This window comes from Ambystoma mexicanum, chromosome 13 (assembly GCF_040938575.1).
Source record: "Ambystoma mexicanum isolate Mex_15411 chromosome 13, UKY_AmexF1_1, whole genome shotgun sequence".
NCBI lineage: Eukaryota > Metazoa > Chordata > Amphibia > Caudata > Ambystomatidae > Ambystoma > Ambystoma mexicanum.
In genome coordinates, this window is record NC_090938.1 from 625,817,512 (window position 1) to 625,889,600 (window position 72,089).

Genomic DNA, 72,089 nt, shown 5'->3' on the forward strand with positions numbered 1-72,089 from the left:
ATACATGTGCTAATATACCCGCAAAAATATCGCCATACAAGAACAGCACCTTTTTTTGTGGCAATATTACCATATGGAACCTGCGGGGGGCACCCCTACAACTCCCAAATGTTTTTTAAATAGAGCGGGGGACACCACCGCAACCTATGCTCCCATTTACCCCTTATATTGTCCCCATAAATGTTGTTGCCTATGCCGTTTCCCAGCGACTATGTGTATGGCAACATTATATATGGGGATACTATTACCCGATACCACCAGATCATGAGCGGGGAAGCAAATACTGTTGTGGTGGGAATATATAAAAGGTTTGCCCCACTGGATTTTCAAATCTGATCAGGATTCACAAATATCAATCGCTTTGCAAATTATCAGCCCGGCTGGCACAGCGAGAGTGGGAGTCCTTGATTTGGAATGGAATTCTTCGCCTCTACCCTTGGTATTGCTTCATACTCTCCAGTCTCCATTTCTCCAGCCACACCGCCTTGTGCCATGTTTCACTTCATATGCACATGTTCTACCATATTTCCAAGCAACAGCAACCGTATGCAGATGCCCCAGTGCTGCATCACAGGCTACAGCATAGCCTCCCGAATCCAGGTACAACCACACACGCCGAAGTACAGCCAACATATGTGCAGGCAAATCCATCCTATGCCAGGTGTGACCATAAGAGGACACCTGCAGTATCATATGTTTGGTATATCCATCATATTCCAGCCATGGCCTCATTTTCACTGTATATCATGGTTCTGCATCATATGGGAGTTAGAGGCTCCCAGTCCCAGGTAGAATCTTGGATTCAGTGGTACAGCCATGCATGTCCAGGTTAATTCATTTTTGTACATAGTGACACCTCATCTACACAGGGGTCTGTGTTGTAAGAATCTCATGGTGGCAACAGTAAAGGCAGACAAAAGTGATCACAGTTCAAGGGTGTTTATTAAACTGTATACATTTGTGAGAAAAATGCCTAATCTAAACCTGAATCTAAGATGGGAGCAAGCTACGATCATCAAATAATAATAAGGCAGTCCTAGTGGCGCCTTGTCAAATAAAAAGGGCCATTACTAAAAAAAAAATAATAAAAAAAAAAATAAATAAACTATTGCCAACCACCGCTAAAATACAAATATAGTGTGGGATAATGCTCACCAGAAAAGAAAAAAAGTGTTTACAAAATAATAAGTCTACCTTCCCCACGTTTTTAGCATGGAGCAAGGTGGGATTGTCATGCACAGCACACTTCTGGGCTTCTCCAGCATGAGCTTCCAGTTCCTTTCCAAAATATCAGAGCCTTCTGTGGCCAAGTCTCTTTTACACAAAGGGTCTGATTCACAGAGTGTTTTCCTATGGGATCGCGTCATTATAAAACGCTTCTGTGAATCAGGCCCAAAGTCGCTTGCCTCAGAGAAACTGATGTACTAAAAACAACAAAACAAAGGTTCCTTTCAGTTTTTCTTCCCATCGGTTGGTGTTCCTTCCCCCATGGATCCCCCTCAACCAGGCTCTGATCGTTTTGCAACGTTGGCCTCTCTCAGTCAGGTTCACTACAGCCTTCCGTTCCCAGTATTATCACATGTAGTATTCAAGAGTTTAAATATTCTTTCACCCCACTGTTCAAGTGGACATCCCTCAGCCGGGTTCACATTTGTCGATAACATTTTTATGGGTGTTATGTTTTGCTCTCATTCGTGGGCATCCCTCAGCTGGGTTCACATTTGCAGTTGTAACACAGTTGCCTTCATCGTAACACCTCACAGGATTTACTTCCCATATCTTTTGCCAGCCCCCAGTCAGGCTTTCTCTTAAACCCCAGTCAGGCTTCCTCTTATAACCCAGTGAGGCTTCCTCTTATAACCCAGTCGGGCTTCCTCTTAGCATCACTCATCGGGTTCAACCTTACCTTAGTTCTCAATTTCACAGTTCATCAGAAAGCGGTGTTCCCTGCCCCTACCTGTCTCTTGACTATGTGTCAAGGATTTTGATTGTACAAAGGGTTTTACTTGACCCGTGTATAACCACTTTTACCTCTTGCATCAGGCTCTCCTAAAGCTCCTGGTACTTGTAGTTTCAACAAAAGGGAAAAACAGCGAGAGTCCTTCAAATGAGCACCCATGTGGCGCTGGACTACTCTGCATGTGGATATTCCCTGTTCTTTCTCAAAAGTTCAGTGACATACAAGTTGTTTGTTCACAAGTTCTTTCAGGTCATATCATGTTCCCGTTTGCATCCTTCGCCCAACACATTCTGGTCTACTATCGGTTCTCCATCCGACTCACCGGCTGTGTTGAACTCCTGTCTCTGGAGTCATGGACAGCACCACAGTAGCAAGCGCATCTCCCGGCCTTGGTTATCAGAGTGGGAGGGCACTGTTGACATCTGTAACACCACATGTCAGCTGTAGTTCCCAGTTTTATGATTAATTTCACAGAGGCTTCGCAGGCCTGCGCCAAAAAAGGGCAAGGGCACGTCCCTCTTTGTCATCCTTTCAGGTCTTGCCACCTTTCTTCTCCATTTGAACTGCTGTCCTGGAATAGCTACCTCCACATGTGTTTTGCCTTGCTCAAAGTGTGCTCTCGTGCTCTGCCTTTATCCCTGTTGGGAAGGAAAAGGCAGTCAGTTGTGTGTGGTTATTGTCACTTGCCTGGCTCTGCCTGACCCTTGTGTTGGGAGATGTCATCTAAACGGCTATGCTGTTAGTCTGTTTTCTATCATGGTGTGGGAAAGTGTTCTTGTTGGAAAGGGGGTAGATCTTCTTAATATCCTAGGGGATAGGATGGGGAAAAGGTGTTATAAGGAAGGGGGTACCACGTCTTGCCCATTTGTGTCCCACTTCCACTCCCCGAGGACCCCCATCCAGGTGATCCTCCAGCACTGGTCCACCCCTAGGAACTGGATCCAATAGCGATGGCTGTGTCCTGGCCACCTGGATGACAGATCCTCGGGAACTAGTAAGTGAGACACCTTCAGGTTTCTCACATACCGTTCCCCTATGTGTGGTGGACATACCTGTCCAGGTTCCCCATTGTTAAGACCTGGAAGGGAACAGGGATGAGAGACGTCCAGGAACTTTTCATATTCCACTGATTGGTTTTGCTCGGTGTAGGTAGAGGTGGAATGGTTTTACCGGTTTCTATACAATAACCTATTAATTTGGTTTCATGGGCTGTTTTGGGTTTCATAGACTCAGAATTTTCCCAGTCCCATATTGGAGACTTTTGGGAGTAGTAGTTCACCTGCAAGGATCTCTGGAGGAAAACATCTCCAAAGGGAGGTGGAAACTCTTGTAAGAGAGTAGAGAACATGCGGAATTCTCACCCCAGAATAACTACTTCGGGGAGCCCGGGAATTATGGCTGATGATATTTCACAGGATTCACCCCGGATTTCAATGTGTGCAGGTATTTTGGGGTATACTTCATTGTCTCCATGTACACATGTCACTCTAACTAGGCGCGCTTTGTCTAGGACTTTGGTGTGAACCAAATCGGCCCGTATAGCGATTTGCTTACCACCTGAGTCGATCAGGGCCTTTACTTGCCCAAACCGCGGAAGTGTTTCTTCCTGCCTGCGCCCACGCACTTCCGCGATTTGGGCATTTTATTATGAAATCAGTGCCGGAATTGAAGAGAAAAAGGAAAGAAAGGAAAGAAAATGATTAAGGAATCGTGTGTGGCCAACAGATTCAAGTGTCAAAACAGCATGTTACTGGGACAGACTGGACGAATAAAAATACAGGTCCCCTGGACCATGACCAGAATCATGATGGTTTAACACAGAAGAAAGGAAACAACTTTTGGCCTACAAACACAAGAAGATTGATTAACCTTCTGATTGTTAGATAAAAAACAGCTTTAGGCTAGTTTGGTCCTGAACTAAGTCGCTAGAGCCTTGCATAATCCGCTGAAACTGGTAGACCTTAAGTTTTCAGGTTGATTCATTGAACCTCCAGGGCATTCAGATTTGTGTATGCCAGGGAAAGAGAACACATTTTTCCTAATTGACGCAGAGTATTCTGCTGTTTTAGATACAGCAAAGAGGGAGAAATCAAATGTAAGAAACTCCCCCCAGTGGTAGGTTTTTAGAAAACCAGTGGTTGGTGGAAGGTAGTGAGCTAGATTAGGGTCAGCACACCAGTGCCAGCTAGGGCAAGAATATCATGTGTGATAGGGATGGATAGACTTTCCAAGAGGGAGATGTAGCGAGCTGTAGGCCACTGACCAAACAGAAGTTACAACTAGAACCTCAAAGAAACTTCAATCTGTGTTGTATGATACTACGTTGACCATCAGGAAGAGGTTGCTGCTCCTTGGGCCCTCCCCATGGTATTTTGTTAATCCATACAATTCCTATATTATCAAAGCGGGACTTGAGTGCCATTGGCTTGAGTATCTGTGTGAGCATAGAGTAGATGCCAACACTCTGATGAGGCAGATTGGGGAATCACTACACAAAGATGCCGGGTCGAGCTGCCATCTGTGGTCCGTGGGGGGATTTCTCTGGGCATTAGGCAACTTCAATGGACATCCTCTAATGGAGAGGAGCTTGGCTCAACAGAGGAGGAGGCCAGGTTATCTGGTTCATGAGGCCTGGTTATTGAGGCTCCTGGTCAAATCATCACAACATGTATTATCATGGGGCGAAGAAACTTAATTAAACACATCTGTCTCCCTTCTTGGCAAGGGAGACATATTGGGCCTCATTCCGAGTATGGCGGTAAGGGATAGCGGCCACCGGTAACGAGACCGGTGGCGGTATTCCCTTACCGCCATACTCCGAGTTCCCTCTGCGCCCTCGCCTTTAACGCCTGCTTTGAGCAGGTGTTAAAGTCGAGGGCGCAAAGGGGCCTCCAAGCCAATAACAGTGACTGTAATGAACGGTCACCGTTATTTGCATCTTCCCCATTCCCATTGAGCCCTATGGGGGCTCATTTGGGAATGGGGAAGAGCTTTGGTGAATGGGGAATCACCGCCCCGCCAACCTTGGAATGGGGCAGTGATTCCGCCATCCACCAAGGCGCTGCTGTTCCGGGTACGGCGTCAACCAAGGCGTTAATAGCGCCATTGGTTAGCGCCGTACTCGGAATGAGGCCCATTGCCTTTTGCACCGGGGGTGTGCTTCTATTTTCCACTGTTTAAAAGTGTCAAAAAACAAACATGGCATAACCGAAGCTAATTGAATGATGCATTCGGAAGCCTGGAAAGTGCAATAAAGTTAGGTCTTGATTGAATCATGCATGCTAATGTTTCTGCATGTAAAGGTGTTCGGAACAAAGTTTTGCTTCCATGTTTTATAACATTTTATTGTATTGTTTGAGATCTGATAGTACATGTTTTTGTTAAATGCTAATGTTTACATGGTTTAAAACCTGAACTGTTAATACGTGTTCCACTGTCTATGACAACACCCAAGAAGAGCTTGAAGCTGTACATACCCACACCATATGCCAGGTACAATCTCTGTATCCCCAGATGGCACCATTGTATGGCAGGTGTGACCACATATACCCAGACAAAGTTGCCATATTCTAGGCACAGAGGTGTGAAGCCAAGTGCTATCAATATAATCCAAACTTGCCTTGTCTTCTTATATAACGAAAGTAAAACCTTGTGTGTCCAGGTGCAGCATCATAGTCAGACACAGAGCAATTATTGGCAAGGAATAACCTCATATGTTACAGTGCATGAATTCACATGATCTGTAAAGATTCCATATTCCCATCCTTATATACAATGGAGCCTCATTCACCCATGCGTGTGCATGATATGCCTGAGTGCAGCCATCTAATGCTCAGGTAGAGCGCATATGCACAGGTGCCCTGCCATATTCTAGCAATCAGCTCTGGTGATACCAGTTATTACCATGTATAGCCATTATTTGCCTAGGACCAGCTACCATGTGTAGTATGCAAACTCAAATGCTGAGGTACTCTCATTGCATACCTAGTTACACTTGCATGTGCTAGGTACAGCGGCATATTGGCAGTTACAGCCTCGTGTGCCATGCATACTTTCATATGCCAGGCACAGTGTGCTGCGGCCAGGTATAGCCTCATATGCTATGTATACTGTAGCATCAAACGCTAAGGATCTGCCATCATATGCCAGGTGAAATGTCACATGGCAACTTGTTGCCATGACATGCCAGGTACATTATAAAATGCAAAAATGTAGTCATCATAAACTGGGTAAACCATCATTTCCTCAGGTACAAATTTGCATTCTCAGTTCCAACCTTAAATTGCCCTATCCAGGCATCGCATAGCCAGGCATGGCCAGGTGCAGCCTCACAGGCTTAGCTACACCTACAGGCTACAGCTATTAAATGCTAAGAAGAACTCTCGTGTATTCAGGTAGTGTTTCAGATGTCTTGATAACACCTTATATGTCCAGCTGAAAAGTACTGGCACAGTTTTTATTGTATGAAGTAGGTCTCACAAGTCCACATACAGATGATATGCCCAGGCATTGACATCCAATGACAGGTGCAGACATCATTGCAGAGGCGTCGCAATGGGGGGGTGGGGTTGAGAGGGATATAGCTCGGGGTCTTTTGGTTGTAGCCCCGGATAGATGCTCAGGGGCGCCAATGAAAAGGCTAGCTAGCCCTGAGTTCCGACAGCTTCGACAGTAGAATAGCATTGTATCTTTTCCAGACCTAGCAACACCCCTGCATCAGACGATTGGCTTCACCCTCACCCTGCTCAGGACCAGGCACTAAGTTCAGGCAAGAGGACTGGAAAATAAGTCTTGTCACCCTGGCTGTGTGATATTTGAGGGAGGCTCTAACATGAAATTGAGACCTACTCTTCCATACGGCGTCCTTGCTACTCAGATGACGTAAAGTTCCATTGTTGCAGGTGATTTAGTTTCAAGTCATCCTTAAGAACCAAATTGCTCGCATGGTGGAGGACTGGGTGAGTAATGATTGAATATACCTCAAAGCTCTACTCATCCTGCCAGAAAACAGACATCGAAATTAGGACTGGCAAATTTAGCCCTGATGGTGGCAGGGATGGGCATGTGGTGGAACGTATTCCTCGCAGAGTGGAAACGTTTGTCTGTTGATCTCCACTTTTTTTGGGCCTGACTGTATTCCTATTCCAAAGGAATCCTATACATACCCACCTCGAATACCCTGAATGTTGCACGCAATACCATACACAGATGATGGTGATTTCCAGTTATCGCAGCAAAAATGTTACCTGTACAAAAAATTGTGGCAAAAATGCAGTGGTTTGACCTGGTAAAGGTGTACCCCATGATACCATTTAAGGGGAGCGGGGATTGCAATGGGTCTGGGGGTTGCGGGGGTGTCTCCTGCATCCATTACATGGATTGCAGCGGCAAAACCACAGCCTTATTTCATGATATTTTGTGTCAACTGCCATTTCTGCCACGATTTTAACACATGGAACCAATTTCCTGGGGATTCTAGGCTCAGTGGTTCTGTGAATGCAGACTTGGAGCTTTGAACTCACAGGGAACCAATCAATTGAAGCGCATCTCGCCCGAGAGGGTTCCAGTGACACACAGTGAGCCCATCTTGTGAAAGGGGTATTTGGGTTCCCTGGGGGACGAGGTCCAAGCACAAACCCCTTGTTATTTGGCTCTCTTGGTTAACTGCGCCTATCCGAACCCCACCTTGTCTAGAAAAGAAACATGTGGAAGTGGATCGAAGTGCAAGGAAGTGTCTGGAAAACGGGTTATTATCGGTATGTAAAGCAGACAAAACAAGCGAAAGAGGAAACACTCCAGAACGTTCTACCAAGTCCCATGTTTTCTAGTGTTTCTGAGCAGAGCAGCACCTGGCTTCAACCACACTATCAATAGTGGGAGCAAAAGTGAACCGCGGATGTGGCCTTTATACTTGGTTGAGCCCCCATATAGGCTGACCATGAGTGTACAGTAGGAAAAGAACCAATGTTTGTAAAGGTGTAGTGTGGAGGAAATAAGGTGTTTTGCACACTCTTTGAAACTCCTTGGAACACAGTGCTGGGCCCCCATGAACTTCAACAGTAAGACTTTGGAATACTGGGAACTCTGTGGCCAAGTTATTAATGGCTGCAGTGCAAGTGACATTCATCGCGCTGGTCTGCAAAACTATTAAGAACACATTGCCGGATTATTCAGAACTAGCAATAGTGGGAGCAAAAGTAAATCAGGCATGTGGCCTTTCTACCTGGGTGGGCCCCCATATAGGTTGATTGTGAAACTACAGAATATTCGGCAACACGGTGCTTCCCACCTTTCTTGGAAACTCTTAGGAACACGGTGCTATGGGCACCCATAACCGTGAAACATGAGATTATGGTGGCCATGTTAGAAATGTGTGAGATGCGGAGGAAATTGCGTGCATCGAAACACATAGGAATACAGTACTGTCTTCCAGATGTGTGGGCTCTGCAGGGGGGAAATGCTGGGGCATGAAAAGCACGCTTGAAACATTCTCTTTTTGGATGCCAGATCGGCCACATTTTGATTGCTTGCATCACACATTATAACCAAAGAATGTGACTTAAAAACCACACCTCACAAATAACAATACATCTCCTAACAATGACAGGTGATCCAGGCGGACCACACCCTCCGCCCTTCAAGGTGGTGCATCGTGGTGATGCCCTACCCTGTCCTCACCATGCCCTACTCTGTGTGTGAAGGTGATCCCAGGAGGCCGATCCTTTGTTACCCAACTTGCCTCCTGACCCCGCCCTCAGACCCACTCCCCCGCCCGCCCCCCACAGCTGTACATGAATTCCACAGGGGGGCATACTGCGCACTCCCCTTCCAGGAATTCCCGCACAGGAGTCCGCCGGAAAGGGATTCTAATGTCTCCATGCCCCCCCCACCTGAACCCCCCACCCAAATGCTGACATTCAGGGTGGGTGGGATGGAAAAGTACTCTGATGGAGGCAGGTCAACGGCTCGGGCCCGGATGGCAGGAACACCACGGCACAAAATACCCCCGGGTAAAGCAGAGAACTGTGCTCCTTTGCACTCTTGCCCCCCTTTTATGAGGCTTTTTGTGCCACTGCGCTCCCCCGCTGGACCCAAGCCTGCAAAATCTGCCCAGCCCCTACTTTGGAATGGGTTCCACCTGCCACCTCCTGCTCTCAGGCGGCCCCAGTCGGCCCCAGTCCCTCCCATTCCCCGAGGCTCCCTCCCTAACCACCCAACCCAGCATCCCGCAAGAGCGGGTCATTTGCCTTTCATCAGAAGGAGCAAAAGTGGGAGGAAAGTTAAGAATACATGGTCTTTACAGCTGGATAGGCACCCACATACACCGACTATGATGAGACTACATAATGTAAAGAACCTAGCGGCCATGTTATTAATAGGTGCTGTGAAATTAAAGTGCATTACGCCACACTGAAACACTCTCCCCTCTCAACTACTGCAGCAAAATGGTGTCACGTGTCTGATTAACAAAAACTATTTCCAAATCAGAATTCAATTAATCTCTTCACAATGCAAAAGAGGAAAAAAACATACACACTTCAAATATCCAAGATTAACAGAGTGTTTATGGAGGTTGCAGGTTTGCCTTTGCTGGACCCGAGAAATGTGACGTTTAGTGTTGTCCAAGACATAGGCATATCCAGGGAGTGCGAAGAACATGTATGTGCCCGGACCAGATGCACTACACCAACAAGTATTCCTTCAGATCATTCGAACATTGAATATCAGTATTACAACAACACGTCTAATCTATTGTTAATTCATCATTTTTTGCTAATGACATGCTGACACGTGTTTCGACCTCTCCATGAGGTCTTCTTCAGGGCTACAGCACCAATACATGTTAATTAACATTACAGATACATTACCAAATCAATTTCATACATTACCCCGACAGAATTTCCATCAATTGTTCTAGCATTCCACCAGATAGGTAAAATATCAATTCCCAATGCAAGAGAAGACACAGAATAAACTGTTATACATTTGTATCCTCTATACCATTATTGGACCCTTCACCTTTCACCCTTCCTGTGTGTTCACCACAACTCGGTATCAGTGCATGCATGTCTTAAATGTTTAAGTCTCATACCTCATGATCTATATTCACAGGTAAATACAGCCATTATCTCACAGCACACAAATCAATTACTCATTACCGTTTCTTAATTCTAACCATGTTCTTAATCTGTACAGGATTTCAACCTTCCTGCAAAAATAATGACAACAGACTCCTAAAACCTTAGATTCCAATGTATAGGGACATTGTCATACAATTGGGCGCCCTCCCAAAAGGCATAAGGCACCCTGTGAATTAACATCAGATAATGGTTTGTACCTTTGCTTTGCTGCCTCGACCGGCCATAAATGTCCCGCTAGCTTACATATACACATAGGCTCATTGCTTCAATGTTTACACAGTTCCCAATACCTCTGACGCAAACCAGAAAACACCATGTTAGCCCCTGAATTTAGTAACACATACCAATTATTCCCCAATGCCTCTCCTAATGTCTCTCCTAATGAGTACTTAAGCCTTTTTTTAAGCACACAACATGAACCAACCTTTGCAACCTCTCCTTTTCCACTGGAGGTTCCCCAGCCACTTTTCCCTGCACTGCCTACCTGCATTACTGGACTGTCTCTGTATCCTACAGCCCCTTCTCCCGGCACTTACCTTGCACTTGCCACCAGCTGGCCCTACTATTTATCTTGTATTCTATTAACCATGTACCGCCCTTTCCTTGCACTTGCCACCAGTTGGCCCTATTATTTATCTTGTATTCTACTAACCATGTACTGCGCTTCCCCTCTCCCCATCCCCTGCACTTTTCCCAATCCCCCTTCCATTGCACTTGCGCGATCTGAATGACACCTGGCCTAGTAGGATCGTTGTCTGTCTCCCCTTGTTCCCCCCTGCCTCGTTGCGCCTTGAAACACTTGTGTATAGTTGTGTTACAAATACCATATCATATCATATCATATCATATCAACTGCCCTCAAGCACTCACTTGTGCACCCTCTTCTCAAGAAACCCTCTGCTCACCCTTCCATTCCATCAAGCTACCGCCCGATCTCGATCACTCCTTTCCAGAGCAAACTCCTGGAGAAGCTGGCTATCTCTCAGCTAAACCTCCACACTGAATCAATCAGTTGTTTCCATGACCACCCGTCTGGCTCTAGAGCATCCAGAGGCATGGAAACTGCTCTTCTTAACATCCGTGAAGACCTGCTTTCAAATCTTGACACTAACACTCCCTCTGTCTTCATTCTCCTTGATCTCACCTTCGCCTTTAACATGGTTAACCACAACATCCTGATCTCACGGCTTTGTGACACCTTGGAAATCACAGGTCAGGCTCTGGCTTGGTTAACCTCTTTTCTTTCCGACTGCCCATCCCAGGTCGAATTTGCTGCCTTTCTCTCGACTATCACCCTCTCAACCTGCGGCATTCCCCAGGGTTCTAACCTATCCCTCTAGTTCTTCAATGTCTATATGGCTGCCCTGGCACGTGTGATTGCCACTTTCACCTCTAAATTCCAGTGCTATGCGGATGACATGCAACTATCCTTCAGGCTATCCTCAGCCATCCCCTCCTCCTCACTCATACCTGAATGGCTGTCCGCTATTCAGTCATGGTGTGCTACAAAACAACCTGTGTCTCAATGCCAGTAAAACTGAGATTGTTCGCATTGGAACACCTGCTACCGCTTTCCCCCTCTCACTCTGGCAGGCCTCCCTTGGCCCTGCACCTACCCCCACCTGTGAGGCCAAAATCCTTGGGGTCAACTTTGACTCTACTCTCTCCTTCTCCTCTCACATTTCTGACATTTCAAAAAATTCTAACTATCAACTACACCACCTTAGAGGCACTCTACCTTTTCTCACTTTCCCTCAGCGGCTCACTGTCTCCGGAGCCCTGGTTCTCTCCAGACTGGACTACTGCAACAGCCTCCTCCTCAACCTCCCTGCTTCTGCCCTGCACCCTCTGCAACTCATCCAGAACAGAACCGCAAGACTTATTTTTGGCCTCAAGCCCAGGGTCTGCATCTCTCCGGCGCTGACATCCCTTCACTGCTTCCCTGTGGCTGCAAGGATCAAATTCAAGACCCTCTGCATTGTCCACAAGGCCTCCTGGGCCTGGGACCTACTTACCTTCAACTTTGCGTTCCTAAATACTGTTCCTCTCAAGCCCTCCGCTCATCTACCTCCAACCTTCTGCGAGTGAGCCAGTTCTCCAAGCAGAGATTTGGAGGGAGATCCATTTTTCCAGCAGGTGCCTCCCTCTGGAACAGCCTCCTTGCCACACTCTGTCTTGAGCATGAAATTCTTAAGTTCCGGAAACTCCTCAAGACCTTCCTCTGAAACCTCTTCCTTCTCTCTCACCTTACCCTGCAAACCTAGCTCTCTGCTCTTCCTTCTCTCCCTCCTTCCACACAGCTTATTGACTGGTCGCCTGGTGTACCTCAGAGTCTGTTTGTTCTGTGGTCACCCCGGCAACCTGACACATTCAGTTATACGGGCGGCATCGAGTTGCCAACCATTACCTGCATGATTCCTAACAACACGAACTCACGATAGGTGCCGGCCTCATACTGTTACATACATTCTTGCATAGCCTTGCTCGGCACTCTCATTGCTTTGTGGATGCTGGTTATTCTCCCTCTGCCATTTCGTTTTATAAATTATGGAATTTTTTACCACCTGGTGCAGTGAGGCAGCCACTTTTCAGACACCATGCATGCTTACAGCATATGCACCGAGAGGTTGGACAATTTGTTTATAGTGCGTGTACTCATTGTTTCGGTTGCTAGGCACTTTGAACAGCCATTTTTGAGATGCATCTGCCACGATCCACCCTGCATCTATGAATTGTGCTCCAGTTGCCTGGTCGTGTACGCTTCTGCTTAACTACAAACCTTGTTGATGTCTACACCGATTTATTCAAGTAAGTTTCTTCGGTGTCTATTAATCATTGCCCCAGTTAACTCTTGCTAGCTTTTGACTGTTATTTGCTTTTATTTACTCGTATTGTATTATGAGTTCATATATTAGCTGTTTTAGCTATTTGCCTCATTTGATTTCATGCTTCATTTCCATAGGGCATGTCTTCCCAGGATTGTCGCTTGGTTATGCTGTGCTAGGCTTCACTTTTTTGACCCATTCATTTGGCTTGATACTGTCATTCGTTCCACGGCAGAGTAAGTGTGACTTTGACTGTAGTTCTACCTTGTTCCACATTTACTTGAACATATATTGGTAAACGTTATAGTTTTCTAGACCATTGAGTGTAGCATTTTATGTATCCAGAGCCATTAGTTGCTGCTTTGACACTCCATCATTTATGGTTAACCATGGGTGCCAGTGGTTCATTACTTGTAAGTTACCTTCTGTTCACGCACTGTGTGCTTTGTACCAGACCGCCGTGCTCTAAATTGAACTGGCACATGTCTTTTGTTTTTTATTATTTATTTATTTCTTATTTCCATTTTTGAATTATGTGTCATTTTTACATCCAGAGCGAAGTCTGAGATTGTGCTCTCTTCCCCAGACGATTGTCTTCTTTTGAGCTCTACACATGAGAGTATTCTTCTTTTGTATTCACTCTCTTGCACTGTACATTGGGCTAGAACCGTATTTATTTAGTTTCTATACCCTGTTGGTCCATTCATTTTTTGTTTGTGACCGCCTGTAGGTGGATTTGAACAGGTCTTGTATTCACGCCCATTGATAGAGCGTGCTACAGATGTATACTGAACTCAAGTAAATATTTGATTTGAGACCAGTAATCTCTGTTCTTTTTGCTTAGGTGCTATGGCAAGACTGGCTTACGGAGCTTTGCAATAATCCAGTACCATCAATCATTGATGACTTCAGTTCTTAAGTCACCCTGATGAATTTCCGCTCAATTAATCGAATCATGAACTCTTGTTGTGGCCCAAGTTGTTAATTAATATGACTTTTGAAGGTCTCTAATTCCAGGACTTTCTATTGATATTCTAGTAGTATAGTGCGTGTCATGTACTAGAATTTGAACATGGTGTCATAACATTTTGCCTAATTATTTCACTTGTGTTTATGTATAGTCTGTGTTTTTCACCATTATATTTGAGGTATGTATTTTAGAGATGTATGAGTTTAGTATGAAAGGAGTGATTGGTGAATTGTATGGGTCTGGTTGTGTTGCATATTGTTCTGAGTTTTCTTTTCCTTGACATTCATGTACCAATATTTTTTTCATGAATTGTATTTTATGACTTTAATGTTTTTTTATACATTAAGAGATTTTAAAATTCTTATGATATATTCTAGTATATTAAATACAAATATCTATTGAATTTAGGATGTGAATTGAATTTTTTAACCTTCTGCCTTATGAAGTGGTCTGTATTTATCCAGTTGCACTTTAGATTAGCTGTGCCCCTATAGATTCAACCTTGCCTATTCACCTAAACAAGAATCCATACTACGGTCCTTTAGTTGCTCTGTATATATATTTGCTCCTTCCAAGCACGACCGTGTGTAGTTTTTTTTCTGCTTGGAGTCCCCCATTGTTGTTGGGGTACCTCAGAGTCTCACAGGTCCCAGGCACCCCTGCCAGTCCTTCTGCACTTGCTGCAAGGTACTACACTCCACTGCACTTGTAATACCCTTGAGAGCTTCTCTCTCCGCACTTCACCAGTCTCTACTGACTGGGCACACTTGGTCACCTGCGCCTCCCCTACCCTCCTGCACTTGCACAATCTGTATACAGCCCTTCCTGAAGATTGTTCTGTCTGTTCTCCCTTGTCTTCAGCCCTTGATGTGCACTTGAAAAAAAACACAGATTCGCTGTTAGGTCTATTTGCTGTATCTAAACTGTTAAGTGTATCATATTCACTTATTCTGCTGGTGTAGACCGTTATCGTTCCAGAAATTCAAGGGCTCTGAGCGACTGTTGTTTTTCCCTGTGTTCCTTCCCTCATTGAGTGCTTTGAAACACTTGCCTGTGTATATGCGCTATATAAATAAACATTAACATTTACCATTTACCAACCTTGCTCGTAACATATTTTGAATACAAATTTATATGCGACAAAATATATATAGCTGTAGGCCACCTAATCTTACACAAAATTGAGAATATAGGTACCAGCTCGGTGTGGTAGAGCCCAAAACTCATTTGTTCGCAATTAAATGTCCAGGGAGTGGCCTGGGGTGGCACATGCTACCCCTGCAATATGATTGGCCACCCCAGCTGCCATCCGATTACCCTAAACTATGATCTTTATGTGTGTGTATGCTCCCACTTCATGCCACCCCTGCATACATCAGTGTTCTACTTGGGCCACCCAGTCAATAAAGCCCACACACGCCACGGATCCAATGGCACATAAGTGGATAGACAGGTGGGCAGACACAGGGGAGTATGCAGCATTGCAAGAGTGTGAGTGGTGGGGGTGCGAGCCACGAAAAAAGTCCTACTACTTTTCCCACCAAATGCACCTTGGAAAATGAATCCTAAACTGAAATACAATCATCCTGCCTCCCATATGATGCAGGGCAGCGCAAGTGCTACAACTAGAAAGTTACTTTCTTAAGTACCTGAGCGTATTCACTAAACCAATTTAAGAAAGAAGTCAGATAATTTCTTTCTGGAGTCGGATGCACTCCGACTCCAGAAAGAAATTACCTGACTTCTTTCTCAAGTCAGACTAGTGAATGCGTGCAGGACTGGAGCTGAAGGCAGAGCGCACAGCACTGTCTGGTTTCTGTCCGCTCCAGTCTGCTGCTGCAGTGGCCCAGAGTGGGGTGGGACATGGACACCTGTTTGCTGTGTGTTCCTGCTGGAATGGCAGCACCGTTATTGTTTGGGTGGCCAACTTTACAAGATGTTTTGCATTAAACTTTTTACATGGTAGCGCATCAGAAGCGCCCTGCAGTGCGCGAGATTCCATACAGTATCATTCACAAACCCCCAATCAACTTTTTTGGTAACATTATTGACAGATGGCATTTTAGCACATACACATAGGCACATAAACATAACAACAACAAAAAATTACAGAGCCATTACAGGTGCAGTAAACTCATCTAATAAAGCTCTGTCCAGGCTCAGTGGGCCAAAATACATGCAAATCTCCAAATTTGCATATGGATTGAACTAAAAGAAGTGACTTCACAGAAATTGACATTTCAAGGAGCATCATCAGTATCTGATACTTGTAGGCACCATGGAAGTGTCTTTAGAATACGTTGCCATGAAGAGAGAATACATTGCGATGAAGAGAGGGTCCCTGGAAAGCCCCTCATGACCCCTATAAATTGCCCGAAGAGTCAGAGATGCAAGATGCCAGTCATTGTTTGGACAGCCCGCAGGAGGGCCAGTAACAACAATAGATGCAAACAGATATTCTCTCAGACAACCATTCAAACCATATCTTGCTAACGTCATCATGGATACAGGTGCCACAACAGTGATCATGGATCCAAATGGCTCAATGAACATGATCGACTAATGACAAATATTCTGTGGTGCTGACGTCATTAGAGACACCACGACATAGTAACGTTAGCCATGAAGCACAACCGCATCCATGCACAAAGTTACATGGACACATACGTGCAAACACGAAGAACATGCTTACACGGTTCTGTAGAGGACCGATACATATACATGCTGTCAAAAGCCTTTTTTATTTTCTCTCATTAGTCAAATGCAGTATTGCAAGGCAACAAGAGATGTAGAGCAAGCTTGCAGACGTCTATTGTGACTAACCCTATGGAACTACGGGATCGTATAAGGGACCTGGAGAGCCAATATATTACTGACCTACAAGATGAATAGCACAATAGAGACATATAGCAATTACAGCAAAACTATAGTAGAGTTACATGAAGACACAGGCCTCCGAACGAAAGACGAAGCAAAAGCAGAATTGGGCTGCATGAAGCACCAGGTCAGGGTTTGCAGCCAAGGCCAGGGACAAGTAGCACATTCCTAAGCTCAGAGACAAGGAGCCACCTGCAAAACAGCAGAATAAATCCCCACTAATTGCAGACCAGAAAGTTCAATTTTTGCAGTCTTCATCCAGGTGGTGCAGCTGAGATGAACAATAGCCATTTACTTGTGGTGAGAAGAGGAGCAGTTTCCTGTGAAGCAAATGCAAAGTGATACATATTGTTTTACAACATTGCAACCCTGCAGGCACTCTCAAAGGCAAAGTGGTAATATTGATGGCAACAATGGAGACACATAAGGTCTGATTCACAGAAGAGTTTTATAATGGTGCAATCCTATAGGAAAACGCTCTGTGAATCAGGCCTATAGACTTTCTCATCACCTTGAGAAGGTGCGCTGAGCGCTGAGAACAGAGCTAGGTCCCAGGCCTGGGGAGATCAGCTACAGCCAATCAGTGAAAACAAATCCAGGGGTGGATGGCAAAAGGAAAGGGCCAATGGTAATCCTACGACCCGGCAACAATTGAATAGATAGTTTTTGGGGAAGGTTCAGGCAAGCCACCTGACATGCGAGGGCCAGTAAAATAACCTCTATATGTGCCAGTTATAGGGGATAGCCCCCAATCACCCAATCAGGCGGGCTCTTAGGTTTTTGGGGAAGAGCCCTGATTTGTGGTGTCAGGCCCTAACAAAAGCCCCGGACATGGGCTCAGGAGCTGTAATTCCTGGAGAATTCTGTTCCTCCTGTATGATCCCTGCCTGTTAGGGAGAATAACGGACAGTTCTAACTTGCCCTTGGCTGAGTCCCCCGTTTGAATGCTGGGGGAGGGTATGTTGGGTCCTGGGTGCTCTGAATGGTGACTGCGTGGTGTGAACACCAGTCCTATCTGGCATACCTGTACAGCCATAAGTAAGCCAAGTGGCAAATATCTTTGTGGTGCATAACACCCAAATTGCTCTAATATTATATATGAAGCAACACTATAGTCATTAGGCTTTTTTTAAAAATAATATGATATATTAATACAAGCTATGAAGCAAATCACATACAGAGCTGCAGTTAGGACTGGGCCTCATTACGAGGCTGGCAGTAGCCGTGCCTGTAATACAGGCATGGCTGCCGCTGGTATTCATTTTTTTCCGGTGCCCAGAATTGGGCAATTACGGGGTCATTACGGCCTTGCCAGACCCGGTATTTGCCCATTCCTGGGCGCCAGAGAACATCCTTCTCCATTCCCATTGACCAGCCCCGTTTATAACGGTGCCTGTGCATCCGACATGCTGTGCTCACGGGTGCCGCACTGCCCGCCAGGTCAGACCTGGTCGAATGAAAGGCACCGGCAAGCACAACTCTGAGTTTGCCGGTCCGGATACAACGGTACCGGCAAGCTTACCGGTACCATTGTATCCGGACCAGCAAACTCGTAATGAGGCCATGGTTTGCCCAAGATCACACACCTTGGTTAAATGGTGAAAGCAGGATGTGGGCAATTTAAGTAAGTGAACATTGAAAAATAAAACAACTTTATACTAAATACATCATCAGAGAAATATGTTGAGCAATAAGAACATGGCCTCAGTTGTATTGTCCCCATCCTGCATGCAAAATTACGATTGCATCATGCAGACGATGTGAGCCTAACAAATCCTCCTTGGGTTTTAAAGCCATAGTCATTATTTCATAAATCATGCCGCATTAAGCACACTTCACGCTTCTGATCACCCCTATTCACATTTCCTGAGGGACAAAAGTCCCTGCTACTAGTCGTCCCTCCCTCCCATCAGTGTCTAATGGCTCTCTTAGTAATAATGCTCTGTTTTCACAGAGCAATGTGTAAGGCCCCTGGGAGAGCAGCACTGCTGCCCAAAGATCGAGCAATGAGGGTGTCGAACGGGAGGAGTCCTGTTGCCAAGGCAATGAAGGTGCTGAGCAGGAACTCCTGCTTGGCACCCTTATTGTCCTGCCAATGAAAAGAGCCACTGGGGGTTCAAGCCCCCCCCCCCCCACTGGGGGGTCAGGAAACTCACAACTCCCCCTCCCCCCTACGAGCACCCTCCCCCCTACAATCCTGTGACCCCCCCCCCCACCCCTCTCTTTACGCCACTGGGCAGACAGGCAAATACAGGCAGACAGGTAGATAAACAGATGGACAAACAGTGAGAACAGGGATGCTGTAATACACGCACACACAACAAACAGAAACAATACACAAGACGCGGGTTATCTACACAGGCGAAGAATAATAAAACACACCTCAGAAATTGACAACAACAAAGGTTTTAAAACGAACCGCAAAGTGCAGGGGAAAAACACACACGCACGTCAGGTGTAATCATTTAAGAGCTACCAATAAACGCATGCAAGGAGTCACTGGAAAGAGCCGCCATTCTTCTTTCACTCAAATCCCAATGGGGAAATCCGGGCTCTTACAGCAAACCAAGCCAATATAGTGCCTGGATGCCCCGGCATAGCGCCTGGGAGTTGTCAAGCCGCTAGGGAAAGAGACGGGCGCATTCGCACGCCTACTTCACAGCACTGCATAAACAAGGCGTGCACTCCTAAACAGCGCGGGGCAGAGAGGCGATTCTCGGCCCCATGGACCCCTGGTGTCAGAGCTCAGGGCGGCCTGATGCTGCCATGCTTCGGCGCCCCTGTTCCGAGACTCCGCATCCCTCAGTCTAACCACGAACCCAGCCGACCCCGCCATACAAGAACGCTCCCCGGGACACGGCGAGCCCAGAGGCTGGCGCGAGGACACCCCAGTGGGTGCCCCACCCCACTTTCAGCTCCCTGAACAAGCACCACAAGGCACCCATGGGCATGGTGGAAGATGAAAAGAGTTGCACTGAAAGGCTGGCCCCACCCCAGCCATCTCCCATTGTCCCCTCAGAAAGAGCCCGAGGGCTCCAGGTAAACGCATGCATGGACCGAGGGAGGGCTGGCAGCGTGTGAGCAAGTGTCTGGGAATCAGAGAGAGAGGAGGAAGCGGAGCGTGGAACGAGGCACACCCACTGCACCCATCCACCCAGCCCCTCCCCCTCCATCCTCCCCCCCCTTCACCCCACCCTCCAGACACCAAGCTACTGAATATAAGGGACAGAGCAGCTCTCCGGACCAGCACAGTCTCCAGGCCTCCCATCTCCTCTGACAGGTTCTGCTGCTCCTGCCCATTCGCCATGTTCATGAAGGGTCGGCCCACGTTCTCCAGCCAGTCCCACTCGGGGGGCTTTAGGAGCTCCAGTGCCATGAGTTCCGGCTTTGGCGCTGGATCCAGCTTCAGCACGAGTGGGGCCGGCGGGAGCGGCGGCGGCTTCAGCTTTGGGGGTGGCAGCTTTGGCGGTGGCGCCGGCTTCAGTCTCGGTGGTGGCGATGACAAGCAGGTGATGCAGAACCTCAACGACCGCCTGGCCTCCTACCTGGACAAGGTGCGGGCCCTGGAGGAAGCCAACACCACGCTGGAGGTCAAGATCCGAGACTGGTATGCCAAGCAGCAGGCCAACAGTGGCGCCAACGCCAGCCGCGACTACAGCAAGTACTACCAAACCATCGACGACCTCAAGAGCAAGGTAAGGCACCTAGGCAGAAAGCCAACCATCGTCTGGGCAGGGCTAGAGACCCAGAAGGCCAAACAGATAAAAGTACAGGCAGGAGAATGAACCAACTAGGTTGGCACAAATCATTGTCTGGGCCGAGCTAGAGACCCAGAAGGCCAAACAGATAAAAGTACAGGCAGGAGAATGAACCAACTAGGTTGGCACAAATCATTGTCTGGGCCGAGCTAGAGACCCAGAAGGCCAAACAGATAAAAGTACAGGCAGGAGCATGAACCAACTAGGTTGGCACAAATCATTGTCTGGGCCGAGCTAGAGACCCAGAAGTCCAAACAGATTCAAGGAAAGGCAGAAGAATCGACCAATGAGGTAGGGGCCAACCATTTGTCTGAACTAGAGACGCAGTATTGTATTGTATTGTATTTGTCATTTATATAGTGACTTTTCCCTATTGGTATGGCCTTAATGCACTTTGTGGTTGGAACGCCCTTGGTTACCACAGTTCATGTGTAGGAGGTTCTAAGAGTTAAGTTAAAAGATGCACGTGAGCATTTGTCCAGGTTAGGAGTTAGATGGGCTGGCCGGGCGCCAGCTAGGCCGAAAGTTTTCGTAGGCTGTCGCTGTATACTAATGGCAGAGATGTTGGGCAGAGATGTTGGGGTGCGTCAGGGGTTTCAGTGTGCACAGCTATGTGTGCTGCTAGACGGGAATAGCACAGCCATTGCTGAATTCTAGGCCAAAGTAGGCCCCACACTTTCAAGAGTAGGCAAGAAAATGTACCCACTAGGTTGGCCCCAACCACTGGTCTGAGCTGAGCTAGAGACCCTGAAGGCCAAACCAATTGAAGAAAAGACAGGAGAATCCACCAATTAGGTCGGTGCCAACCATTTGTCAGAGCTGAACTAGAGTCTCAGTAAGTCAAACACTTTCAAGAACAGGCAGGAGAACCAACCCACTAGGTTGGCTCCAACCAATTGTCAGAGCTGAGCTAGAAATCCAGATGGACAAACAGATCAAGAAAAAGCCGGTGAATCCGCCAATTAGGTTGGGGCCAACCATTTGGCAAAGCTGAACTAGAGACCCAGTATGCCAAACACTTTCAAGAATAGGCAGGGGAATGTACCCACTAGGTTGGTGCCAGCCATTTGTCTGAGCTGAACTGGCAACCCACTAAACCAAACACGTTTCAGAATAGGCAGGAGAATGTGCCCACTAGGTCGGTGCCAACCATTTGTCTGAGCTGAGCTACAGACCCAGTAGTCCAAAAATATGCAAGAAAAGGCAGAATGACTCTACTAAGTTGACAACAGCGACTCTAATGTACCGTCATATGTGGCATTTCGGCTTAAAACGTAGAGGGGTACCCTTCTAAACTGTCTCGAGGAAATGGTAATTTGTAAAAATGACTTTGTCATTTCCGCGCTCACTACCATTGTCTGTCAGTGTTTTTATGACTGGTTTTAGTGTTAACCCGTTAGGCTGTACACAAGCTGTCAAGCTTGAAAGGCTTCGTTAACCTGTGACAATACTCAGATCTCTGCTGCAGGTGCATTAACCCGCTCGATGATCTTGCTGGCATTGCAATCTGACCTGCGCCGCGGTTTCAATGGAGGGTGGTTCGCTGGTGACTCCTTCCAGGAAGGCACACAAAGGAGCTGGAAAGAGGAGCTGGCTGCTATGACTCGTGTTTCCTGGCGGAAAGAGCAGTGTGTGCCTGGGCACAGGTGTGATGGATAGACGGGTAATCCTTGAGGCCGTCATGGCAGCCGCCCTCGGGCCAGTCGTGTTCAACACGAGCTCTTGACGTTAATGGTTTTCCGTGTTGCCGCAGGCACCGCGGGGCGCGGAAACAGAGCAAACTGCCGCGGTAACGCGCCTACGAAGGTGACGAAACAATGCCATCGCCCCAAATCTCATAGATATGCATTATGACGAAATTAACACGGAAGCTAAAAAGTGGTTGTTTATAAGTAAAACGCATCTTCTCCCTGCCAGTGGGGACGTGTGGCGTGGGAATCGCGGTACGTTCTTATCGCACAGTTATGGGTGGCAATTCTATTTTATTTTGAAATGATGGAGTGTCCGAGACACGTTTCACAATTCGTTACACTCGGGTCGGATCACCAACATTACACTGGCGAGCTCCGGCCAGCGTGAAACGTGTCAGCGATTGCTGGACATCTCCGAGAAATGTCTTATGTTGGCTGGCGAGAGTCAAGGTTAAGGTGAACCGCTCTTTCGAACGAGCGGAGCAACTATTGGCGCGTTTCCCGGTTAATATTCGGCGAACGTGCTGCATAAGAACCCTGTGGTGTATTTGTATGTGCGTGTACACTGCATCATGCTTTGCACAGGTCGATTGCCCTATCACTCTACCCATTTAATCGCAGGTGTGCTGGTGAGAACCCGATCAAATCGACAGTTTTGAGAAGTGGATTAAAAGAAAAGCCTGGGGGCAAATCATTGCATGTAGTTTCTTATTTCAGTAAATATCGACTAGTGACGTGTTTTAGGGGGTCAAGTCATGCATTCATTTAGAACTCACATATGTGTAGTATGGGCTTGCATTTATTTTATTTATTTATTTATACTTATATAGCGCGCTAAGCATTATTGCTAAGCACCTGAAAGGGACCCATTTACTTAACTGTGATGTACTGACCAATCCCACGGAACTAAGCGCGTTTCGTCTGAGCCCAGGTGTCGTGACAGGCATCACCTGAGTGCTTTTGCGATCAATTACAGAATTCCAGACCCCAGTACAATGAACCACCAGTGGTCGCTTAATAGGTAATAACGGCCCATCCATATATAGTGCTCTGTGCTGGAGTTAGCTGCTACCCAGCTTCTAAGCACTGTAATAATAGCTGCTACCAATGCCCAATTTAACAAGACCTCATGTATTGACCTTGGAAGGATGAAGAGGTGAGTCAGCCGTTCCAGGATTCAAACTTGTGAGTGCAGGCTGAACAAGCCACAAGACCAAACAGTTGCAAACAACAACCAACCTAGACACTGGACGCTACCTCTCCAGACACAAGCCCAGTGAACGCAACAAAGCACACCCAGAAAGCCAACACACAAACGCCTGTTTCTCCTGGTTCTGCGAGCAGCAACCGAAGAGTGTGACCTCTATCCTATCTCTCACTAACCTACCGCGCCCTCTTTATTGCAGAGCCACGTGAGGGCCTGGAGACCATGCAAATGGCAGGGAGGTACACATCATGACAACATAACAGAACAGATGTCTTATAGGCAAGGCGTGTTCCGTGAGCTGTGCTGCCATGTGCGTAAAACACACACGTCTTGACATTGATACAGGGGACGGGACAGCCTTCTGCTCCGGAGCCGCTGAGCTGCAACACAGAAAATCCAGGGTGGGCTTGGCTCATCAGACACCCCAGGGGGACAGTGGCGCAGGGAGGGCAACCCAGGGACACTAATGTCATCAATATTTTATTAGAATTCTGGCCGTTTTTCAAGAATCTGTAAGGTTTATGATCTTTGCTGAAAAAAAAAACAATATCTGACTACCTCTTTCATTATTTATTTTTAATATGTATAAAGTGCACTAACCCAGGGGCATTGCGGCGCGGGTTACAAGGTTACATGAGTAGGTTACGAGGACACAATGTCTGCAGTTGGTTTTAAAGTGGTAGATTGCGACATGATATGTAAAGGCTTCCTACCCACTGATCGTCATAGAGTTGGTCTCCCTTGGTGATGTCACAGAAGCGCAGAAACACTGGAATAGAACAGTGCTCAGAGGTGTGGCCAGTATGGACAGTGGGTTACCCATTCCCTTCCAACTCATTTTGCTATTCTAAAATGTTCTATCCACCTTCCAATATAAAGAGGCCAGGGTGTGGGGGTGAAGGGCTGGATACTTAAAGTGCACCCTCGTGGGGCATTGGCGAACACAGAGCACCCTCGTGGGGCATTGGCGAACACAGTGCACCCTCGTGGGGCATTGGCGAACACAGAGCACCCTCGTGGGGGCATTGGCGAACACAGTGCACCCTCGTGGGGCATTGGCGAACACATGCATTCGCTGTGGCTGTGTTCTTAGGCAGTCGACGGATTGATGCAAACCACTTGTTCTTTTTCTAACATGTGGTGACATTTTTGGGGTGCGCTGTGATGGCTGGCAGGCACGAGCGGCAGTCAGTTGGGGGTAACACCTGGTATTGGGGTGATTTTAGCACGAGGTGGCCACACGTTGAGTAATCGCTCGGGGCTCAGGCCATGTGTTAACGCAGAGAACACGAGGGGTGGCCCTGACTCACCCTGTGCTTGAGGGGTACCCTGCCTACATGCCCGGGCTACATGAGCATCCTTGTTTTGTATGTAGTCCCTCAAAAGGAGGGTGCATCTGTTGTAAAGCACCTCATTTATTTATTTATTTATTTATTTTTTTCAAAAAGGGCGCCGTGCATTGGGAAGTGCAATTGATTTCCAAGGAACACACCATTTGGTGAAGTAGAAAAGATGGGATCGGGCCTCTGGTCTGTGTTTTTTATATATTTATTGAGAAGCGATGCTGCTCTCCGTCGCCTGTCTGTACCGCTGACTTCAGCAAGGCCTGCTGCGGCCGCCTGCCATCAGCACTGGTTCTAACATGCTTTTATTCTTGCCATAGCCGCTTAATTGGATTCAGAGGTGCCCTCAGGGGAACATCCTTCAAGGTAGTTTGAGTGTGTCCTTGACTCGCATACTCTCCCGACCGCCTACCACAGCACCCATCCACAAGCCAATTATCAATGGATGGCTAGCACAGACTTAGCCACGCCCTACCTACCTTCCTCCTGGCTAAAATGCACACATGCATTCTAAAGTCCTCTTACCAATTTCTCTTACCTCAGACTTCGGACCTCCAGCGCTTTGAGGCCATGCAATTGGCACTATGCAAATGCCATATAACATTAAGGCAGAATTCACCTTTGGCCTTTACTGTGGGCTCCATATTGGTCTCCATACCTTCCAGGCATGACAGGCACGTCGATATTGCTGCCGTCTGCCCACACATTTTCACAGGATTTAGGTCATGTTTCTGTTATGGCAAAATGTGCTGAAGTTGAAGCAACTTGGATATCTTGGACATTGTTACCCCGATGCCTAACTAGTTGTGCTTTCAGAATAGATCACAACATTGTTTTGCATTCACATTCCCTTTCTAGGGGCATTTAAAAGTGAACCAGAAAAAGCTTGGTTCTCACTTGGAATGTAAGTAAGCATGCACCCCAAATTACAAACTAGCACATTCGTGAGGTAAGGAGTGAAATCGGAATTGCACTGATTTGATTAAATGGCCAATTGTTGGCCTTTGATGTCGAGATTTGGCGACCTTAAAATCAACATCAAGCCACGTTGAAATGGAGTGTGGGAGCCCCTCTACTGAGCACAAACGTGGGTCAAATACCCTGTTCCATGGAATTTCTTCCACTCAGGAGGGTCCACAACCACATTTCAGCTCACTGCACCCTTCACTGAGGAGAAATATCCATCGGCATATCACTCTGGCCCCACCCACAAGGACAATCCAGCATCAAAATGCTTGTCAATTCTCCTCTGAACAAGAGTTCTCAGTAGAGGGCTCCCACACTCCTTTTCAATGTTGTTAAACTTGGTGTTTCATCCTAAGTTACTAGGGGAATCCAGACGCGGATCCCTTGCTCTCTTTGCTCATTTTTCTTAGAGAGGCACAGCTCCACTCTACTGACAAGGTAAAACCAGACCGAAACACGTGTCTGGGGTTGCTGTTGGTACTCTTGTTCAGAGGAGAATTGCCTAGCATTTTGGTGCTGGACTGCCCCAAGGCAGGACAAAGACTGATATGTTTGGGATATTTCTCCTCTGTGTAAGATAGTGAGCTAAAGAATCTGGGTAAGGCTCTCATACCCAGGACTAATGTCTGGCTGAGAGACTCCCAGGACCCCCCTTGTTATTTGAATATTTTAAGTAGATTTGGGTCTCACCCTAGGTTAATAGGGGAGTCCAGATGTGGACCCCTTGCTCACTATTCTTAGAGAGGCACAGCTTCACCCTACTGACGAGGTCCAACCAGACTGAAACACGTGTCTGGGGTTGCTGTTAGTACTCTTGTTCAGAGGAGAATTGCCTAGCATTTCGGTGCTGGACTGCGCCAGGGCAGGACAAAGACTGATATGTTTTGGATATTTCTCCTCTGTGAAAGATAGTGAGCTAAAGAATCTGGGTAGAGATCTCTTAACCAGGACTAATGTCTGGCAGAGAGACTCCCAGGATCCCCATTGTTAATTTGCATAGTTCAAGTAGCTTGGGGTTTCACCCTAAATTACTAGGGTAATCCAGACATGGACCCCCTGCTCACTATTCTTAGAGAGGCACAGCTCCACCTCACTGACAAGGCCCAACCAGGCTGAAACACGTGTCTGGGGTTGCTGTTGCTGCTCTTGTTCAGAGGAAATTTGCCTAGCATTTTGCTGCTGGACTGCCCTTGTGGGTGGGCAAAGACTGATATGTAAATGGATATATCTCTCCTCTGTGAAGGGGGCAGTGAGCTAAAACGTGGATGTAGACCCTCTTCAGTGGAAGACGTTCTACAGAACAGCGTATTTGACCCATGGTTGTTCTCAGTAGAGGGGCTCCCACACTCCTTTTCAACATCCAACCACCTTGACTTGTCTACGTGAAAAAGCCCCAGAAGCTCTACCAGGCATTCTATCTGTTGGGTTGAAAAATCTGGAATGAGCTTTAAGTGGAATCCAGTCCCTCACACACTTTGATGCTTATGCATAGAGAGCCAATATGGCACCAAATAGGCCATATGTGTTTGGCCTGCCCACTGTTACCACCAGGCATAGCAAGTGGATGCAAAACAGCCATGCTGAGACTACTTTCCAAAACTACAGATGATCAGAAACATGTGAATGTTCAAGAAGTTCCAAAGGTGGGCTGCCAGATCCAAAGCGCACCTGCTACCCTCGCCAGGGTTGGGAGGTCATGCACAGGGGTGTTGGGTGCGAATTTAGCCACTGCAAGCAAGCCCACTGCATGCTGGGCCTTGCCAACATGCAGTGATACACTTGACTTTGGCTGGTTGCTTGAAATCAAGACTGTGTATGTTTAGATCGTTGCTCTCCACCAACTAACTGTTTGATCTTAGGCTAGTGCCATTAACATCATGTGAATCATTTTAAATGAATGAGGGAAGTCAGCTCTTGGCATTTGTCTCTTTCAGGAGGCAATTGTCTGTATTAAATATAGTAACTGTTTTCAGGAGTTCTTAATTATGCAATGAATTGTGCCTGGCCCTGTTTTCCAGATCTTAGCTGCAAGTGTGGAGAATGCAAGAGTGGTGCTGCAGATTGACAATGCCCGGCTGGCTGCCGATGACTTCAAACTGAAGTGAGTAATCCAAGCAGGCACCCTTCACCACTCTGCTCCCTTATAGGTCTAAGCACAAGCTTTAAAAGAAACATGTGTTTAATGGCAGAGAATAACAGGCACATCAAAGCAAACCAGTGTGAAAAGTAAGTCACTTTGTAAAAGAAGGACTTTAGGAGAAGATGGATGAGGGGGGAAGAGACATAAAGATATGAAGGCAAGAACAAGAATAAGATAAATGAAGGGTGGGCGAAAGGAAGGAAGGGAGGTGTGGGGAGGGGAGAGGAAGGAAGAAAGTAGTCAGAAAGCGGAGGAAGAAAGGAAATGACATGAAGGGGGATGGAAGGAAGGAAAGAAGGGAGGGAGAAAGAAGTAAGGAAGTAAGCAAGTAAGGAAGGAAGGAAGGAATGGTGGAAGGGTTGAGGGAGGAAGAAAGTAGAAAGGAATGGAGGGAGTGAGGAAGAAAGTAAATAAAGGACAGGAAGGAGGGACGGAAGGGAAAAAGGGTGGAGGGGGAAGAAGGAGGGCAAAAGAAGGAAGGAAGGAAGGGAGGGCGATAGGGAGGAAGATAGTAGAAAGGAAGAGAGGGGTGAGGAAAACAGGAAAGAAGAAAAGAAAGGAAGGAGAGAAGGAAAGAAGAAAGGAAAGAAGGAAGAGAGGAGGGAAGGAAGGGAGGAAGGAAGGAAGGGGGCGAGAGAGGGAGGAAGGAGGGAAGACAGTAGAAAGGAAGGGAGGGAGTGGGGAAGAAAGGAAAAAAAAGAAGAAAGGGAAGGAAGGAAGGAAGGAAGGAAGGAAGGAAGGAAGGAAGGAAGGAAGGAAGGAAGGAAGGAAGGAAGGAAGGAAGGAAGGAAGGAAGGAAGGAAGGAAGGAAGGATTCTCTTGAGATTGAGCTTGCTGTGTGTATTTCAGCTTGAATCCTGTAATGAAACTGTTTTAAAGTCATGATTTCTGCTCCAAGGTATGAGACTGAGATGCATATGCGCCAGAACGTCGAGGCCGACATCAACGGTCTGCGCAAAGTCCTGGATGAGCTGACCATGTCCAGATCTGACCTGGAGCTGCAGATCGAGAACCTTTCCGAGGAGCTGGCCTACCTCAAGAAGAACCACGAAGAGGTAGCGTACAGCCCCCAAGTACCAGATCTCCCACCTGCCCCCCAGAAGGAAGCACATTGGGGAAACTTCCTGCCATTTTCACTCTGCACACCTGTTCATCCTGGGCATTTTCCCTAGGACTCGCCATTTCTCTCTACAATAAAAAGAGGGACTAGGATGGGGCTGGGTCTTGGGAGGTTTCACCAGACGTGGCTGTGCCACTTACAGGCCCTGCAGCTGCCTTTACGGAAGTGCTCACCAGATTAGACAGTGTATCGAGGTGCATTTTTCTCAGAGATGACCGAGTCTATGTCAGGCCCTCATGACATAAGGAGATAGGTTGGTTTGGCCAATCAGAGAACTCTCACCACCCAATACCAAACCTAAACTCTCGGGAGGATAGCTGAGGGGCAACGCACTTTCCTTGCAAGCAAGACGACATGGAGCAACAGAGGTTCGATCCCCGGGATTAGAAACCTCTAGGTATTAAGCGTGTTATAAATAACCAATTATACATTATAAATAAAAGAGAACTACTTGCCCGTTGGGAATACTGAAACCGTGGTACGGTTGCGGGCTCGCAGGATGCGTGCTTGGAGAACCCCATCTAAAAACATAGCAGTATGGGATGCAGCTGTACTGTCCATGATCAAACATACTGCAGTGCGGGCTACCTGCAGGCTTACTGTGAACAGTGCCTAAGCAAATGAAAGATGGGGCTGGGGGAACACATTTCCAAATGTAAGGAGCATTGATACAGTAGAAAATGCTCCATTTTGAAATTCTGAACCTTCTTAAAGTTGGGACATTTACCAAACAGGGTTGGGCCAAATCAAAGAGTGGAAGTGATGAAAAATGGACACTACCGAGGATCTTTAAAAAAGCAACACAATTGACAGTTTACACTATTGAGGATAATACTTAGCAGTTTGATGCTCTTTAGAAAACACCAGCCATGTTTCACGTGTGTCTACTGACACTGAAAAGGACGAAAAGGGATAGATACCAAGGGAGATTCTGGAAAAAATGGCAGATCCCTGCAAAGTGTATAATGAGAACAATGTGAACTTTCCTAACAAGTACACTTTAGGAAAAAAAAAAGTATAGTTCAGTAAATCTATTAATTTTCAGAAAACAATCTCAGTGCTACCTTCCCAAGGAAGACCAAAGTGCATGAGACCAGGGGGGCCTACGGGGTTCCTGTGGTTTCCTTCAATTCATGGTAAAAAAAGAATCCACCAAACCCAGCATGTCATGGGCCTATTGATTGTTGCTCCTCACAGGGCAGCTGGAACAGTGGGGTCCTGCAGCCCTTTGGGGTGCCTGAATTTGTGAACTGCAGCTGTTGGTCTCGTCCACATTATACAGCCATCTTTATGGCCACTTATGTAAGCAGAACGGCTTTCATATCATTGCAACCATTTATTTATTTTTTTTTTTTTTTTACAAACGTATTTATAACATTCCACAAACAAAAGAAATTCTGGGAGCGCTCCAGGATAAGTGTTTACGAAAAATCATCCCTTTATTCAAATCGTAGGACTCTTGGGGAGCGGTGCACGATGCGTGTCACCATCTAGAGAGCTTTGTCAAGGGAGACATGTGGCCAGAACATTAGTCTTTGTATTGCTTTAGTGTGTATGCAGGTTATAGGGTTCATAAATCCATGGCGGCCATCTTAACACAGCCTGTGCCTGTTTAACACTCCAACGCACGTATACATCCTAGTAATCCTGAAACACAGCTGGAAAGGGTCACGAGGGATGGAAACAGTATTGTTTTGCAAACCTTTTGCATTGCTGTGACAGAGGGCTTATTTTACCAAATCGCTCACATCTTTCCCCATGCCATTAGGAGTTTGAGCGATGGCGGTTAGAGCGTGGGACCAAAGATGGGGTGACATGTCGGTATCCGTTTACGGGACAGTGTGGGGTTTGCAAGGGAGTTAACTGACAGTCATCCAAAAGATCCAAGCTCTTGCATTAGAAAATACCACTTTTAGGGTTATTGGGTGGGATACTGGTAAGGGAATGGATTTCAATTTCCCAATGGGGCTCCTGCCAGCCTATCAGTGAGAGTTATTTTGTTGAAAAGCACAACCGGTTGGTGAAGGGATCTTTCTAAAAGAGATTTTTAGAGACCTTTTTTAAGGTCAGTGCAACCTCAAAGTACATCTGATCAGGTCATTGTTGGTATCCAGTAAGGATGTTTCTAAACCTTTGGGGGTCTCTTTCCCGGCATGCTAGGAGATGCACTCTACAGCAGGTGGTTCCGGGGACGTGAGTGTTGAGATGGACGCAGCGCCGAGCCTGGACCTGCTCCAGACCCTGAACAGCATGAGGGCAGACTATGAGGCTATGGCAGAGAAGAACCGCCAGGAGGCTGAAGATATGTTCAAACGCAAGGTAAGAGTGCAGATCCGACCACAGGCGCATGCCCGTCATATGGTGGCCCATGCAGGTATCGATGTAATTGGGGGGAAGAACATTTTTAAACAGATGTATTTACGGAGTTTAGCCATGATATTTGGCCAACCTCCATGACGAGAGCTGAGTACTTCCCACTGAGCAGCACCACATGTTTGTAGTGTTAGTATGTCCTGCACCTCTTCCCATGTTACAACTTCCTGTTTAGCAAATAGTTGTCCAACTCCAGGCTTCAAGGGCTGGCTCCATGTTGGGTTTTTAGGATACCCCTCATTAATATTCATGAGATGAATTTGCATACACCGATTCTTAATATTAATGAGGGATATCCTGAAATCCCATCAGGATCCCTGCCCTCGAGGCCTGTAGTTGCCATCCCGGGTTGGTGGTGCATCCTTATATGGTCACCCTCTTTTTGGATAGCGCCTGGGAACTGTATTGTTCCACATACTATTGTTCATTTTGCACAGGGTTTCTCTTTGAAACATTCATTTACCCAAGACATGTAAATAAATGAAGTATTATTTAGTAAATAGGGTCTTGCCCACTTCATTGAGTTTTGGCGTGTAACAAAAAAAGCATTGTGTCAATGTCTTGGCCCACTGGTGACAGGTGATAACTTCTGTAGGATGCTCTATTATCGACCAATCAGAGGCCATGGAACAAGATACTGCAGAGAATAATTGACAGGCGGTGGTGGCTTCACTTGACATTGGTGCCGCCCATCAAACTGTCTGCCCATATCCCAAATGTTACGGGATGCACTGAGGCTAGTTCCAGCTCATTCCAGAATCTATCCCTGCCATCCTGATGGTCCAGATATTGGCTGCCCGTGTCTACAGGGGAGGGGTCAACAACCTGCAGCTCTTTAGGTGATTTGGACTATGACTCCCATGATGCCTCACCATTGGCGATGCTGGTCTGGGCTGCTGGGAGTTGTAGTAGCCCTATCCTCCTTTAGACTGCAGTGAAGGGCAACGTGTAAAAGCCACTGAGGCTTCCAGCACGCTTTAAACCCCATCGCAAACGTTTTGTTTCTCCCTTTCAGGGAAGGGAAGGTGTAGTGGGGGTCTTCCCGAAGGCCCCTGAGGAAACTAATATTCAGATTCATTTAAATTGGGGATAACTCCATAATATCAACACATTTACTGTAAGGGATGGGTATCGTGCAGGGTTGGAGCACACGTGCTTACATATTGTCCATCCTTTTTTAAATGAAGCACTTTAAAAGTGAGTGGGTATTCTACAGGGGAAGACTGGCCTAGAGGGAACTCTGGGGATTTCCCAGTAGGCCTCTGCACCCTGGGCCTCTTTGTGAGGTAACCTATTTTATATCCAAATGTTTCCATCGGAAAAGGCTTGGTCTTGCTGAAAATGTGTAATATGGGCCACTTTGAAAATGATTTCCAGGGCCACTTTTGGTTCCCAATCGACTACTGGTTACCTAGCCCTGCGACACAAGCACAGCCTGCCCCCTCCCCCTCTCCTATTGCCTCTCTTTCACTCTCTCCTGCTCCCCATCCTCCTCCTTTCTCTCTCCCCCTCCCGCTCTGCTGCACCTCCCGTTGCTGGAAGGCAGCATCAGGTGCGATTCCAGGAAGCCACATGCACATAAAAAGTACCTATGTTTACGCTGCCAATCCGCGTGTGTAAGGGATTGGATTATTATGGGGTCAGAGTTTTGATATGGATGAAGTATCACCCTACTCCCCGAGGGGGCTTGCAGTTTTCAAACTCTTGATATGTTAGCATGCCATGTACATTCATTTGAAAAACTAGCCCCCACCCACCCTCCTCCCCCCACCTGAAAAAGTCATCTTGCACTAGGACATCTTGATTTTGCAAATGTTGTGAAAACAAGTGTGCATGTTCACGTGTAGCTGCCGGTCAGTTGTGGCATGTTATGGACGTCTTCTGGTTGGCCAGTACTATTAATGATCGTTCCAAATGTTAGGCAACTCACCACCCCATTGGAAGAAACTTGTAAGGATGAAAGAGTGATGCGGGACCAGATTTCTGCATCTGAGACATTAGCCCACTGAGCTACATCGCCATGACAACCACAGCATGGACGATTGTCCAGATCACGTCCCTTATTCTCAAACTGCCAAGGCAAATCTGAAAACTTTGCACATGGCCAATCATTCACTCTCCAATACATTGATGAATTCCTCGCCCCTGACACTAGTTCCGCTATGGTTGAATGGGTTAATGAATTCATGCAATAACGCGATGTCACTCTCTCGTTACAGTGTGCGGAACTGAACAGGGAAATCGCCGTGGAGGTGCAGGCGGTGTCAACTGGTCGGAGCGAGATGTCTGAGCTGAAGCGCACTCTCCAGGGCCTGGAGATCGAGCTGCAGGCCCAGCTGGCCATGGTAGGTGGCACTGACCAGCTAGAGGGCACTATGTTCACTGGGCGGTACTTTGACCGCATCTGTGCAAGCGAGCCGAGGACCAGCGCTCCACATTAGATTTAGTGGCTCTGGGCGAGCCACAGATAACATTCTGTGCAAACAGTGTGATCTTGGACATGTAAACAGTGCGATGATCTTGGGCCTATGGACAGATAGCTTAAAATGTCTGGTGCTCGAGGAGAGCTTAGTGGCACACGAAAACACTGCGCGACGGGGCTTGGGCACATGGCTAGTCAGTTCGAGGAGCTTTCAGCCCATAGGCAGTGTGAGGAGTTTTCAGACCACGGGCAGACACTGTAAGGCGTTTGGAAAAATGGACAGTTGGCGGGAAGAGCTTGTAGTACATGGAGATGGTGGGACGCTTGCTTTGTACATAAAGACAGAGCAAAAGGGGGTACATGGACCAACAGTGTGAGGAGCTTCAAGTACATGGAGAGACAGTGTGGGAAACTTGATATAAATGGAGTGGGTGAGAAGCTTGGTTTTTACAAACAGTGAGAGCAAACTAGGGCACATAAACTCACTGTGTGAGGAGTTTGGGGTACAGGGACTGGCAGTGTGGGAGCTTGTGGCACATGGCCAGGCAGTGTGAGGAGCTTGGGGCACAGGGACTGGCAGTGTGGGGAGCTGCTGGCACATGGCCAGGCAGTGTGAGAAGCTTGTGGCACATGGCCAGGCAGTGTGAGGAGCTTGGGGCACAGGGACAGGCAGTGTGAGAAGCTTGTGGCACATGGCCAGGCAGTTTGGGGAGCTTGGGGCACAGGGACAGGCAGTGTGAGGAGCTTGTGGCACATGGATAGGCAGTGTGAGGAGCCTGTGGCATAGGGACAAGCAGTGTGAGGAGCTTGGGGCACAGGGATAGGCAGTGTGAGGAGCTTTTGGCACAGGGATAGACAGTGTGAGGAGCCTGTGGCATAGGAACAGGCAGTATGAGGAGCTTGTGGAACATGGACAGGCAGTGTGAGGAGCTTGCAGTACACGGACAAGTATTGTGGGGAGCCTGCTGTAAATGTAGAGGGCAAGGAGCTTGGTTTTACATGCAGACAGAACAAACTGCGGCACATGGACGAACCGTGTGAGGAGCTCGGGGTACACGGACAGGCAGTGTGAGGAGCTTGGGGCACAGGGACAGGCAGTGTGAGGAGCTTGTGGCACATGGATAGGCAGTGTGAGGAGCCTGTGGCATAGGGACAGGCAGAGTGAGGAGCTTGGGGCACAGGGACAGGCAGTGTGAGGAGCTTGTGGCACATGGACAGGCAGTGTGAGGAGCTTGCAGTACACGGACAGGTATTGTGGGAGCCTGCTGTAAATGAAGAGGGCAAGGAGCTTGGTTTTACATGAAGACAGAGCAAACTGCGGCACATGGACGAACCGTGTGAGGAGCTTGGGGTACATGGACAGGCAGCGTGAGGAGCTTGCGGCACAGGGGCAGGCAGTGTGAGGAGCTTGGGGCACACGGATAGAGAATGTGGGTAGCGTGTGGCACGTGGACAGACTGTGTAAGTAGCTTGAGGCCAATGTCATAAGCGTGATCAGCTTGGGCACATGACATTAACTTCTGTTTGCCTCCTACCAGAAAAAATCCCTGGAGCAGACTCTGTCTGAGACCGAGGCCCGCTACTGCCAGAGTCTCTTCGGGATGCAGCAGAAGATCGGCGGCCTGGAGGAGCAGCTGCTGCAGCTGCGCGCCGACATGCAGCAGCAGAGCCTGGAGTACCAGCAGCTGCTGGACATCAAGACCCGGCTGGAGATGGAGATCGAGACCTACCGCCGCCTGCTGGACGGAGAGCTGGGGTATGTACCCGTCTGCTTCTTGGCACTGCCTGGGCTGCAAGGGCTGTGCGAGTGCCTCTGATGTCGCCTGACTGTCTGCCAGAGTTCCTTCAACTAACAGTACAATCCGGGTCCTCGTCCTTTTTGCATAGACTTGCATAATAGCCAAGGATAATAGGCAAGGGTGGGCCCAAGGTGCAGGGTTACAGGTAGGGCATGCAGGTTCGGGACGGAAAGGTGCCATCTTTTCAAGATTGCTTATTGCCACTTGCTTGACTTTCTTTTATGTTTGGCTTTCTTGTGGGGCTGTAAGTGCTGCATATAAAACACAACTATAGGCAAGGGCAGAGAAGAAAGGCAACAGATGGGATGTTAAAAGGGACCCACAGAGTGAGGGTGCTCTTTGGATTTGTACCTCCCCATAGAGCGTCCATGGCATGCTACCCCTACGACCCTCCCTCCTCCTCACCCAACACACACACTCCCAAGATCTCTTGGAGTACCATCTGTACAGTTAAGCAGATGCCATTATTACTTCTAAGCAGGCTTCCCGAAAGGTAATGGCTTAATAACAACAGTAAATCAACACCTGGATTAATACAAATTCCTTTACCCAATCTGCCTTCAGCCACTTCATTTATAAACAATGTGTGTGTTCCTGAAAGAGTTCCTTGCACTGAATTCCTGTTTAAAAATAACATTAAAAGAGGCAACAGTTTTGGCTCTTGTATAGTAAATAGATAGGCATAGTAACATCATTTGTCACCTGCTGACATACTATGACCAGGTACTGCCATTATAGAAAACGCCTATCGCTTACCTACATGACAGCCCAAACTGTTGGCTTTGTCAGTGCTTGTTTTTAAATACATTATTAGAAGGAATGTTTCCTCGATGGGATCTCGTCTACTGCACCTTCCTTTCTCTCTGCAATAAGTCTACAAGACAGTCCTTGCTGACCTGCGTTGAACAGTTGGTCCATGGACTTACATTGTCCTAGCCCCATTCCACTCAGTCGAGGACACCTCCTGTCCTGGGGCGGGAGCAAGAGTACTTTGGACACTTGCAAGTAATAGTTTAAGGTTCCATGAATGGGGTAAACTGCTCCAAATTCATACAGTCTTTCAAAGACTCGTGAAGAAGGATAGCAATGTGGAGGCGTGGTTGAGAGACCTGGGAATGCCACGTCTCAATGAGTGCCACCTCTGCTCCTGTGCAGTGATCAGATGCCAATGGCAAGATTGAACAACCGAATTGTGCAGACATCTGGAAAATTTCCTGGTTTCCATTTTGTTGTATTTGCTTTAGCTTCTGGGCAATGTTGTTGGCTGGCTCTGCCAGGTAAGCATAATAAGTAATGAAGATCTGGTTCCTTTGCAGTGGTTTTGATTCATCGAAGTCCCAGAATCTAATAAAAGTTACTAAAGAGGAGACAAAACAAGTTCAGAAAGAGGTGTCGAGGTCCCCGGCCTCATCCGTGGATTCCAAGAAAGGTAAGGACTTAGCTGTGACTATCCTGGGGAACTGACGCCCCCCTCCCCCCTGCCCTTCTCTTTCAATTGGGAGAACAGCTTCCAGTCAGTGGGCAGGGCCAATTCTGCCCGAATACCATAATTGGAGCTGGTTTGGTCAAGAGGGCTTCCGGCAGCCAAACTGGCAACCAAATGAACAGCCTTCCATCTGCTGCTGGTGGCGTCTGAGAATTTGATTTTTTTATTCAGAATTCAGAATATTGAACGGCCAAGGGGATTTCTGATCTGCCAATTAAAATTCTAAAAACCCATAAGGGTGGCTTGTCAATAAAAGTTCAGCTGATTTAAAACCTTTCCTAGTCCCATTGATTCCAGAAAAAGGGGAGGGCAAACCCAGGGTTCTATGTTAAAAAAACAAGAAAAAACAGAGGCCTAAAAGACGAAGTTTTTTCGGTCGAATTCTGAAAATGTTTTGTTTTATTTTTGCTTATTTAATAATGCAGGGGGAGACCCCTGTACCACCTCTCACTCTCCCTCCCTCTATATATACTCTTTCCTAACCCCGCAAAAAAAAGGTCAAACAATCATTGCAAAATTCAACCAAAAAACATGATCTTTTCAGCTCGTTCCTTTCTGAGTCGTTTTTTGGGGGGGATTATCAAATCCCGAATTTAGCATTGATCTAGTGGGTTCCTAGTCTTTCCATCAAATCTTTTTCATTGAATACATTTCAACAAATATTTTCCAAGATTTTTTTTTTTAATCTAATGTGGTTTAATACCACTTTCCATCGAAAACCTGTAAAACAAATTTCTTTATTTTTTTTAATTGGGGTTAATTGGGGTTCCCCCAAACGCCTGTTTTTCGCCCTGTAAAACACCTATTCCCAAATCATTTTTTTTTTTAAATTGGGGGTTCCCCAAAACCACTGTTGTCCAAATGTAATCATTGAACTCTTTAACCCTTTAGCCCACCCAAATACACATACCTATATTTTCTATGGAAACATATTCATTGAAAGATTTTTTCGATGGAAACATTTTTCAACAACATTTTTCGATGGAAAACCTTTTGATGGAAAATATTTCAATGAAAAGAGTTTAACCAGATCAAGTGGGGTGGTCTTAGACAATGAAGGGCATCAAGTATAGGATTCCTGCCTGTTGATTGGTTAAGACAGTACCTCTTCTAAACCCGGTCATTTGCTTCCTTCTTTTAGAGCCCACCAAGACCAGGATGGTCAAGACAATCATCCAGGAAATGGTGGACGGCCAGGTTGTGAATTCACAAACGGAGGTGGTAGAACACAAAATGGATTAATCGCAGACCTCAAGAGACGACGCTGGAAGTTTTTTGGAATCAATACTGTCTTCGATTTGGAATATTATTAAAAGACCTGCAACATTTCTCTGTTGGTTGAGGGATAAATTTGTGAAATGTAGTCATATTGAGAATGATACAGGAAATAAGGGCTATTGGCAGATAATGGGCCTCATTACGCGGTAGGAGGTAGCCATGGTGATTTTAGCACCATGGCTACCCCCTTACCGCATTCTGGGTCCGGGTTCCCGAAATAGGGACTTACTGGGTCATTCCAACCTTGGAGGACCCGGTAAGTCCCCATTCCGGGAACCATTCCCCATTCCCATTCGAGTCCCCATAGGGTTCAATGGGAATGGGGATGGAGCCAATAACGTTACCGCAATTTGTGGTACCGTTATTAGCTCTGTAGTCCCTTAACGGGTCCCCTCCGTTAAGGAAGGGACCCGCTAAGGGACGTCGGAATAGGGTGGTAAGGGATTACTGGCACCGGTGACCTTACCGGTGCCAGTAATCCCTTACCACCTACCTCGTAATGAGGCCCAAATGTGTCTTTAGTCAAGTCCCTGGGCCTTTTCTCGGCACTCATCTCATTTCTCATATGATTTTGATGTCAATAAATCTTGGGTTTTGTGTAGCAGGTAAAGGATTTTAATACGTATATGAGGAAAAGAAAACTGTCTTTCCATCTCCTGCGAGTAAACTATTTGAGATGCTGGGTCCAGCTCGCCTAGTGGGAATTTGGAATGTTTCCCAGCGGGCAGTGTTTGGGAAAAGCTGGCAGCGCTGCGGAACAGCCCCAGCTCTGACGTCCTTCCAGAGCCACAGGGCTGCTGGGTTATGTAGCTCCTGGTTTCCCGATGGGCAATTCTTCCTCTGGTGATGGTAATGGGAGGTTTGGCCGCGGCAGATTTAATCGAGGAAGAATTGGCTGAATTTATTCTGCCGCATTTTACCATAAATGTGTGCGGGGGGGGGGGGTGGGTTAGGATAATAAAGGAATGGGGGAATTGTGGGTGGGGGGCCTACGGTGGTCTCCCGCCACATACATTTTCGTTAAAATGTCCTTACATCAAACTAAAAATAGACCAATTCTCCCTCGATTAAATAAATTCGATGAAATCACATAGAACTCTGGTGACATCTGTTTGAGGATCGTTTCTGAATGCACAAGAAACACACACACCCACATTCATAAGCAGCGGCTCTGGGTTTGGGGAGAGGGCGAGGCATAATTGGTTTTGACAAGAAATGTAAGCTTGCAAGCTTTGTAAGGGAAACTCCAGGTCCCCGCCACAAAGTACTTTTCAGCGAGGAAGTGACAGGTGTGCGTGCAAGGAATGCACTTCCCAGACAGGATGATGTTCTCCTCATGTATGCAGGCAGCCTTTGGTGTGGAATGAAAGTGACGAGTCCTTTCATGTCGACATGTTTTTTTTTCTGTCTCATGTCTGGCCGTGCTGCGTGACAAGTCAATTGCTCTCCGAATTTGGGCAATCGCTTTGTGAACAGGAATGGGACCTCTTGCTTCTGTGGCTGTGAGATTCAATAAACACTCTTTCAATACAGTTTGCTTTTTTGGTGTATCTTTAATTTCTCTTTAGCATCTCAAGCGCCTATTCCCAAGGCGGCTGCCTAGGACCTCACCAGCAGGTAGTAGGCACTAGATTGCCTGCACAAGCAGCAACTGCTACCAACATTCTAAGGGATGGAGTGAAGCATGTTGTCTTTTGCGCGGGAAATGGCTATACACAGCATGGAATGGTGTTACTGCATGCCTCAGGAGCGTCATGTTATGTTGTTATGTCTGTCTCGGGATGATAGCTCAGGGGCAACATGCTTGCCTTGGAAGCAAGAAGACAGAGCAACACAGGTTTGATCCCCGGGTCCGTGCTTACAAACCTCTGGGTATTAAGTGCGTTATAAATAACATATCATATCATGTTATGTTATGATGATTTGTACTGCGCACCGCTGCCGCCATTTGCATGGTATCCAGGCGTCCAGGTGGCTCTGTAAGAAATGTGTGTGAGGTTGATTAGAGGGGGATACTGTAGAGGTTGTGCTTTTCTGTTGATGCTTGCAGAACCAGGAGAAACTGGCACCTGTGCGTCTAAGCTTTCTGGGTTTGCATTGTTGTGTGCACTGGGCTTGTTGTGTCTGGAGGGGTACCGTTCAGTGTCTAGGCTGTTTGTTGTTTGTGACTGTTGGGTCTTATGGCGTGATTAGCAGTGGGTGTGTGTTTTTTGTCTGTAGTTTTGCAGGCCCTTTAGGGCATCTGTAGTACGTGAGAGGTGTGCAGGTGTGGAAATGAGGAGGGGGCGATTAGGATAGGGTGGCATACATATCCTATTGGAAGCAGAAGAATGGGGGCATAGTACGCCTGTTTTTCCCACAGTGATTGTTTCCACTTAACTGAGAAAATGTCAGACTCACAAAATCCAAGAATGTAATGCAGACATGCCAAATCTATTGGCTGGGTCATTGCATGTTTTTGTGTAGGGCCTCATTGGAAGGTGTGCGTCTGTTTGTGTGTGTACTTGTGCATTTGAGAGGGAGAGCCCGTCAGAGAAAATACGGGGTGATCTTGATGTCATGCCAATGTTGAGGAGTGGTGACTCAGAATTGATATTTTCCTTTGTGCCAGGATCCCCCTTTAGAGACATGCCATGGTGCCCTGCTGGTGCTGCTCATGGCTATGTGTGTCCAGTCTGCCATACCTGTGCCTTTCTAGCAGATGGGCACTCAGGACTGCTCGGGCATTTAATAGCATGGACGCATAGCTAGGGCGCAACAGCGCATTGTACATCACGTAGGGTCAACGCAGTCATGATCAAGGGTATCGCTGGGGAGGGAAGAACAATTTGAAGTAGTGACAACGAAACACAGTTTCTTGATTTTGCCCCTGCTTCTGACCCCCAGTGCAGAAACTCACCCTTCAATACCCTGACAACACTGTAGGACCCATCCAAGCTTGTGCATTTCTCTTCACGTTGCTCCCCATCTAGTAGCCAGGGAAGAGGGAAGGAAACATTGACTCAACATTATTTTTGTGGTTCCAAACTTTGAATGCAGGCGTGTAAACCTTCAGGAGCTTGATAGTTCTAGGGTTGTGAGCAGCCGTGGCAGGATCCCTTCATCTTGTGTCTTCGCTAAAGGCAGAAACCTGTAATAAACTTCAACCTGGGCCTTGTTGGAAGCCAGTTCAGTTGTCTGGGGTGACAGGGTCCTTTTTTTTTGTGCCGCCTTGCCTTTAGGGCAGGCATCTCAAAGTCTAATCCTCAAGAGTCACATCCACACCATGTTTTCTGGATAGCCACGCAAAGAACATCTGCATCCATTGAGTCTAAATAGGAGTTATTTACATGGCCAACGGCTAGCCTGAAAACCTGCTGTGGTTGGGGATCTCGAGGAAAGGACTTGGAAATCCCTGGTCAATGGGCAGATTCTGGATATTTGATCTAGTACCGCAGCAGGGTGGAGTAGGGGGCAATTATCTGGGTGCCCAGATTTACCACCAAAATCCCCATGGAGTCCTATGGAGGCCTTCCCTCAAGCGTTTCATTGCATCTCTGCTGCCTCTGGTATTCTCACTGCTTGTTCCTTAGATTCCACTCCTACACACCCCTTCTTCTGAGGTGTTCATACCTTTGTAAATAGCCATGAACTGGTACTTAAGGGGGATGGATGGTGGTGGGAAAAACTGCAGACAAGTGTCAGAATGGGAAACAAAGTAGGCCTGTGCACCATCGCAAATCAGGACCATATGCAGAAAAACCAATTGAACTGTACTTAGGTGCATGCTTTTGGGAAGTAATTTGTCCACTTGCTCTTTTTAAATTAATCAAACTGAGCCTCTAACAGTTAGCCAAATCACTAGAACATTAAGAGACTACATTTGCAAAAACTGCTCCACAAGGGCAGCCCACGCTGACCTCCAAGCATTGCCCTAGAGTCCAGTCCAAGCCTGGCACCATTCCTTTGAAATACTCCAGTGGTGCTAATGCAAGGATGGCAACATAGTTCAATTTACAAGAGCAGGTCTATGAAGGAGAGCAGGATGCATGAACTGGATGGGATGAAGGAGCGATCCTTTGGGGACTCCTCAGATGATGGTGACAGACACTGAGAAGGCGTTACAGTGGACCTTTTGTTTTTAGCCAATCCGGATTGAATCCAGAATCAATGCCCAAAGCCTTGTGATTGATGTGTTGTGCGATGGAGTTCTCAGAGGATGCCCTGGACCAGCAAGGGAGGATGTGCGTGATTGGAGAGTTCTTATCTGTATTGGCGTGGATGAGATCTGATGCACGGATGTATGTGATTTCTTCGAAAATATTTCACCTAATGGAGATTTTACCAAATCCATTTCACCAAAAAACAAAATCTACTTTTTACTTTTTCTACTTTTTTTAATGCGGGGGATGACCCCCCCCCATAGACCCTCTGCACCCCTCCCTACCCTATAACCTTACCCCACACCCCACCAATTATGCATTACACATTTACCATTTCCCTTACCATTTTCGGTGAAATAAATTTGGTGAAATCTCATTAAGTGAAATGGTATTCGAAGAAATCTATTGTAACGCTCATGCACAGCAGAGGTCTGATTCTGTGTGGTGTATGGGTAAGAAGCCCCGGCTACCAGTCATCCACAATGTGTTTGGACTCCTTAAACTCGGTCAGTGGATATCGTACAATCCCTTAGAGACGGTTGGCTACCCATGGCAATTCCAATTTATTGGACGTCAATAGTTGCTTAGTTTGTCATGGGGTGGTTCCCTTTATGGGAAATAGGGTTGCAGGTGATTGCTGCTTCTGGAACTAGGCAGAATGCTTGGCGCGATGAAGGTGGCCAATGATCAAGCAAGCTTGATGCACATTGTTTTGTTAATGTGGTGGTGGCAGGTTACCCAGGACCCAGTGATGGGCATCAAACCCTACAAACTAGAGCTAATACTAAAGGTAGGGGGAGGTTACATTTTGGAAGAATTCATCCAACACAAACTTGATAATTTTGTTAAATCAAATGTGGCCCAAAATATATGTGGAGGGGGTGGGAAATCATGATAATAAAATTAGGGAAAAGTGTGAGGGGGGGTTCGGAGGGACTCCCCTGCACATATGTTCAGCTGAATTGATTTAAAGAAAACAAAAATTTGGCAAAATTGTATTTGACAAATTATATTCGAGGTAGTAATCACATGGAACCAATACGAAACCCTTGTAAGTATGCTTCAGGACTATGACACTACATCACATGCACAACTTCCACACTCCTTACCACTGCAGGTAGGGCAACAGCCTATTACATTAGCTGCCGAAAAAGGCCACAAAGAGATAGCCCTGATTTGCCATCCAACAGCCCCAAAGTCTGACTTCTTCCACACTTGCATGACAACAGCTAAACAGAAAGCCAACAGCTTGATATCACCCAGCCTATTTGTATTTGTATTTATTTTATTTGTATAGCGCTCCAGGCCCGAGGGCATCCGGGCGCATATCTTAGAACAACAAGATACAGATAAGGCAACGGTTACAGTTACATTGGAATTCAAGGCAGAATTCATGAGTGTCGTGCCACGAGTGCAGTACATAGTAAGCAGGTGCGAGAAAAAACAGGTGGTTATTGGAGATGTGGAAGGAGGATACAGTTAATAATTGTATCAAAGGCATATAGTGTAATCCAGCGTTGTCAAGAAGTAAGAAGAAGACTGTTGAGTAAAGGGGCAAGTGGCAGTTAGTCGAATGTGTAGGATAGCCATATCTTAGCTTTTTGTTTCAATACATTTGGAAAAGATAAGGATCGAATGGTTAGAGGAAGTGAGTTCCATAGTTTAGAGCCTAGAACTGGGAAACGTACACCTCAGGCTTTCTGAAGTTTGTATCGCGGGATTGTCAGACTATGTGCTTGGGTGTATCTGAGTGACCGGGTGGGCACATACTGAGTGAAGCGAGAAGCTAGGTAGATAGGGGCCTGGTTGTTTACACATTTGTGTGTGAGGGCAAGGGATTTCAGTGATATCCTTTGAGCAATTGAAAGCCAATGTAGGCTCTTCCTTGTTTCAGAGATGTGTGCAGATCTGGGGAAGTTGAGGGCCGCTCTAATTGCATTATTTTGAGTGACCTGGAGTTTGTTGAGGTTGCGTTGGTTAGTCCCTTGATATTATGCATTTCAGTAATCGAGTTTAGACATAACCAACGTCCTGGCCAGGGTAATTAAATTCTGTGAGGAGAGGAAAGGGTGGCAGGCTGTAATGAGCTTACATGTGTAAGCAGAGGCAGCAACAACAGCATTAGTTTGTCTATTGAGGGATAACATAGAATCGAGATAGATTGCTAAAGTTTTGGTGTCATTAGATACTTTGATGGAATTGCCATCAATATTGAAGGTTTTGAATGATGGGTCAAGTTTGATCAGTCTCTGTTGGGTACCCAAGATGAGATGCTCAGTCTTGTCATTGTTGAGACAGAGCTCATGTTGGGTCATCCAAGCTTGAATGACTTGGTAGATGTAATTCAGTGCTTTAGAGTCAGCCATTTAGTCACCAGTGATGGGAATGCGTATCTGGGTGTCATCAGCGTAGTTGGTGTAGGTGACACCCAGATAATCAAGTACATCAAATAATGGTTTGGTAAATACATTGGGCCTCATTACGACCCTGGCGCTAAGGGATTACCGGTACCGGTAAGGGTATCCGTACCGGTAATCCCTTAGCGCCTGATTACGAGGTCCCTTTGCGGGTTGGAGACTTTAACGCCTGCTTTTTGCAGGCGTTAAAAACCAACCCGCAAAGGGACCTTGGTGCTAAGTACGGTGCCGCAATTTGCGGCACCGTACTTAGCGCCTTCCCCATTCCCATTGAGCCCTATGGGGCAAAAATGGGAATGGGGAAGGGCATTGGCGACATGGGGAATTACCGCCCCGCCAACCTCAGAATGGGGCGGTAATTCCCCATTCCGCCATGGCGGAGTCGGTAAGTTACCGGCATGGACCATGGTGCTATTAGCACCATGGTCCAACGCCTGGGTCGTAATGAGGCCCATTGTGAAGTGTGGGTAAAACACAAGAACCTTGTGGCACTCCACACGACACCGGGGTTGGATCCACGGATGAGGTAGGTGAGAATACTGTCATGTGTCTATTGTCCAAGAAGGATCTGATCCAGTTGGTGGCTTTTTCTAAAAAGTGGGCAGCTGATTTCAAGTGGCGGCAGAGAATTTGGTGATAGACCAAATCAAAAGATGCCGAGAGGTTGAGAAGTAGTAGGAGGGCCAGTTTGCCATTGTCTTTTAGATCCTCAATTTGAGTTTTGAGATCTAATAGGGCTGTTTCTGTCCCATGCTTAGGTCTAAATCCAGATTGTCTGGTACCAAATAAATTGTTGGTTTGTAAATACTTCTGGATCTGTAAGTAAGCTGCTCTGTCTAGCATTTTTAGAAGGAACGGACCATAGTGATGGGTCTATAATTAGAAGGTATACATGGGTCAAGGGTAGGTTTTTTTCAGCAAAGGGATGACCCTGGCGTCCTTGAGATTATCAGGGACAATGCCCGCTTGAAATGAGGAGTTAATAAAGGTGGTGATGAAAGATGCAAGTTCATGGGCGGATTCCTTGATGATGGGGGCAGGACAGGAATCACCCTGGCAATTGGAGGGTTTCAACTTTCTGATGATATTTTCTACCTCTAGGATGGTGAGAGGCACGAAGCTGAACGGAGAATGAGTGAAAGTGGGGGTGGTCAACTTGAATGTCAAGTGTTTAGTTTGGGAAGTGGTTTGTAGGCACTTTTGTTTGGCGTTGATTTTAGACTGTAAGGTGGTTATTTTAGTGAGGAGGGCTTTTTGAATATTGTTGCACCACGTACTGTCTTTGCTACAAGTATCAGGGATAGGCGATGGGGATTCTAATTCTTTAAGAATTTTGAATAGCTCCTTAGTGTTAGATTCTGCTTGCGAGATGCGTAGGTTATACGATTCTTTTTTGGCTTGAACAATCGCTTCCTTGTAATTCAGGGATGCTATGAAGAGGTTGTCTTTATTGGTCTCGCATGGGAGACTTTTCCAGAGAGCTTCGGCATCACGTTTTTCTTTGCGTAGTACTCTCAGTTGTGGGGTGAAACATGAGTTCAGGTCGGCTCGCTGTTTAGATTTCCGTAATTTGAGGGGTGCTATGGTGCTGATGGCTTTGAGCAGGGTTTGGATAAAGGTGTCCACTAGGACTGTAGGATCATTGTGCAGCGAGGCACTGTTGAGTGTTGAGTAGTGGCAGGATGAGAGGGAGCAATTTGTCCCTGGTGATGTCCTTTTTGTTTCTTGTAGGAATAGGGGGTGCCATATTAGGTTTAGGAAATGGGTTGTTGGCTGGTATGTTAAAGATGATAATGTGGTGGTTGGACCATGCGCAGGCGGTGTTGGAGCTTATCAATGTTTTGCAGTTTAGGTCAGCAATCCAATCAAGTGTTCTGCCCTTGTTATGTGTAGGTTCAAGAATGTGATGCAAAAATCCTATGTTAGACATGTTGCTGGCAACCTCATCAGCCTGGAGATCCTTGGGGTCTGATAACCCAAGATTATGGTCGCCAAGTAGTAAGACTTGGGAGTTTGGTTTAGTATTGTCAGTAAGGATGGATATAATGTCATTCGAGAATGAGGTGATAGGGCCTGGGGGTCTGTACATGAGGTGCAGTGATGCAGTGTTGGTATGTGATAGAGACAGTTTCACTGATAGAGATTTGGTGGAGCTGAGTTGAGTGTTGGGAATAAGTCTCATGTTAATATTGTCTCTGTGTATAAACGCGACACCACCACCTTTGGAGAGGTTGGAGTGGCTGTCGTTTCTGATAATGGAGTATCCGTCTGGTATAGATAGGGCTAGAAACGGACCTGAGGTAGCAAAAAGTTTTTTCGGGCAAACACTTTCAGCAAAAAAACAGCAGAAAAAAAACTGGGGATGAATGAACATAGCACCGCATGAAGGAGAGTGGATTATGGTGATGCAGGCAACAGGCCCGCAGTTGGTGGATGGTAGTTAACCCCTGGAGTACTGGAGGCTAGATGGTGATGTGGTTTGTTCATGGGTTGCTGAAAGTAGGCTGGGGGTCAAGAAGTGTATTTTGTTTATTATATAATTGCGGGCAGGTAGTGGTGTGTCATAGCTAAGCATAATGGCTAGAATTTAGATGTGACAGTTAACATTGTGAAGATTTGGTGTAATGGTAGGGCATACCGTTTTTAGTAAAAGGTAAATGTTAGGGGAATGTGTTTTACTGCCATACTGATTTTTTGCCTGTCCTGCAAGGTAGGCCTTACTTGAGGCAAACTGCAGGAAGCTTTTCCCAGAAATTAGGTTAATCAGAAATACTCTGATTAAAAATTGTTCAGTAGGAACAGTAAATCAGGGAGCAGCCGCCTTGTAGGCTAATAGCACAAGCAATCTTGGCAGATAATGGTTAAGCCTAGGTTTGCTGGAAACTACACACTGATCAACACACTCTTAAAATGGCGAGCACGGTCAGCAGTGTGTTGTGTGGCAGGGTTTGGTTGATGGTGCAGGTATTTAGGTAATAAGTGATGAGCTTCAAATGTATCACTATCAGTTGAGGAGGGTGCACGTGTTTGTGGCCACAGGTGCAGGCAGCCTCGATGCGGGACACTATTGATGTACAAATCCGCGGGCCTATCTGCTGCCAGCAGCGCTGGTGATTGGGGCGGCTCTTGATGGAACCGAGATACGGCACCAGATGTGTACCTGAATCTCAGGCTCCGGCCAGAGGCAGCCGCTCCAAACCCATGCTGTGCGCTGGGTTACTTAAAAAAAAAGTTCATAAATAAATAAAGTGCACGCGACGGCATGGAGTAAGGGGGCAGAGCAGCTCATTGCCGCCATGAGCGCTCTTCTGGCTCCGCCCCCCTATGTGTACACAGCAGGACTAGTTGTTTATACTTATTTGTATTACCAACTAAGAACAAACACTAGAGAGACACACGGAGCCAGCACACATTCATATCTGGCCTCTAAAAAATACAGCACATCAGATGTGATGAGCTGCATTTTATAGAGGCCAGATTTCAATGTGTGTTGGCTCCTGTGACCCAGTGTAAGTTGTAATGTCTTGGTTCGTGCACGGTGTAAACGTGTGGTTTGTGAGTGATGCTGGGGGCACATTTTATGCGTCTGTATACTGGCTGCCAGTGTCGGACTGGGGCGTAAAATTGTCTTGCCTTCAATGCAAAAGTGGGCATTCATTCCCTTTGTGCCGGAATGTTTGAAATTGCCGTTTTAAACTATTATTTTGGACATTTCCTTTGATCGGAGGTTAACTGTGTGCTCCGCCCCTCTAAACCCCGCCTCCTCAGACACCCCCTACCCCCCAAAACTCGGTCCACACCAGGCCTTTGGGGTATCCCCTACCACATTTTTTTTCATTTCCACCACTGGCTGCCAGCAGAGGTCTAACACCGTGGAAACACATGTGGACTTCGGGCATTGGTGGGTGAATGCTGCTAGCATTCACCTTTCTGAACATGCCAGGTCTTGAGGCCAATTTAGAGCCAGTTGATGCAGGAGACTATGATGACACCAATGGTAATCACTTCGGAGATGCTCCAGATCTTAGGCGGCAGTGAGTCCTTCCCCGGCACGTCCATCAGATTCAATAGAGCGTGCCATGTTTTGACATCCACACACCCAGCATGTCTTGGATGCCCGCCATTCCACCAAGGTGCGTGCCATGACAGTTTGCTGGCGCCGTGTGAACAACAATGAGCTATGTTGATTCAAAGCCACTGGTGCGTGTCTGGAAGTTGAAGGTGAATGTTGTTGTCCCCTTTGTCCGATGCGCGTACCGTGGCGCAACCTCCAAACCAAAAATTGCTGCCGGAGTGGTCATGTGGGTGTATTCTAAGGTGGAATGCTTTAGAGGAAAGGTCTAGTCCAAAAAAAACACAAGTTCTGTTAAGACTTTTAAGTGGCCTAATGCACCTCCTCCCTGGCCTGCCCCAGCGTATTAGGCAACGGTCTCGCGTAGACCCAGCTCACCTCGTAGGGCAGCCATTTTACTTTCTAGTCAAGGGAACTTATTTAGTGATTGATGGGATTTTGAGAGTGCATTCGTGATTGACTCGAATCAATCCCATTGAAAGGCACCTAATATTAATGATTTGCAAACGTATGGTCCAGAAAAGTAAAAGGGGTGTCCAAGTGACTTAGTGATTGATGTCAACTGGTCATTCGAGTCACTCATCCCGTGAAATCTGGGGCCTGTACTGTTACAACGTGGGACATGAAATGAGGCACCCCTGTGGATTGTACAGTATGTTAACAAGGCTTTTTTTGTAGCCAGATATTGGCATAGACACTACAGAAGGACTAACACATCTTCATGCTAGGGGCTGGCACTGAAGACAATCTCAGAGGCAAGACCATTCCCCTGTGTGGCCTCCTCAGGCTTATAGTGCTTTTAGTGGGATAAGAAATTGAGGGGGGCTCTAGCACGCTGTGATTCACATTTTTAGAGGTGGGGACTAAAGAAGGTCTTAAGCACCCTCAAATCCCAAAGCCTTTGAAAGATGTGGGACCTGCATAATTAAGAATGACCTAACATACCCAAACAAGTTTTCATATGTGAAATGAAATGGAGTACATTTTACTTTAAGATATGTATTAAATATAATAAATGTGCTTAAAAATATTGACCAAAATAAATATATTAATATGTAAAATAGAACTTCGAATTAAAGTAGGTCCCTGCCCCATGCAATCCCATAGATCCTTTGAAAGAAATCCACAATTTGTATGTACAAATTAGCATCTTTGTAATGACAATACTTTTTTATAGTACTAGCTTAAATACTCGGCTTTGATGAACACATATTGTTGTTTGCCACATAGGGAAAACACGATGCACGTTAATTTCACTAATTTAAATTATCACATGAATATCATATTTGTATGCTTACTCTTATTATTTGCAGTGTTGTTTGCAGTGGTGGCCATTTTCGCTGCTAAACACACACTGCATATAATCAGAGTCAGCATAAAAATATGAAATTCATGTGAGAATTTAAATTGGAGGTAAATAAAAATGTAGTGAAATTAACATGTATCAGGTTTATTGCAAAACATATCAATGAAAAGAAAGACACACTGGGGGTAATTCATGGAATATTTGCGCCAAAAAAAACGGGATTTGTGCGCCATTCTGCCCGCAAATCCCTGTTTAATAAATGGGGATTTGCGGGCAGAATGGCACACAAATCCCATTTTTTTGGCGCAAATAATCAATGAATTAGTTGCACTGTCTCCTAAAAATGTTTTGAAAACAAAGAAACCCAAGACCATCTTAGCACAGACAGCGCAATGATGAGCACTTTCTACAAATGACCTGTAGATGGCGCACAGAACACCACAAAACGTAATGCTGAAAAAACAAAAAAAGATAATTATATCGGGAATGGGATGACCTATCGAGCTAGAAATAGTTGCATTAATGCGGCAATTAAATAAAGAATAGTCCATAGCAAAATCCATGGCGCCAGTCCTCACCATTCATGAGGAGTTGCGGCCCTAAGATCAACGCCATATACAAACCCACAAACACAACTTTGTTTTATATGTAAATAGATTTCAATGATCAGCACTGTTTGAATACAACATTAATTTAACTGATTTTGTCATTATGAACATGACTCATAGTGATATCTACTGGCAATGAGCAGTATTGTCACTCAGCTTTGTATTTACGTTAGTGGCAGGAAGAGATTTGGTCCCCTACAGCGCTCCAGCTCAAGGGCAATAGTTAGATAATGCCGGGGTTGAGCCCTGCTAACCCTGGCCCACATGAAGCCCTGGATGTTCACGTGTGTGTGTGTAAAAGCTCTGGATGACATTTTGGATAACATTTCTCTGATTGGCAGCCTCTCGTTGAATGATCAGCCTGAGAGAGACAGAAAAAGAGAAAAAGAGAAAGAGAGAGACATAGAGAGTTTGATATATATATATAGATAGGGAGTTCTCTAAAGCTGATGCAATGGTATGTACAAGCAGCTGGGAGAATATTCAACCAAATCATAGTGTGAAGCCGGAGATGCGATTGTGGGAGAGTGGCAGACTTCTCATAGGCCCATCCACTAGCCTTTAACTGAAGTGCCTCTTATTAACACCACACCTGGCAGAGAGATGGGAAGACGTTTGCAAACATAATTGAAAGTTAGAAGCAATGTACACAGTTCCTGTATTCTGCAATAACACTGTGAGTATGAGGACATCCCTGTCCCCCTTTAAGTTGATCTTCACCCCTTCCTGGCTTTTGTATACCAAATAGCTACCCATGGTTTAATGTGCTGATGTGGGGCTTTTGCGGGGGTTCACTGGTGCCAAACACTGGTACACCAGTGTGGCTGTAGCATATGTTGTTGACGATAAGTGTCCCATTAGGAGGACATTTTTACTTTAAGATGCATAGAAATTTAGCACCCGCAAGTGCCCTGCAAGTGCTGTTGATCTGTAGCTGCTATTGGTGCTGGGCTGAACGAAGCTGATCGAATTTCAACTTCAACCTCCCACTGGGGACCTCGTTGCAGGTGAGTCGGCAAGAAGAAGCCATCCTGCAACCGCGGTCGGCGAAACACCAGGACTTTGCTCCTGCAAATTCTTTCACGCTATTTTGGTTCCGCCCCCCCATGCCAGCACCACTACTTAGAGCCAGGTGCACGCGCACCCACATGCGTAACCGGAAGTGCCCTGCAAGTGCTGTTGGGCTTTCGATGCTGTTGGTGCTGAGCCAAACAAAGATGATCTAATTTCAACTTCAACCTCCCACTGAGGACCTCGTTGCAGACGAGTCGGCAAGAATAAGCCATCCTGCAGCCGCGGTCGGCGAAACACCAGGACTTTGCTCCCTGCAGGTAAATATCACACTGTGACTCTCATTGGGTCTATTTTTGCATTGGACTTTTCTATAGCAGTGAACTTCTCCACTGCATTGGACGTTCTTTCCTCCACGCATTACGTGGTGAATCCGAGTTGCAGTGCACAAGTATAGTAAGCACAGGGCCTCACTTTACTGTTTTGTTTTGCATTCCAGATTCGTTCATGCTCTTTTGGCTCCGCCCACCACGCCCAGCACCACTACTCAGAGCCAGGTGCATGTGCAACCGCGCACGCACCCGGAAGTGCCCTGCAAGTGCTGTTGGGCTGTTAAGGTGTAAGGAGTTGTGTTGTTAGATCCCGTGCTATTCCTTCTTGCTCATTATTCCCAGCCGTGAGCCCAACTCCGATCTCCTTTTGAGCTTTGACGCACTTTTGGTAATATTATCTTTTCATGCTTCTGCAGTATCCTTTTTCCATAATGGACAAAAGCCTAAGAAGTGGAAAACAGCTCTGTGAAGTCCCTGCATAATCCACGAACAACGTTGCTACTCCTCTTTGTGATTTGACTCCGCCTGTGTTCATTGCAAGTAAGAGTTCTTTATTATCCAGAGAGTCCTGGTTACCTTGCAACTTCAGGTTCTGTGTTGCACCTTGTGAATAATAGGATTCTCACGCTGGTTGCTTTGTCTTAGGGTGCTGTGTCTTGCAGGTATGCTGGTGATCATCATACCAGCAAGAATATGGCATTAGCCTAGGAACACCCACCGCTCCTTCACTTGAACAAACTTCCCAACGGCATCCTTTGAATGGCCTCGGGCAACTTCCCCTAGCCTAGACCAACCTATTTATACCTGCTCTGAGAAGGATCCCCCGATGTTGAAACACATGTTGGCTGACCCCCCTTTAGACTATGTGTCTACACTTGGACAATAAAATAAACACATCCTACAACACAGCAACCAGCATGAGAATCTTCTTGTTTAAAAATGTCAACACAAAACCTACAGTTGCAAGGTAACCAGGACTCTCTGCAATTTTCCCACAAGAGGTGCTGGGTTATCCTCTTCCAACCTGTGGCCTTGCAGAGACTAATCCGAAACAGCAAAACCTACCACATAGTGCAGCACAGGAGTGTTCAATACCTAGAACCCAACTCTCTCCCCTGTTATTCTTTATTATCCATGTCACCTAATACTGTCTCTACTGGTACAAATACACCCTCGAGAGATGGGCTGCAAATTCCTCTGTCAACTGTTTTCTCTGCTACTACAGTGTCGGTTCATAAAGTGGTAATTTCTGCAACTAGTAACAACGTTTTCTCACTAAAAGACGTGAATGATACTAAGACTAATTCTGCTACACCCATATTGGACCTGTCCAAAAACGACGCTTCCTTTATGGATAATGTTGAAGAGAGCCGTTTTGCTCCCATCTCCGACACGTATATGTTTGCCCCTGTTGTTGTGGCCGAACTAGATAAGCGGGTTTGTCTTTCCCTTTGCCCATCAACTCAAGTGTTTAAATCATCTAAACACTGTGAACAAGTGCATTTTCACAAAACTGATAATCTTTTGCACACTGGGTTGCCTTCTGCTGGCTTCGACTCCCTGTCTAACCGTCCTCCGTCTGTCTTTATGACGGCCAATCCGTCCTCTTCAGATGATCCTGCACCCAATCTGGACTCAACTCACCTCACAAACTCACATCCTCTTCCTTATGGATTCTCCCAAGGATTTTCCCGCACACCTGCAGCCAACTCGGCCTCCTATGCCCTTCTCCACTCCTGATGACTCTCTTATAGACCTAAATGCACAGATTTACAGAACTTTCCTGTCACGATACAGATAGTCAATCTACTGGACAGGGGTCATGAGTTTACTCACTATGCTCTTAGAGAACTCAAAGAGTCACTTTCAGTCACCTTATCCAAATTGAATAAAATGGAAGGCTTTATCCTAGCCCAAGAATCCTGTCATACTTATGAGGACATCTCCTTGGCAAATGCACAGTCTAAATCCTATGCCCATGCTGTCCAAGGGACTAATAATCTTCCAAGTGGTTCCATTGAAACCCACCAGATTGATCTATTGGAAGTTGCTAAATTACAGCACAATAGACTGTTGCAAATTGAACATATCTTGTTCAGGGCTAATCTAGTTCCTCAATGTCTGCCAGACCCTGCTTTCTCAGGCGCCTTGACTACCTCCCTAATGGATTCACCTGATAGTCTGTCGGCCATCACTGATTTATTAGATCAACAACCAAACACCATTCAAGGTAATGATCAATCTTTAGAGAATTCCACCATCCAAGACGACGGCCAGCCCACCCAACATTTGATGTCAGGCAAAGCTAAAAAATCTCAATCGAGGGTGCAGAAAAGAAGTCTCCGTGCTAAAAACAACCATATCAACAAAAGCATTTGTAACTCTGCCAATCTGAAAGCAAACAATCAACATCTTCCCAAAATCAAGGGCCATAACACTAACATTAAAAATTATGCAATCTCTCTCTAACAAGCCCTAGATCTCAACCAACTCAACGATGAGAGCAATATAGTTCTGCAAATAAAAGGAGCTGATAGGCCAAATCAAAAAACACTGGTGACCAACTCTCTTTCACAACCTGTAAACCCCACACACTTCCATTGTTCAAAACATGCTGACACAACAAGTTTCATCTACTACACTATCTTGTAGAAGCTGTGAACCTCAAACATCTATTGTTCAATCCCAACTTCCTAATTTTATTTCCCCCAACGCAAAACATAAAAGCTACGATTGCCGTACAGACTGAGATCCCTCTTTCTCTTAATAATCCATCAGTCTCGACCTTCCGCACTTTTGGTGAGGCGATTCCTCAGACAAAATCTGTCTCCATCATTGAACAGGCTAATGCCTTGCCTTCCTCTAACTTTGTTGAGACAGTGGGCCTCATTACGACCCTGGCGGTAAGGGGTTAACGCCAGCGTTAGCTGCGCCGACCCCTTACCGCCAACTACGAGGTCCCTTAGCGCCATGGCGCTTTTAACACCTGCTTTTAGCAGGTGTTAAAATCCATGGCGCTAAGGTACCATGGAGTTAATTACGCCACCGTAATTTACGGTGGCGTAATTAACGCCTTCCCCACTCCCATTATGCCCTATGGGTCAAAAATGGGAATGGGGAAGGGTAAATGGGGATTGGGGACTTACCGCCCCGCCAAGGTCGGAATGGGGCGGTAAGTCCGCCAACCACCATGGCGTAAACGTAGTTTACGCCATGGTGGTAAAGTCACGGCCCAGGCGGTAACTTACCGCCTGGGTCGTAATGAGGCCCAGTATCTATTGATAATAGCAGGGTCACACTGCCATCATCTGAGATAAACCACATCTCATTCCAAGACTTCTTAAAAGCAATGGAACAAAATAAGATCAATGCCAACTCACCTCCTGGCTCTTCTGAAATGCCACCTTCCTGTCCCAAGACAGTCCCTTTTATATTCATGGAAGCTCCCAGTAAAATGAAGGTCATCCTTGGTTGGTCTAGTAATCCATCATTAAACGGGTCGGCACAAATCATTCGTGCCTATCTCATGAATGTTTTCTTTAAAAATTCCTTCGTTACGCAATCTTGTCACCAATGACGTTGATTGGGTCAAGTTTTTGACTCACAACAACAATTGCATCCTCTGTAAGCTGCAAACCCATATAATTGCCAAGTTGTTATGGGATCGTAGATCGGACTTTACACTCCTTGGATTGGAGCTTCAGGTATTCCCCTCTATGGAAGACGCATGGTTATTTCTCGACTTTGTTCCCATTTCTAAACAAGAGCTGGTCCAGTTGGCTCACTACCAAAAGTCCCCAACATCGAAATATTAAAGCAATTAACAACATTTGCAAAGGCTTTAAAAGGATTAACATGGCTGGAACCTCTTATTAAATTGGCCTCCCACGGTGATGAAGTCATATCCAATTCGTAACGTATGCCTCTTTCTATTCTCTCATGGAAGTGCTGTGGTTTTAAAAACTTGTCGTCTTGGCACAATTTGTTATCTCTTTTGAAAGCACCTTCATTCATCTTAATACAGGAAACGATGTGCATGACAGATTTCCACCTAGACGGATTTTCCTCTTACTCTCATCATGCCAAGCGTGGCTCTACGGGATGACCATCTGGCGGTTTAGCAATCTTAATTCACAATAGCTTGAGATTTACAGCTAAATGTCTTCATTCTTCTGACACCTTCCTGATTATTGAATTGAATCTTGAGGGTTTCCTATCTAGTTTTCTAATTGTTTCCTTATATTGGAATCCTCAATTTCTATGCCAAGGCATGATCATGGCAAAATTTAATATAGCGCTTTCTGGGGCGATTTCACGTAATCAGGACTACGGAATAATTATTTGTGGGTATTTTAACTCTACCCTAGTTATGGATGATTACATCCATTCTAAGACTCAACAGTCCTCCTATCTTGATCAATCTATTGCCAGGGGGCGAACCTGGGTACATTTCTCGCAGGAGTGCGATATACAAATCAGACCCTCCACCTCATATCAAGGTTGTGTAATGTGGCAAAGAGGTGCAGCTAGTTCCTCTATAGACTTCAAAGCAGTGTCTCAGCTTTTGTTGGGATACATTGACCACATCATCACCATTAATCCTCATCTGGGTGACCACAGGATCTTGACATCCGAGCTTCATTTACCATATAAAGGTTTCGACGTATCACCCACTCTATCTCTGTTACAAAGAGACAGATATGCACTTTCCATTCACTGGAATCCTGGGCTATGCAGGAAACTTGTATCATTAGTCTATCACAAGCTGTGGGTTGTGACTGACGACTTAGCTCCAACTGCCTTCCTAGAGAAGGTGGTGGTTGGGAACCTGAAAATGATCAATTCTCACCTCCAAACTCTCTTTTCTACAAACTAATCCCTCTGCATCTCCTCATTCAAACAAATTTTATCCTGCCATATCTCTGCTCAAAAGCTCCAAAAATGTGTGAACTTAGAAGGGCCAAATCTTCTTCAGCAGATGTTCTCGCTATTCTTTGGCTAGAAAATATATTGTATCCAGATACAAAATTGAGCTAAAAAGAATTTGCTTCAACCGCCACCTTGAAGACAATCAAAAAATTGATAATCTTCTGTGCAAACGTAATACAAAAGACATCTGGGCAATATTGAGAAACCCCACTGGTGCCATTTCTTCTCGTCTTGATTAAACAATAGACAGTGTGACTTGGCAGAAGTATTTCAAGACCAAGTACACCCTACTCTCTCCCCATACTACTTTTGATGTGCAAACCTTAGCTAACAGCATCCCTTTGAAATGTCCATGGTCTCTGAAAGACATTTTATGGGCCATTCACAAATTAAAATGTTCCAAATCAGCAGGCCCAGATGGACTGCCACCTTGCATCATAAAAGACAATCCCTACTTTTGGGCCAAAATATTGCTGTCAAGATTTCAGATAATCTTTCAGAGAAAAAATATTTCAACTTCATGGTTAACATTGATTATAATCCCTTTACACAAAAAAGGTGCTATCAATGATCCAGCCAATTTTAGGCCCATCGCTTTAATCAATGTTACAGGAAAGGTCTTTGCTTTACTTGTTCTCAATGAATTAGAGAACTTTATGACAGCCAATCATATTATTTCAAGATCCCAGGTCGGTTTTAGGAAAGTAATAGCTACTCAACTCAATGCTACCAAATTAACTCATCTTTTAGTATCCTCTCATCAAACATCCAATGTTTCCATTGTGAAATATTTGTATCCACAGCAATGCACCACACTGCACCCCTTTGGCAATGGGGAAAGAAAACTGTCAAAAATGGAGGAAATTACCCTGTGCATACCAAATCTACAAAATTGTGCATGGTTCATAAACCACAAAAGAGCTGCACACACTGCCACACACACAGGCGAAGTTGGTGTAAAAACAGGAATCACTGTAGTCATCTGTCATCTTTCATCTGTCACCTGTCACTTGAATCAATGCCACAGAAGTGGGCTAAAATCAGAAAATGGCCTTAAATACAGCTTCCTAATCAATGGCAACTTTCAGAGTGCAGTTTTGGCGCTAAATTCAGGCTTTTTCCATAGTGAATTATTGAAAGGAAAGTGTGCTGAAATAATGGATTCTCCAGGCAGTCAGAGGAATCCAGGCCTCCCTGCCTGGCAGCTGCTTCAGAAAATTAGCTGTCAAACCCAGTTTAAAGTGTTTCTGTTTCCTGATCAAAATGGCAACATTCACCTATTTAAAGCATGTTTGTGAAGGCCTAATTCTTGTAAAATGTCCAAATCCCTTATAAACTGTGCTTGTATTTTATATATGAACTGAAAAGACTTTAATGTATAGGAACCCAGTCTGGAGCGAATCAACTATTTAATTCTGATCTCACAGCCCAGACTGGGAAGATTCACATTTCTGCTTGACACTCAGTTGCAACAGGAAGGCTTAATGGCTGCTTAATGGTTCCTGCATAATGAAAACAAAGAAAGCTTTAGATATTCGTATCCTGGCTGACCCAAGGACAAAGGAAGGCTTGGACACCCTTCCTCCTAAAAGAGGGGCAGGATGTGGAGGAGGTTTCTCCTCAGTGAACGTCAAAGGACTGGTCATTTGCTCACTTTGGAAGTAAGAAAAAAAACTGGACTGGATTTTGAATGGAAATTACTTGTTTTTGCTTCAGAACTACATGACATTTAACATGACAGCCAAAATAAGTAGACAAGTGAAAAATACAAACTTATAAATCTGAACTCATTCTAGACAGTTCAAGATTTGGTAGGAGTTCTTACTACATATGGAAACAAAGTTTTGAAAAATGTCTTATTGTAGCAGAACGATCAATGTTGCAAACCTAAAATTGTAGGTGCATGATCCACTGATCAGCGCCCAGAGATGTACCGAATTAGAAATGATTAATCCTAACTGTTATGGGTAAAATTGATAGAAATCCGTTGAATGAGAAAGACAGCTCTCACACAGATGGGAATTGAATTTGGATGTAGACAATCAAATGTGAAATATACGTGTCCAATTTTACTATGAAATTGTATATAAGGGCTCCTGGAGAAAACCCTATTCTGCCCAGGAGGGCTCAATCGAAAAAAAGAAAGCGAAAGGGTTGCGTGCTCAATCCCCTCACTGCTCATTCACCATTTTCATTTTGCACTGAAAAAGAAAGCACCAATTCTCATTGTCTGTAGGGTACTTCTAGTGATATATGAAAATATTCAATTACTGGTGGTTTTGTAGGTTGAAAATCATTTGTTTATAAAGTAAAGCAAAAGTATTTGCACAAAAACATAAAGTGAAACAAGTGCACATCTTTGCACATACAATTATACACATTACAAAAATCCTGTTGCTGCTGTCGATAAATATGAAAAAAACAACACAGATTGAAAAAACAAGTCTACAAACGTTGTCGTTACATAAACAGTGGTAAAACATGTGACACTGTGGTATACAGGGAAACATTTTGGTCTACACCAAGTTGTTTCAGCCAATTGTTTCAGCTGTCTAAGCCGTGTTTTTCTGGCCTTCGTCAGGACGGGGAGGACAATGTTGTCAAGATATTCAAGTGAAGCTGAAATGGGAATGAGAAAGCGTGAGAGGTCTGCTCGTGTGTTATTTAATATCTGAGTGAATCATAAAGTGTCTATTGTGTAAATCACAGGCACTGCTTACCTGTGGGTTATATTAGCCACAAGTGTCCCCGGCAACAAAACGGGAGGATTATGGGACTCATAGTGTCTCGTGTTCGTGAGTTGTAGTTGGGTACCTAATACACAGAAGGGAGACATAATGGACAAATATATTGTCTCTACTGTCCCCATAATATACATAAACAGTTCAATGACTGGCTAGAACTTTAATATTTGATGGTGTATGCGCTTACCTGTGTACAGGTAGCGCTAAACAAACGATCTTGCTCGGCGTGTGAATCGCCTCATTTTATGGATCGCCTGGTTGAAGACGGTCTGTCTCTTGTTAAGTAAGAGGTAATTTTAGGATAGTTGGAGATTATTACATGACACCATTTTGTATAGGTGTGCTGATAGATCTGTCAAATCTCATGTACATACCTTGCTGTGGTACTATTCCATCTGTCTGGAGGCACGCGCCTTGGAATCCATCAAAGTAGTGAGGCTTGGTGGCAAACCGGAGCTGCTGTGTGTCAGTAAAGCGAACCCCTCGAGGACCAGAACCAAAAGCACGGTTGAGTCGCGATGCGAACGCTGTTGCTAGGACACTCAATGATTAAATAGTCTTGGCCATGTTGGGAGGGGCATTTATCAAACTTATGTCGATTAATTTAGGAGGGTTACTATGTCCAATGTTAAAAAATGCTGCCGATTTTAGGGTTGTTTACAACAGTTGCCATGGCAACGGTACAGAGTCACATTCCTAGTTAAAGCCCACAAAGGGAAAAAGCAGAATTGTTATTTTATAGTATCATGTGTCCAATCTGCGTTGAACAATTACTTTTTATGTTGCATATATGTTAACAAATATACCTAACGGTCCTCTAGGGTGGCCTGATACCAGTTTGGTTGGACTCCCATACAAGGTGTGGCCAGAAAGGGTCGATAACGGATCTGTGACTAAGTCATGTGTGCACATGATCCGAGGAGGGACCATGCATATCATTGCGACAAGATGGTAATGTCGTGGTTGGCCGCACACACACAACAGATGGAGGCACATGTGTTACAATGGATTCAAATGGACAAGCATTCACCCAAAGTTGTACTAAATGGTGACATTATCATCCATAGTTTTCTAAAATCCACAATGAATAGTTCAGTTGGAAAGACATGTCCCTGTCTAACGGGCATGTGACAATTCAATTTTCAAACAATGCTGCATATTCAATGACCAGATAACACAAAATGGGTACATGTATTTTACAATGTACCTGTGTGGCCAGATTGTATGTAGATATAATTACTTATTTCCATGGCAATACTAAGTATCTCAGCAAACAGGTTGATTTTGAGCCCCTTACAGGATGATGTCATCACACTCTGGAGTTTCTGATAAAGTCTACGTCCTAATGACAGGACTGCTGGGCACGTGACAAAAAAAACAATTTATTCTGATGGTATTGGGAAAAGTATACTCAAATAAATGATTTCCACTCTACGGGGATGTTGAGGCCTGAGTGTACAGTATCTAATTTGTGGACCCACCTTTGTTCTAGTTGGGTGAGGGTCTTGTTGAGGTCTCCCCCCCCTTATTGTTGGTGTTACCTTTTGAATGATATACCACCTGAGATCAGTGTCCTTGTGTTTCTTGAGGCCAAAATATTCTACCAAAGGTTTGTCTGGGATGTTATTTCTAATGCAGGAACGATGTTCCGAAATGTGCAACTTAATTGGGCGAATGGTTTTGCCCACATACAATAGGCTGCAGGGGCATTCAATGATATATATCATCCCTTTGGTGTTGCAATTTGTATGTTCTTTCATTGTCCATTTGACTTTCTTATGTTCAAAAACTTTCTTTTGGAGGGTCAGTGCACATGCCACGCATTTCCTGCATTTATAGTGTCCCATGACCGGGGGCAGGTTCCACAGTGTGTTGTTTGTTTGTGTCGCCGGTTCTAAAAAAGTATGAACCAATGAGTCTTTTAGATTTTTGTTCTTCTTAAAAGCGAAGCACGGCACTCTACTTAGTGTGCTAGCTTGTTTGACTAAATGCCAGTTCTTTCTGATGGTTTTTTGTAGCATATTATTTAATGGACTAAAAGTAGTGACACACACCAACCTCTCCAGGGGCTTTTTTGGTTTTACCCCTCGGCATACTTCTCTTGGTGCATATGTAGCTCTTTTCCTGGCTTCTCTGATTGCCTTCTTTGGGTATCCTCTCTCTGTCAACCTTGCCTGTAGGTCTTCAGCATGGCTCCTCAATTGTTATGTTTCTGTACAATTCCTCCTGACCTGTAAGAATTGACCATAGGGCAAATTATATTTCAAGGCTTGCAGGTGATAGCTCTTGAAGTGCAGCAATGTATTGCAGTCAATTGGTTTGCAGTAAAGTTCTGTCTTCAAACGTTCGTCCGTTTTGTATATATGAAGGTCGAGAAAATCAATCTGACGATGATCCCATTCCATGGTGAACTTTATATGTGGATTGCATAGGTTGAGCCAATAATGAAATTCCTGTAATTCAATCGGAGTCCCTATCCAGACCAGTATGACGTTGTCAATGTACCGTTTCCATAGCTCTATGTGTTTACGGTAGGGATTCTGGTCACAGAAGATGTTATTTTTTTCATATTGTGCCATGAAAAAGTTAGCAATGTCCAGGGCAAAGGTGACCCCCATGCTGACACCTTTGATCTGTTGGTAGATTTGGTTATTGAATAGAAAGAAATTTCTCAACATGGCCAAACTTGTGTACTCTAAAATGAATTCAGTAGAGACAGACACAGTGTCAATCCTGGTGTTAAGGAATTTTTGGATAGTCGTAAGGCCTTCTTCTTGTGGGATAGAAGTATACAGAGCCTCAACATCCATTGTTGCTAGTATACTGTTGTGATTCAATTGGATTTGGTCAAGGAGTTTGATGGTACTCGTGGTGTCTTTGAGATAGGGGGGCATCCGTGCCACGAAAGGTTTTAGGAAAAAATCGGTATATAATGACAATGGTTTGATTAAAGAATCACAAACTGAGACAATGGGTCTTCCAGGTGGTCTCTCTGCATTCCTATGGATCTTTGGCAGAATGCAGAAGGCTGGTGTTCTTGGAGGGGTTTTGTTCAGAAAAAAGTTTTTCTTCTTCACATATCCAGCCTGCTTCTAAAGCATGTTGGGTAAGGCTCTTGATTTTCCCTTGCAGTTCCAAAGTGGAGTCATGGTTGAGAGGTCTATAGGCTTCTTCGTCACTCCATAGGCGTGTGCATTCTGTGTTGTAATCAAGGGTGTCCATGAGGACTATGCCGCCACCCTTGTCGGCTGGTTTTATCGTGATTGATCATTCAGTTTGCAAAGCCCGTAAAGCTGTCCTTTCTTCGTGTTCAAGATTCTCTTGATAGAAGTTCTGTTTTGCAAAACCTGCCATGACGGTCCTGGTTACTGTCTTTTCAAAGGCCTCAATTTCACACGGAATCGTGTATGGAGGTGGAAAAAAGGAAGACTTCTGTTTGAAGCCTGTAAAGTTATCTTGCTTAGAAAGAATGTCACTGTCAGGTATTTCTTTGATGGATGGTAAATACGCCTCAAAGAAATATTTCAAACAAATATTTCTAAAGAACCTACGAAGTTCCAGTTCCGTCTCGAAAGGTTGTTCTTTTTGTGCTCGCACGAAAGATAGACCCTTCCCCAAAAGTCTCAACTCCACTGTGGAAATCAGATGTTTGGATAGGTTGAAGATGGGTATCCCATTTGTGTTCCCTGGTTCTTATACCACTGTTGTGTGTGCATCTGCTGCCCTGATGGTAGGGGTCTCCTCCTGGGTCACCCTCTCTGCCCTCCTCTGTGAAAAAAGGTGGCTGAGATTGTTGTTGTCCAGGAAGTCCTGTTGTGCTGGAGTTGCTACTACTCCCACTGGACGAGGTCCCTGAAAAGCTTACACCCATGTTTCTGAGGTTGTATTCTTGTCCCTGTTGAATATCAGTGTAGTACATCGTTCGCAAATATGGGTATGTTTGTTCTTCGCAGTATGTGGTTAGATCTTTCTTAAATTTTGCTACTTTCCTATCGATGGTGATGTTTTTGAACTTTTCAACTTCAATCTCAAGTTTCTCTAATTTTTCTTTGGCTTCTTGAATGGACTTGTCTTCTATGAACTTTTTCTCTAGATCAGCCAATTATGTTCCTTGTTTGTCACACTCTTCCTTTGCAGTGTCTATTACGAGGATCAACCAATCTCTACGACATTTGTTGCCCACTCCACTGACGTTTTTGATGAACTTCGGATTATCGCTGAAAACTCTTGGTATATTGCGTACTTGCAAACCTTCTGGGATGATGGCTGCTTTTAAATATTCGAGCATGAACTTGCCATGCATTTCAGTTTGTATAATTTTCTTTTTCTTTTGATTCAGGATCTCGAGTTGGTCCTCCGATATGCCCCTGGTGATAACACCTTCCTCATTTCTGAGGGTGGACGTAGTCCCAAGGAGTTTTTTTAAATAGTCGTCAGTATACAACACTATGTTCACCTTTTCCATGAGGTAGGTGTCAATTTTATTAGGGTACATATGGTTAGAAATGTACATGTGTGCAAGAGTTATGTTTTGGTAAAAGTCAAGGTGGGAGTTCCTAAATCCTGTCATAATGATGGCAGCTCTGTTCAGACTGCCAACCAGGACAAAGCACATGCATGTATCCACTTACAAACATGGGGGTGTGTTTTTGAAGTTCTGCCCACACCATAAACTTTGTAATGTATAAATATAGGAGTTTCACTACACCTAACACACACTGCTTCCAGAACCCATCCAGATTTACATGCAGCACCTTATTCCATAACTCTTCATCTTGTATCTGACTACAGAATTCTTGAAGATCCAGATTTCTTTGCAGAATCCAGACTTAGCATTGCTGAACTCTTGTCATATTGACCCAATTACAAACATACATAACTTTAAAGAATAATTCTGATTCAGCTTGGCTTGCTACCACTAAGGCTTGCCTGCTGAAACTTGCATCCTGCTATCTAACGTGTCCTGTAACCAGAAGGGCCCTTCCAAATCCAGTCTGAGGTACGGTCCAAAATTGACCAGAACCGCGCTGCTGATCCGATCCCTCCCGAGGTGCCTTGCTGCTAGTAGACCTGATCCGACCTTATGACCAGAACCGGACGGTCCAATTTAATTATAAAGGACTGTAAGTCTAATAGGAAGAACAGTGACCCATAATATATTTGCATTGTATTATCCCTATCTCAACCCATCCCATCTTTAATTCAGAACCATAACATTGTTAGAATCCTTCTTGTGCTGATTTTCCTCTCATCTGTGTTACAAAACCATAACTCCCTAGTGATTTTGTTTGTTTGTTTGTTTGTTTGTTTATTTTATTTCTATAGCGCTCCGGACCCGGGAGTATAGGGGCGCTAGTACAAGGTTACAAGTCACAGTACATGGTAATAAACAGTGATGCTAGAACAATTGGAATAGCAGTTATATGCAGGCAGTGGGGGTGATAGCACCCAATAGTGACATAGGTGAGGCATGGACAGACAATGCAGTATATAGCTAAGTCTGACTTCAAAGTTGGCTATTTGTCAGAAGCCACCCAATGACTGGAAGGAATTGGATGATTTGATGCTCAGTGGCAGGGTGTTCCAGAGTTGGGGGGTGAGGACAGTAAAGCTCGAACCTCCGGCTCTTTTAGAGTTAAATCTGGGTACTGTTAGGCATAAGGTGTTGGAGGATCTCGTGGTTCTAACGCAGGGTTTCATGGTGAGTTTGTTAGTCAGGTATGGGGGTGCTAAATTGTTGAGAGCTTTGTACGTCAGGCAGAGTGTTTTTAGGTCGATTTTATGTTGGATGGTGAGCCATCTGCATGTGGTTCTGGTGGCCGAGATGTGCTCACATCTGGGGATATTTAGCGCTGCCCGTAGCGCATTATTTTGAAGGACTTGGAGCTTATTAATTTTGAATATCTAAAGTAAATCCCAGAAGAAATTGAGGACCCATCACGTGAATGGTTGCGCTGGCCACGTAGCCGTGAAGATGCATGTGTGGTCTCTTCTTTTTCATAGTCATTAATCTAGTATAAGAAAACCTATCTGTCATTTTTAAATCGAATTGCTGTTTTCACTTTTGCCCCTATTTTGCAAAAACACCTCTCACTAAAACCTCACTAAAACCTCTATAACTTCTTCAGTTTTAAAGATAGAAACGAAATTTCAGCTCTCGCAGATACCTAAAACCCCTAGCTACAGTGTATTTGATAAAGTATTTCTCCAATATCGCATAGTGAAAGGTTCCCGCGAATTTGTAAAGTTCAAAAGTTTACATGTGTCATTCTCCCATTTCAAAGAGCTTCTTCCATCCCATCCTGATCTGAAGTGTGTATTGTTGTTTATATTATCGCTCATGTGTGTTAGGACTTGTTTAGAGTTGCTTTATTTAGAATGTTTCTCCATTTAAGCATTTGTGACTATTTGGCATTATTTTACAAAGCCATTCTCACCTGTCAGTTTAAAAGTGTAATTTGCCAAAACGGTTTTTCTCTCTTGTTTGGGGAGGGAAGATTGCCTATAAACTTGTCTTTCATTCCTGAATACCTGCTGGTTACTCACATTTGTGTAGGTTTGCTCATTTGCACTTCAGTACTTGGCAAGGGGAAATAGTAACCTAAACGCTATCTGTTCACAAAGCTATTCTTTTTCCTGGGTTTACTATTTTTCATCATTAAAAGTGAATTCAATTGCTTTGCTTAGTTTCTGAATTGTATTATCACCCTTACATATATATATATATATATATATATATATATATATATATATATATATATATATATATATATATTTTTTTTTTAAACTTATGTGCGATTTGAATATTAAATAAATAAAATGCAATTTACCTTTACAAACTAGCCTGATTTCTGGGTCAGTGTGACCTGGGGGTATTTTGAGATGGGTGTGATATAAGCGGTATTTCATTCATAATATTGAACTTATAGACAAAAATAAATAAGGGTTTCGTTGCACGCTACATGCTAGGGGAGACCTGGGTGAGTGCCTGATTGAAATCCCTTACACCATCTATATGGTGTCTCTCGACTTGTCATCTGCATTTGACAGTGTCATAAGAGGTCTCTTATGGAACAAAACGCTGGCTTATGGCATCCCTGCGCACATTGTTGCCATTATTGTGCTACTACTTCATAAAAACAACTATAAAGACCGTATTAACCATTCTGGGCTTCTACAGATGTCATACCTACCGAGATCGGCATCAAGCAAGGCTGCAATCTTGTGTCAGCTCTTTTCAACTTATACCTTGCTGATATCAATACCATAAGGAATGCCACCAACATCTTCCCCCTTTGGCCTTGAAAATAAGCTTAATTACTTTCTTCAGTATTGCCTACAAAACAACTTAACCATAAACTCTGTTAAATCGAATATTCTTGATTTTTCCACCAAGAACAAACTTTGCACATTTAAGTGGTCTATCAATCAAAATCCTATTCATCTTTCCCATGGAATGACCTATCTGGGATATAACCTATCCCACTCCAATTCTTTGTAAAAGTGGCAGACTTGTCTTTCCACTAAGGTTGTCCAACTTAATGCCCAGATGAAATGTATATTATACAGGCATTGCAAATGTTCCCTTCTATCACTTATAGACTTCTCCCTCATGAAGGTAGAAGCTATTATCCTTTATGGTTTGGACCTCTGTCTATTGGAAATAGATCCAATACTGAATAAAATTCAGGGTAAAATTTGGAAAACATTTCTTGGCCTCCCTATGTTTTTGCCTAATGTCATTCTTATAAACGAACTCGGTCTTCATTCCCTAGCCACCAAACTCGCATGGAGGATGTTATCCAACTTCAACAAAATGTCATAACCCCTGACAATTCACTTTGTGAGGACCTCTCTGACATGCTTTCAAGTCCTATCCTGCTCCGATTGCCCAATTCCACGAACACATGAAGGTCCTCTTAGTAAAAATAAATATGAAGACCGAAGATTTACTTCTGCGACCTGCACTAGTAAAAAAAACTGTACTTTCAAAACGACTGAGTCGCAACATCTGATCGCATTGCGGATTACTTCTCCTTTGAGAAATACGTCAAATTCAGACATAGGCCCTCATTCTGAGTTTGGAGGTAGCCCTGGCGCTATATGTGCCATGGCTGTCTCCAAACCCGGGTCCGTGTCCGGTCTGGGTGAATGGGGATTTACTGGACATTCAGACCTGTGCGGACCCGGTAAGTCCCTATTCACCCGACCATTCCCCATTCCCATTTGAGCCCCCATAGGGCTCAATGGGAATGAGGCAGGCGCTAATTACGGGCCTGCTAATAGCAGGCCCGTAATTAGCGCCCTGGTACCTTAGCGGGACCCGTAAAGACCGTGTGGTCCGACCACACGTCCTTTGCGGTTCCCGCTAAGGGACCTCGGTTTGGGGGCTAAGGAATTACCGGCACCGGTCTCCTTTCCGGTGCCCGTTATCCCTTACCACCCAACTCGGAATGAGGGCCATAGTCAACTACCATGCAGGCCAGACATAATCTGTTTTCCATGTAATAAGGCCAGAAGGCTTTATATGAGATTCAGAATGGACTTCATGCATACTAGATCTCGTTCTAAAAATGGGAAAACTAGGCACTCCAACATGGCAGAAGGCGCTGTCGCTTTTGTGGGATTGCTGCTGCGCAGGCAACATTAAAACACCTTTTTCTTTTTTGTACTCACTTTGACACGCAGAGAACCCAAATTATGGGCGATCACATGTCGGTCACCTCGATTGCATCTCGCAATCTCACCTGGGCGAGATGCATGCGGGGCAGAAGTAATGCCATAATATTCTCTACAGTCTGCCTATTACATTATATTGTGGCGCAACTGAAAGAGAATGAGGAATGATTAACATCATATTCACCCTCGATACTCACGTGCATTCATGGTGGCAAAGGTCATGCGATGGCGTTGCAAATATGCTTCTATTCTGATGACATCTTCGCTCACTAGCTTGGTTTGTCATCTAGTCCAGTTAACATGTAATCACCATTTTCTTTTTCAATTCTTCATTTACTTATGGGCTTTCATGTCATTCGCTGTTTTATACTTTTGAATTCTCTGTTGCAGTATCACATTGCCTTTGACCAACCACCAACCAAATAACTTTAGTTTCGTATGTTCCTATGCCATACGACAACACAGGCATCGCTTTATGCGATTTTAATATACAGCAATCTGAATTTTGTAAATTTTAAGATTTTAGTCGGGACATAATTTTAGTTTGTTCTCAAATTTTTGCCTTTGCTATTTTCTTTTTTTTTTCTTTTTTGTATAGTAATTTTGATCTAATGTCAATGCTTGTCTTGGTTCATTTATACATGTATTTGATTGTTGTCTTGTATATTTGTAAAGGTGCATGTGCACTAAATGCAAATTAAAAAGAAATGTTACAATGAAAGTTATGATTGGTGCCAAGAGTCTAGCCTCACCTTATCAGCTGGCCGCGGTTCAGGCTGTTCTTTGTGTGTGTGAAACTGGAGTGCTTTCCATTCTGATAACAATTGTGTTCAGCGGGCACCACAAGTAGTTCAAATTATGTTCAAGTGTATATTCTGATAAGTATCTGGTGTGTCCAGGGTTGTTGCTAGGTGTGTAAAAGATCCAGGGTTGCGCTAATTTTGGGACGGTCGGGACTGGGAGATAGCTAGCCTTTTTGGTTGTAACCCGTGAGCTTCTAACCCAGGCTACAACCAAAAGACTCGGGTTGTAGCCCCCTCAGCCGCCACCCCCTAGCAACGCCTCTGGGTGTGTCCCAAAAACCTGAATTACACTGTTCCAGGAGTCAAATATACAGAAAAACTGATGGTTCACCACCAGTATTGGTAAAAAACTTTTGTGTTTGCATTCCAATCTGACCATATTGTCTAGTAAGGCTTATGCGTGCTTGCAATCTCGGTATGCCGTTTTGGGGCAATGATTGCAGGGTGTAAGAATGCAATTCTCTGCTTTCTGGTCTTGTCCTATTGTCAGACACATAAAGAGAGTCCTTTGAAAGTTGGAGCCCGCTTCATTGCTGCAATATCCCTAAGTCCATGACTGTGGCCATTGCTCATATTCATTGCCCTGTGCACTGAGATGTTTTGGGGAGACGATTTTAGATCTTGCCGCTTTCGATCCCACTTTGTATGTTTCCTATTCCAATATGTGGTTTGGATATTTTGTAGTTACTGAGAGTAATTTCTGCTTCTATTGTTAACCAAGAAAACAGCATTACGAAGAGGTTTGCACAATCTATACATAATAATGTGTGTTACAATTGCCCAATTTTACGGTCCACATGTTGTCACTGTGGAGGTTTGAATCGGTAAATTCTCTTTGCACATGTCCTGCATGTACCTAGAACCTCCTCATCAGAGTTTGATCAGCAAACAAGGCACTTTATGGTTGGATCTAGATCCAGTCTTCGACTTTCCAGTATGAAATGAGAGGGCAATGGTTAAACCTTTTGCCCTTCATTGCTTGGGTGGATCGCTATGGCCAGAATAGCAAAGCGAGCGTTGTGGAATGAGAGGGCAATGATTAAAAGTTTCTTCTACTTTCCTTGGGTGGATCTCTATAGCAAGAATAGCAAAGAGATTGTCATGGAATGAGAGGGCACTGCTTAAACATTTTACTCTCCTTTCCTTGGCTTGATCGCTATGGCCAGAATATCAAAGAAACCACTGCGGAAGGAAAGGACAATGGTTAAAACATGTACTCTCCTTTCCTTGTGTGGATCGCTATGGCCAGACTAGCAAAGAGAGCATAGTGGAATGAGAGTGCAGTGCTTAAACCTTGTACTCGCCTTTCCTTGGGCGGATCACTATGACCAGAATAGCGAAGGGATTGTCGTGGGATGAGAGGACAATGTTTCAACCTTTTGCTGTACTTTGCTCTCCCAAGCAGTCATGCGCCTCATCTGGGGTATTGAATTTGAGGATGAGATATAATGATAGAAAGCTACTGCAGATATGTGTAATACTCCTCTTCATCCTTCTTATGAAATGTTGCTGCCAAATAGGATGAATGCGGTCTCTGACTAATTTTACAAAATACACATTGTATGTTTTGTTTTAACTTTCTCGCCTAGATGGGCAAGTGGTTCTAGTGAGTCTGTCTAAGCGAAGAAGCACGGGTGAACTGACCAGGGATCTAATCCTGCCTATGGCATTTGATCAAAAACATCATGGGTTTCGGGACACATCAGTTTATCTTTCGGAAATTACATGCATGAAACAAAACAAATGTGGTTCTATTACAATTGCATGCTCCCTCCCCCTCATCACCATGCCCCAGTCACTGTTGGCTGGCACAAGACATCACGCTAACTGTTACATAGAGTATCTGATATGTTCTGTGAAATGAGTATGGGCTTCTGCACATGTTCTCTATGTCATGGTGCAGCAAACCTCTATATCACTAACAAGAGGAAGACTTCCAGAGAGTGTTTCCTTTCTCTCTGGAGAATATTCCATGGACCATGTGACTCTGTATGCGGTTGCTGAGCGTCTTCACTTCCACTAGAAATGCATCTCAGACCTTCACCTGCCATCTAATGATAGGCCGATACATGTAAGCCGCACGAATTGGTCAGGGGTATCTGGTTGTGTTATACAACTCTGTATCCTGCCTCCCAGTGTATCACAGCATACAGGCTGGCATGGGAGAATGTGGTGCTAAAACAGGTGATATGGAGCTGTTAAAGAGAACAAGGTAGGGGACAGTGTAGTCTAACCCGATCCCTATCACCATCCCTTCTCCCACACCTCTCCTACCTCAGCTAATGCCCCACTATTAAAATCTTGCAACCTTACGTCTCACTCACTCCCTAGCAGTCGATCTACTATGTCTAGTGTATTAAACATTGCCCTGCCCTTTTCATCTTCTATCAACAGCTGTGTAACCAAAGCAATGCCCTTAGGTCTAACCTGCCCCGGTATATAACCCCTTCCAAGAATAGAGGGACTCCACTTTCCATCACAGCGAAGACCCTCTGAAACCAGCCCAATTCCACAAAGACCATGAAGAATCCTAACACAGGACTACACACTCAACCCGAAAAGATAGAGAAATGAGGCTCAAGCCTTGGTATCCAATAATCACAGCTGATGGATACAATCTAGCAGCAAGAAGAAGGAAGACAGCCGAAGTCTCCACATCAGCACAAAGTTAATGGTTTGCTTTTTTTCTA

At 45.2% G+C, this 72,089-nt stretch overlaps 1 protein-coding gene across 1 annotated transcript; it reads left to right on the top strand.

Moving 5' to 3' along the window:
- Nucleotides 1–20,003: 20,003 nt before the first annotated feature.
- LOC138521587 (keratin, type I cytoskeletal 47 kDa-like) lies at nt 20,004–39,888 on the top strand. The gene is made up of 8 exons (XM_069634532.1): nt 20,004–20,468; nt 27,757–27,839; nt 28,777–28,933; nt 31,159–31,317; nt 33,591–33,716; nt 35,332–35,549; nt 36,909–37,021; nt 38,220–39,888. Exons 1-8 carry the CDS (start codon nt 20,079–20,081, stop codon nt 38,318–38,320), a joined length of 1,347 nt encoding a protein of 448 aa, XP_069490633.1. The 5' UTR covers nt 20,004–20,078; the 3' UTR covers nt 38,321–39,888.
- The last annotated feature ends 32,201 nt before the right edge of the window (nt 39,889–72,089 follow it).

Excerpts from the sequence above, each read along its gene's own strand:
- LOC138521587 (XM_069634532.1), top strand. The coding sequence starts at position 20,079 with ATGTTCATGAAGGGTCGGCCCACGTTCTCCAGCCAGTCCCACTCGGGG. Across the intron at positions 33,717-35,331 it reads TGCAGGCCCAGCTGGCCATG|AAAAAATCCCTGGAGCAGAC; the intron begins GTAGGTGGCACT and ends GCCTCCTACCAG. Across the intron at positions 37,022-38,219 it reads ATCCGTGGATTCCAAGAAAG|AGCCCACCAAGACCAGGATG; the intron begins GTAAGGACTTAG and ends TCCTTCTTTTAG.